The sequence below is a fragment of the Sciurus carolinensis genome, chromosome 12 (assembly GCF_902686445.1).
Source record: "Sciurus carolinensis chromosome 12, mSciCar1.2, whole genome shotgun sequence".
Classification (NCBI taxonomy): Eukaryota; Metazoa; Chordata; class Mammalia; order Rodentia; family Sciuridae; genus Sciurus; species Sciurus carolinensis.
Window position 1 is genome coordinate 99,431,183 of NC_062224.1, and position 72,089 is coordinate 99,503,271.

The window sequence follows — 72,089 nt, forward strand, 5'->3', positions numbered from 1 at the left end:
TAAAGGAAAGTAACATGTTTATGATTGTAATGCATTATAATGTACAAGACTTATTACAGAGAGTATGTGTTTAAACAATATTTAGTTGAACTTTATTACAAATCATCTGGAAAAGCCTACAGGGAAGGACTGAGATAATTACTATAAATTTTGTGAGCTAGGTTTTTGCTAGTTTTAAACTAATCACTTATTGATAGTTTATGTCATAGGAAGGATCACTAACTTATTTAAGCCCCAAAGATACTATTTTCTGTTTTCATTATCCTTAAATAAGTAAAATAAACAAATAAATAAATAAGGTTTTATTTTCTACTCCTCTGGTATAAGCAATTTTACTTTTGATTCCTTACCATCACCTCAGGCAAATACAGAAACTAAACATTATAGATACTTAGATTTTGAAATCTTTGAATTTTTGAAAAAAATTTAATTTTGACTTGTTAAAAATTGTCCAATATAACTCAACATTTGTGCCCCAGCTTAGAGACTTTCAGAAAGGGATTTTTTTGGTAATGAATGAAAAATATGTATGCTTCATTGTGGTATAATGGATCTACACAAATATTGCATATATTTAATATAAACATTTTGGTGAGTTGGGACATGTACATTCACCATGATACCATCACAATAATTGTTAAATATATCCCTCGCCTCCAAAAACTTACTTATATTTCCTTGTCATTTGTGTGTGTGTGCGTGTGCATGCATGTGCATGTATGTGCATGTGTGTGTCTATTAATACTTAATTTGAGACCTAACTGCTTAACATGTTTTAACTTGAACAATATTTCATTGATAACTGTAGGTACTATGTTTAAACAGATCTCTAGGACTCCCACATCTTACATAACTAAACTCTATATTCACTGAGAAACAAGTCCATGGAAGCAATGAAAATAAATTTGCTTTTTCCTTTGTGGCGTCAGACTTCTGAAAATTCAATTCCACAGAGAATTGCTTCAGCCCAGCTCCAATTTTTATTCTAGCAATACTAATTTTGCCTACTTTTTCAAATCCTTTTGTTCTTAGCATTTTTTTTTTTAGTTTTTATGAGATTTATATCGACCCATAATAGACCCCATATGACACTAGAACTTCATTTTCAAAGGTTTCTGTAAATAGGGCTACAGAATTAAATTAGAAATGTGTATGTTCTGTTAGCATGTGCACAAGGAAACTTCTGAGATAATGGAAATGTTCTTTATCAGTGCTGTCTAATATAGTAGTCATCAATTAAACTGTGGCTTTCCAGTTCTTGTAGCATTAATAGTATAACCGGGGGAACTAAATTTTTAATTTAGTTTACATTTTAATTTAATTTTTACTTAAACAGTTGCATGTGGCCAGAGGCTGCTGTGTTGGATGGCACAAGTATAAACATAAAAGAACAAAACTTCAGTGTCAATAACTGCAACCCTAAACGTTTGTCTCTGTAGCAAACTTGTTATTTGACCCTGGGATAGAGACTTCCTGACCCAAAGAAGGACAGGGCTGGGCTCAGACAGGGTTTCCTGAGAAACATTGTTGGTCTCCGTCTCAGGCAGCTAGGGAGCCACTTCATTGCCGGCTTCTCATTCTCTTCCTGGTCTTGGCATCTCCACCACAACATACATATGGCTTCCAGGACCTCGGTGCACTGAGAGGCGTGTCCTCTACACTTGCTTCTGTGCTTATTTATATCCCTGCTTGGAACAACTGAACGGTACTTGGAATCACTGACTTTCTTCCAACAAATAACAGAAAGGTGGTAAATAAACTTTAGAACCTTTAAAAAAATCACTCTTGCTTCTTTATCAAGAATAAAAAAAAAAAAATTATTTGACTCCATTATTTTCTTGACATATTTCTATAGATTTGTACATTGAATGATCAGTAAAGTAGGGTTTTGTTGTTATTTGGCTGGATTTTGTGTGTGTGTGTCTTTCTTAATAATAGGACAGTAAATTCTGACCATTAATAAGTCTTCAGGGGTTTTCACACTGGAGATAACAACCTTTCATGAAGGCTGTCCTCACCATAATTATCATGAAATGCTACTGTTATCGCCTCATGTCCAAGCCAGCTGTTATTGAGATGATACTGAGTTTTCAGGTGCATCAAATATGTAAAGCACAACTAAGATCCAAGGGCAAATGGCATTAGAAGGGCAATTTGCTGTACGAACTGTAGCACTATATCAAGGGTATATATATTTATTTTATAGTTATTGGCATGTTTTTTAGACCTTTTAAATTTGATAGCTACTTACACACTGGAACAGTCTAGAGATATTAAGCATTTTTATATTTAAAAGTCCCCAAATGTTTGCAACATAAACATGGTGCAATACTATGGTTATAACCATAAAATTAATTTGACAATTAAACAGTCAAGTTTAGCATAGTAATGTCAAGCACAAATCATAAATGTTCTCATTAGCCTTCTAAATTGGTGCTTCGTTAAGTGGCGTGGGAAATCTAGGCAAACATTCCAACATAAAGCCAATAGCAGTTTTTGACCTTTCCCTCCTTCTCGTTTCACCGTGACTAGTGCTATCAACGCACCCCTCTTAAATACATGAGAGTATGAAGGAAAGAGGATGCAAAGGAAACTTGAAAGAAATAATTAGAGAACTACTGAAGGAGAACAATCAGGTTTGCAGCTGCTGAGCATTTAAAACCAGATTTATTTTTCTCGGTAATTGTGTTTCTCAAATTAAAAAAAAAAAAAAACTTTGTGAGAACACATTTTAATTTATACAGCCAATGTTCAGCACCTGCTTTTTAAAGTGTGAGTTTATCTTCCCTTTCATTGTTAAACATCACGAATGCGCCAGACATGCCTGCTGCCTCTTTCTCCCACTCTCTCATCCCCACTAGAAACTTCCTGCTTCGTTTCCCAACCATCCAGATCGCCTCAAAGGTTACCTCTTAAAACTATAAGAGAATTGTATCAATTCACTCTCTGTGTTTAAAATCCACCCTGTGGTTAGAACTTAATCACACCCCCTATCTCAAATACCTGTCTCCTTCTGGTGCTTATACTACACCATTCTCAGTAAATTTTACTCTCTAACATAATAAGAACAAAAATTTGCAGATATGTTACATTTCCCTAAAAGCCTCCTTTCCTAAGATTTTATCTGAGAAATGACAAGAAGACAGCCTTACAAAAGCTATTGGTTAGCTCTGGGTTTCATAGCTGATTTTCTGTACATCTTTAGCAAGACAGTTGTTGTAAAAATCTGGTTTTGTCAGGAGACAAAAAGGATTCCTCACTATATTCACTCTTAATTAAGCCATCAAGTACTAAGCTTTGATGACAAGACTTAATGTGAAGTAGGTGAGTAGCAGCAAAAAGAGAAAGAGGGCATATTAGAGAAAGAACTAAGACCAAGCACAGTTAAACCTGGAGACAGCACAGCATAGGACTTTGAATGGGGATATAATGCCAGCCCCATTACTTATTCCACCCAGGGCCTCAGCCAAATTATTCTGAAACACCATTTTCTCTTTAAGAGCACCATTAATATCCAATGATATTTTAAAATTATTTTTTAATTTTTTTTATTTTTTACAGACTTCATTTTGATTCATTGGACACAAATGGGGTACATCATTTTGTTTCTATGGTTGTACATGATGTAGATTCAGACCATTTGTGTAATCATACACATGTACATAGGGTGATGATGTCTGTCTCATTCCACCATCTTTCATACCCCACCTCCTTCTCATTTCCTTCTACATAATCTAAAGTTCCTCCATTCTTCTCTCACTCTCCACACCCCTACCCCCATTATATATCATCCTCCACTTATCAGGGAAAACATTTGGCCTTTGGATTTTTGGGCTTGACCCATTTCACTTAGCATGATATTCTCCAATTCCATCCATTTATTTCTAAATGCCATAATACTATTCTTCTTTATGGATGAATAATATTCCATTGTGTATATATACCACAGTTTCTTTATCCATTCATCTACTGAAGGTCAACTAGATCGGTACCACAATCTAGCTATTGTGAATTAAGCTGCTATATACATTGATGTAGCTGTGTTGCTGTAGTATGCTAATTTTAAGTCCTTTGGGTATAAACCGAGGAGTGGGATAACTTGGTCAAAATGTGGGTCCATTCCAAGTTTTCTGAGTATTCGCCACACTACTTTCCAGAGTGGCTGCACCAATTTGCAACTCCACCAGCAATGTAAAAGTTCCCCACATCCACGCCAACATCTACTATTATTTTTGTTCTTGATAATAGCCATTCTAATTGGAGTAAGATGAAATCTTATAGTTGTTTTAATTTGCATTTCTCTAATTACTAGAGAAACATATGAACATTCTTTCATATTTTTATTAATTGCCTGTATGTCTTCCTCTGTAAAGTGTCCAGTTCCTTGGCCCATTTATTGATTGGGTTCTTTGTATTTTTGGTGTAAGTTTTGTAAGTTCTTTATAAATTTTGGAGATAAGTGCTCTATCTGAAGTGCATGTGGAAAAGATTTTCTTCTACTCTGTACCTCTCTTTTCACATTATTGATTGTATCCATTCTGAGAAAAAGCTTTTTAGTTTTTTTTTTTTTTTTTTTTTTTCCGTGCTGGGGATCGAACCCAGGGCCTTATGCTTGTAAGAGGAGCACTCTACCAACTGAGCTATCTCCCCAGCCCGCTTTTTAGTTTGAGTCTATTCCATTCATTGATTCTGAAAACGTTCCTTCTAAAAACTGGAACAGACAGGGATGCCCTCTTTCACCACTTCTATTCAACATCATCCTTGAAACTCTAGCCAGAGCAATTAGACAAACCAAAGAAATTAAAGGGATACAAATAGGAAAAGAAGGACTCACACTGTCACTATTTGCCCATGACGTGATTCTATATTTAGAGGATCCAAAAAACTCCACTAGAAAACTTCTAGAATAATAAATGAATTTAGCAAAATAGCAGGATATAAAATCAATGCACATAAATCTAACGCATTTTTATTCATAAGTGATGAATCCTCGGAAAGAAATTAGGAAAAACACTCTATTCACAATAGCCTCAAAAAATATAAAATACTTGGGAATCAATCTAACAAAAGAGGTGAAAGACCTCTACGATGAAAATTACAGAACACTAAAGAAAGAAATTGAAGAAAATCTTAGAAGATGGACAGATCTCCCATGTTCTTGAATAGGCAGAATCAACATTGTTAAAATGGCCATTCTACCAAAGGCGCTATACAGATTCAATGCAATTCCAATTAAAATCCCAATGACATTTTCACAGAAATAGAGAAAGCAATCATGAACTTCATCTGGAAGAATAAGAGACCTCGAAAAGCCAAAACAATCCTGAGCATAAAAAGTGAAGCAGGAAGTATCACAATACCATTCCTTAAACTATACTACAGAGCAATAGTAACAAAAACAGCATGGTATTGGCACCAAAATAGACAGGCAGACCAATGGTACAGACTAAAAGACACAGAGACAAACCCACATAAATACAGTCACCTCAATACTAGACAAAGGAGCCAAAAACATAAATGGAAGAAAGATAGCCTGTTCAACAAATGGTGCTGGCAAAACTGGAAATCCATATGCAGTAAAATGAAATTAAACCTCTATCTCTCACCCTGCACAAAACTCAACTCAAAATGAATCAAGGACTTAGGAATTAAGCCAGAGATCCTGCACCTAATAGAAGACAAAGTAGGCCCGAATCTTCATCATGATGGCTTAGGATCAGACTTCCTCAACAAGACTCCCAAAGCACAAGAAATGCAATGATATTAACAATAACTCCACCTAACTTTTTATCATTAAATGGTTATCAAGATTAAATAATTATCAAGATTAAATGGTAAAACAATTCAAAGTATAGCACTTAAAATCACAACTGGTACATGGTAAATTCTGGTAATAATTGCCAAATTTATTCATATCTATATTTTTCCACTTCTGAGGATTAATTTCTGGAAAAGGGAGGGATGTTCAGTAAGTTGCTTCCCACTCAGTTCTAGAGAATCACTTCAGAGGCTATTCCCATACCACCCTGAATCTGGAGGCTGATACTTCAGAGTAGTATTGGCAAAACAACCTCATTTTCAGAGAAAGGAACTGTGTTCACCTTCATCTCTGGAGACACTCTTGTACCCAGGCATGGAGAGCACCTGGCGAGACGTTCATACACTCTGAAGGGAGGAGGCGTAGAAGTGAAGGTTGGTCAGCAGGCTCCAGGAGGGTCACAAGTGTGAGGATGAAGGAGCTCCCATCCAGGACCACAGCCATACCTCAAATTTACAGAGTCAGTAAGAGCCAAGGAGAGGCAGCAAAGGCGACTCGCTAGAGCTCAGCCCTTCCAAGAAAGAACAGGACACAAGTTACACTGGTCTGAGGCTGATAAGGAGGGCATACAGAATGCTCTGGGCAAGGGGCTGTTGGACAGACATGCAGAAAACAGTACTGGGGGGAGACACAGGAAATTAGGTGACCCTATGTATATTGAATATTTAATGCTGAAAGATTATTTTATTTTCCTATTAGGTTGTCAGATATTGGTATGTAAAAATCATCTGGGCCTCAACTGAAAACTCTATTTTGGGAAAAATAGCCAGATCAAGATTAAATACCTAAATATATAGATATAAATACAAATAGATATAAATATTGATTGTTCTGCCCCCCCCCACAAGCCTAATCAGAGTACTCTATAGGAAGGTTATATTAGAAACACCCCCTGCACACATATATCCATGACTTCCCATTAGCTGTTTTTACTCAAATATGAGAAGACAGCAAAATATGATCAAACATCTTAAGAAAACATATACTATGTAAATTACAGAGGAGCCTAAATAAAGAAGTTGATCTTAAAAATAGTTGATCTTAGAGGCATTGTTTTCTAAAGAAGGAGCATTAATATTATCAGTGAAATAGGAGATGGCCCTTTATCTATGGTACAAGATGGGGTGATGTAAAGAAAGAAACATTAACAAAATAGGAAAAAGGCTTTTGTAATTTAAGACTATTGTAGAATTAAAAATTCTAATAGGTAGGAAGGAAATTTCTCATAAAGAAAAGCAAAAAGACAAAGAGGTGAAAATAAAAGAAAAATAAAGTAGTTCATGGTATTGCAGAAAAACAGAAGAAGGAAAATCAGGGGAGGAGATCTCAAAATAATTTGAGTCTCTAGATTGAGTGCCTATTTTGAAGAATAAAAATAGATCTATATATTGTGAGTTTTCTGAAACCCTTGTAAGGAGAGTCTACAAGTTGACGAAGAGAAAGAAGAAATAATACCACACAGATTTTCTATAAAGTATCAAGAATCAGAATGACTCCAATTGCAGCATCAAAATCAAAAAGATAACAAAGCTTAGAATTATGAAGAAAATTCCCAACCCCCAAAATAGGCAGTAGTCAGATAATACCTTCAAGCATGGAGAGTCTTAAAAAAATTTATCTCCTACGCACCTTTTCTTAAAAGTTTGCTGAGGACTTACTCCACCAGAAGTAGAACACAGACCAAGGAAGAAGAGATGGACAAAGGGAGCCCAAAGGAGGATACCCCTGTGGATTTCCTAGGAGAACAGAGAAGGAAGAGCCCTTCACAGGCAGACAGACACTGTGATACAGAGGACAGGGTTATGGGCCCAGATGAGAACAGTGACTCAGGAGATGATCTGAGGAGACTCTGCTACCATCATGTGTACTTTATTTTAACCTTGAAACAACTGTCTTGGCAAACTTGGCTCCAATCCGTATCTTCGCTTGGCTTACCTTGACAAAGTTACTCCTTTTCTTCTTCATATCCTGTTGGTGGGTCAGCTGATGACTCTCATTTCTGCCTCACATGAGTCTGATTTAAACAGCTTGTAAGGCCAGACAGCTGGAGCTTAGATGCAGGACACATCAGAGTACTTATCTGGTGTCCAGTTCACAGTCTAGGCTGTCAGAAGTCCCACTATTTCTATTCCCTATGTTTCTCAGGTTCTTTTTATGTCCATACCTACTGACTTCCTAAAAGGAGTTCTCTCTTGTTTTTTTTTTTTTTAAAGAAGATAATATATCTTCTTGTTTATTTTTTAATTTTATTGATTCTTTTTAGTATGTATGATAGTAGAATTCATTTTGATATAATGACACAAGCATGGAATATATCTTATTCTAATTAGGATCCCACTCCTACACAATGGTAGGATTCACTATGGTGCATTCCAAAAGAGATGAAGTCAGACTATGATCCAAAGGTCTACTCAGTTTGTCTACTCCTGGACACTTCTTTCAAGAATCACATTGTTATTCCCCATTGCAACTAGGTTTATCTTTGTTATGCATTTTTCAAAATTATGTTATTTGTAGCTATGTACATAGTTAGAAGCAGCACAAAGGAAAGAAGGAGAGAAATATGAATATGAGGTCCAGGCTATGATCCTACATAGGTAGGTAGCTCATCCTACATAGGTGGACAACAGCTTCTGCTACCACTGCTAATGTATATGTTGCCTGTAAATAGTGTGATACTCTTCAAAAATAAACATCATCAAAGACATCAGTAAAGAACAAGGAAAGAGGGAAAAGGAGGAACGAAGGAAATAGGAACAAGAACATTGTTACACGTTTTCCTTCAGTTAACGTAGACCCATTCGCAATGTATTATTTACATATAGACTCCTGATGACTCTCTAGTTTCTTTTTTCCTATAAAAGCCAATATTCCATTGACCTAACATTTTTTAAGTCTCCCGGAAATTTTACCCTGTTATATTTTAGTCCTGTTATTGACAAGTATATCAATGTGGCTCAATTCAGAGTAAAATCATCTTTTAACACTTCAATGGAGAACATACTGTATGGTTTTGCTTTACAAGTTTATGTCTTCAGAGATATGAATACATGGAGAGTTAATTAGAGTTTCCATAGGCAAGAATTTAAAATTCTACACATTTAATTTTAAAATATATTCTGTGGAGTCTATTACAGTATTTCTGAGGGAGGAAGAAAGAGAACCCCAGCTAGAGTCAGACTTACCACTACATCTCCTGGACATCTATAGTTCATGTGTTTTTTAAAATAATTATCTACAATGAAAGTATTTGCAGTCTATGCAATGTGACTTGCTTTGTCCAGAACATTAGAACATTTCTACTAATATTCTTAAAATTATATCAATGACTTAACTGGATTAACATTTTCATTTTTAAGTCCAAATACTATTGAAATTAATATTGAACAGTTCAGTGTAGATTTGTACAAATTGTTTGTCACTTCTAACCTAAGACAAGCAAAATTATGAGCTAATATTGTAATCATTGTTGTCTAATGCTAATTGACACTGATATATGTTAGCTATTATGCCAAGCTTTTGATCTGTGTTCTAATTAACTATAAAATAAACTTGAAGAGGTAGACACTTTTTGTTTTATCTCTTGGAGAAAAAAAGTCAAAGTCCAGAGACACTCTCTTACCTGCTCATGTCATAAGAATAAACAGAACATGGGTTTCTCTTTTTTTCTGTTTTATTGGTGCATTATAATTCTACATAGCTGTGGGATTCACTGTGCTATGTTTGTACATGTGCATGACACAATTTGATCAAACTCATTCCCCAATAACTTCCCTTTCCCTTCCCCTCTCCTTTTCCTGACCTACTTGCACTAATCTTCTCATCTTCCTTCCACTGTTATTAATATTTTAATTATAATCATGTATAAAAGTGGGATTCATTGTAGTATAATCATACATGGACATAACATAATTTGGTAGATTTGTTCCCTAGTACTTACTCATACTACCCCCTTCAGTCTTTGTCCTCCACTCTTCTGGCCTCCCCTCGGTTCTCATAAAATCCACCTTCTTCTAAATTCCTTTTTTATCTCACTATCTAGCTTCTATATAAGAGAGAAAGCATTTGACCCTTGACTTTAGCTTAATTTACCTAGCATGATGTGCTCCAATTCCATCAATTTACCAGCAAATGAAATCATTTCATTCTTCTTTATGTCTGAATAAAAACTCCATTGTGTATATATGCCACATTTCTACATCCATTTGCCTGCTGATGGGAACCTGGGCCAGTTCCATAACCTGGCTATTGTGAATTATGCTGCTATAAACATTGCATATATCCTTTTAGTATGCTGACTTTAAGAACATGGGTTTCTGATCAGGTATGGTTGCTTTTAAAGCCTAAGCTCTTTCCAGAGGAAGTAGAAGAAGTAACAAGGAATAATCTTTGGCATAGAATGGTCAGGACACAAAGTCATGTGAGGGATTCAGATCACATCACAGTTCTGTGCCTAGTAAAAACTGGTTTCAAATAATCCTTGAGAAGTAAGGACGGTAGAAAAATTATGCAATCAGACTTCCAGATTCTGGTTCTATATGTAAAGAGCTTGGATATTGCCACTCTATCTTAACAATAAGCAAAAAAACTGAGCTGAGTGGTAAACCAACGAGTCCTCTTAGACCCATAATAGAGGTAGGGACAAAGGGAAAGCCCTTGCCCTCAAGATCGGAGAGATGGAGAGGAGAGTACAGGGAGTTGTGGCTTCCGGAGCAGAGGCTGGCAAGCACATACCACCCCAGGAACCAGTGCTGGGGCAGGGAAACTTCTACCAAAACAGACAAACCTCTAGAGGCTCACTACAGACAATTATGAGGGTTGAAAACTTCAGCGGGGGCAGTTATGTAGGAATGTATTTTTGTGAGCTTTACCTCCAGTAGCTCAGTTGCCTTCTCAGAGTAAATATCTTAGAAAAATCCCTTTGTGAGAGCATCCATTCCTTCTTAAGAAGACTGCCCTTAGGAGAAACTATAAATCCAGGATCTAACCATTTTAGGGAACTAGATAAAGAATAGTATATTAAATCCAAAGTAAGTAGAAGAAATAATAAAAATCAGAACAGATATTAGTGAAATTGAAAATCAGAAATTAACAGAGAACATCAATAAAAACAAAATCTGATTCCGTGAAGAGATCAGTAAAATGGAAAACCTCTAACCAGGCAAACTAAGGAAAGAGAGAGGAAACAAATTAATAATATCAAAAATTAAAAAGGGAACATCATTGCATGACTAATATTAGAAATGAAAGAGGAGATATTACTACAGATCCCACAGACATCCCACTCCATGGTTTATACCCAAAGGATCTAAAATCAGCATATTACAGTAACACAATGTTTATAGCAGGTCAGTTCACACGAGCTAGATTGTGGAATCAAACTAGATGCCCTTCAAAAGATGAATGGATAAAGAAACTGTGGTATATATACACAATGGAATATTATTCAGCCATAAAGAAGAATAATATTATGGCATTTGCAAATAAATGTATGGAATTTGAGAATATCATGCTAAGTGGAATACGTCAATCCCAAAAAACCAAAGGTCGAATGTTTTCCCTGATAAGTGGAGAATGATATATAATGGGGGTGAGGGTGGGGGTGGGGAGAGAAGAATGGAGGAACTTTAGATTATGTAGAAGGAAATAAGAGGGAGGTGGGGTATAAAAGATGGTGGAATGAGACAGACATCATCACCCTATGTACATGTGTATGATTACACAAATGGTCTGAATCGACATCATGTACAACCATAGAAACGAAATGATGTACCCCATTTGTGTACAATGAATCAAAATGCAGTCTGTAAAAATAAATAAATAAATAAATAAATAATTTTTTAAAAGTTTAAAAAAAAAAAATACCATGAGCAAATCTGCCCACACATTTGGTAACTTAGATGAAATACACTAATTTGTATACTGATTTCCTGAAAGACACCATTTACTGAAACTCATATAAAAAGAAGCAGGCAACCTGAGTGGTCTCTACCAAAGAAACTGAATTAACACTGATGAACCTTCCAAGCAGAAAGAAGCAGTTCCAGAAAGATTCACTGGCAACTTCCACTCAACATTCAAGAAAGAAACCATGCCAGTTCTCCGTGATCTTTCAGAAGATAAAAGCAGAGGAAATACTTCCCAACTCGTTCCATGATCAATATTGCCCTACTATCAAAAACAGATAAAATCATTACAAGATAATATAATAAATATCTATAATAAACATAGATGCAAAAATCAACAAACTCTTAGTGAATTGAATCATTGCAATTCCAGTCAAAATTGCAGAAAGCTATTTTGTAATTCTGAAGTTTATACAGAAAGCAGAAAGTCTAGAATATCCAATACAGCAATGAAAGAAAAGAAAAAAAAATTGGAATCCTTACACTACCTGACTTCAGGAATTAATTATAAAGCTACAGTAATCGAGACAGTATGATAGTGGCATAAACAGAGAAGATACATAGATCAATGAAATGGCATAGAGTGCCCGGAAATAAAACTAGTGTAGGAACATGGTCAGCTGATCTTTTGCAAAGGAACGAAAGCAATACAATGGAGCAAAGGGTTGACCTTTTAAATAAATGGTGCTAAAACAAAAACTGGATATCCGTATGCCAAAAAACAACTAATCTAGTCATGGACCTTACACCTGTCAAAAAATTAACCCCAAAATGACATAAATCTAAATGTAAAGTGCACAATTTTAAAACTACCAGGAAATAACATAAAAGCTAGATAACCTTAGGGCATGTAAATGACTTTTCAGATACAAAAGGCATAACCCATAAAGAGATTAATTAATAAACCACACTTCACTAAAATTAAAAATTCCTGCTCTTTGGAAGACTAGATCAGAAGAATGAGAAAAGAAGCTGAAGACTGGGAGAAAATGTTTGCAAAAGATGCATATCATGAAGGAATGTTGCCTAAAATATATCGAGAACTTAAAACTTGGTAAGAAAACAAGAGATCCAATTAAAATTGCACAAAAGACCTTACTAGGCCACGGAAGATATACAGATGGCAAATAAGCATATGAAAAGATGCCCCATACAACAGTCTATTAGGAACTTACAATGCAAAGAAAAGTGAGGTACTACTAACCACCTATTAGAATGACTGATATCCAGAATACTGACATTACCAAATTCTGATCAGAGTGTAGAGCAACAGGAATACTCATTCATTGCTGGTTGAAATGTAAACTTTTGTAACTCTTTGAAAGAATTTGACTTTTTCTTATAAAACTGAATATGCTCCGACACTTTAATCTAGCAATTGCATTCTTTGTGTTTATTCCAAAAAGAAAAAAGTTGGAAACAATAAGTACCTACTCAGAGATGTACTAGATTGTGTGGATTTAGCTTGACATGACTGAAGCCGTCATGCCATGATCTCCCTTGTGTGACCCTGGTCAGTTTTCCCGGTGTAGTTTCCAAGCAGACTATAAATAAAGAAAAGCATTAGAGTGGTATTTGGAAGTTTATCACTGGGCCCTGATGCCAAGTATGTTCCTGACTCTGATATTAAGATAAATTGGGTACTTTCCAACATAGATGAAATAACTTTCCTTTTGCCGAATATACCCAACCCTGTGGAAAGCAGTGATTTGAATTTGGTCTTTCTGATTCCCTCTTGGCTGAGTTTGAGCTGGGATTTGCCAGTGGGAAGGTACAGGTCAAGATGGCCCAGGTGCTATGGTGACGCTAGCTGGAGGGAATTGTGCAAAGGCACAGTGTTTTATCAGTTGGGACCTTGAGCTCAGGCACCAACTCCCAGGGATAGAGAATTCTGAGCACAACAAAATAACTCTAATGTCTCAACAGTCCTGTGACCTTCAGACTGCCTGCTTTGCTAAAACTTGCCCACAAATAACCTTTTGATGAAACCTATATAATAAATGTCCTGAGCTAGCTCTGGGTCAGTCAAACTCCATCAGAGGTTGGCTACCCACCTGGTCCCAGCCTTTTCTCTCTATGTGTGTCTGTTTGTCTTTTTCCCATCCCCCATCATCCATTTGCTTCCCTGAATTTACCACAGTGACTGAGATATGAAAGGGCCAGGGCACACCCCAACTTCTGCACCAAATTTCTAGGATCCATCTAGTCTTGCTGCCACCCAGAACCCTAATTCTGTCCTGTTAAGTTCTCAATAAATTGCACTCAGTGCAATCCTGAGTCTGCCTCTCCTCTTCAGTCTTGAAGCACCTTACACATGGTTCTGATGCACTGAGACCAGTTTGTTCTGCAACACAGCCTTATTCATAATTGCCAAAGCATCCAAATTTTGTAGTGGGTAAATGGAAAAACTGTGGTCCATCTCTACAATAGAATATTACTCCATGTTAAAGAAATGAACTCTCAAGCCATGTAAAGAAATAGAGGATATTTAGTCATCAATGACTAAGAGAAAAAAACCTATCCAAAAGGCAACATACCCTATGGTTCTGAGTATATGATTATGGGAAGCCATTCACGACTAGAAGAATCAAGTTTGTGTGGGACACAGAAGTCTGACTTCCAGGAACTGCAGTCACAAGAGACTTTCAGACAGCCTGGGGTATGTGGCTTCTGGGCAGAGTGGCTCATCACCTGAGGAAATGCTAATTCTCCTGGGATGACCTGCTAAAGCAAATGATTTCCTTAACCCCACCCCATCCTGTTCCTCACAGAAGTGCCTCCTGGTCCCCCTTTATCTGTACCACTATAAATAAAGGGAAGGTGGACTCTTCCATGTTGTTAGAGGCCAGATCTTGGCATGGCTCAATCTGCCACACCCCCTTTGATTTAAAAAGATAATTGTCTCCTGTGTTTATTTAATTAAGTTTCTTAGTAATTAGTCTACAGCTGGTAACTTCCTCCAACAGAAACCCTTTTCCTCACCCATGCTGGACATAGCAGAACCTCTACATATGATGTTCTAGAAAAGGCAAAACCATGGAGACAGTGAAAAGTTCAGGGGGCGAACCTGAGGAGCCCAAAGGATTTTTAGGGCAATGAAAATACTCTACAATACTAAAATGGTGGATACTATTACACATTTGTATAAACCTATAGAACATTCTACACCAATGTAAACTATGGACTTTAGGTGATGATGATGTATTAAAGGAAATACATCAATTATAGTAAGTGCACCTTTCTGATGGGGGGGTATTAAAAATGGGGAGTGGAGTGAACATGGGAAATCTCTCTACCTTCCTCCCACGTTTGCTGTGAGCCGACCTCTCATCCTCCTCCCTCCAGTCTCTGGTAACCATGAATCTACTCTCAATTTCTACTAATCAACTTTTTCAGATTCCACGTGTGAGTGAGATAATGGGTGCCGTGTTACAGGTAGATGGGAAAAATAAGGTCTGGTGATCTCACCATAGAGAAATAATAAATGCTTAAGGTGAAGGAGGTGCCGGTTAGCCCTAACCTGATCATTACCCAGTGTATACAAACACCAAAATCGGTGCATCACATTGTCCCTCAAAAAAATCTACAAAAATTATGTGTCAATTAAAATGCAAACTTAATTTAAAAATAGTCTTTCATGTAAAAAACACAACTTTTATAATCAACCTGGTCATGAGAATTTCCAGGTGTTTTAATAATATTTTTCCAAAGGCTAATCCATTTCGAACTATTACCATTTTAACACTGATTGTACCTAGCATGTCCTTGTTTTGATAAGTGATCTCATAACCTTTCTCATTTTATACCCACATATCTGCTTTCAACTGTTGTAGTCACATGACCTCATCAAAGCTCCCATAAAATGGCAGATATTTACTCTATAAATAAGGTAAATAGGTATAGAACTTGTCTCAGCTGGTTGCCCCATACTCTTATCTATTCAGGGATATGGATCCTATTAAATGTCCTATTTTGATTAAATTCTAGCCACTCTATTTTTCCTAACAGGCAATCGAGTGAAATATTTTTATGTCCATTTCGACTCTGCTTTATGCTTACCTTTTGCCTTTCATCTGTTCTGTTTTCCGCTGCTCGTACTTTGTATTTCTAACTGCAGTCAGTTCAAATCTCTGTAGGGATTTGAGTTGAGTCATTTGGGGCTTATTCTTCCACACCTTTCTCAGCAAGTGCAGTGCTACTGGATTCTCTTGAAAGCCTTTCTAAGCCTTGTTTTTAGCTCACTAAGGTTTCTGCCAATTGACTAGTCCTTATGTCAGTGATAAATGTGTGGAGCACATTAGCTCTGGGCCAATCTCTGTATGGAAAATACCTCTTTTTTAGACAGTGCAACACAATGTCTAGAAAGAAAAGGTAAGCCTGATAGCAAAAGGTGAAAAGTACTTTCATGTCCAACTATCCTTAAATTCCGGAAAGCAGTTCTCTATAGCATCACAAAATTCCCACTCTACAGGGTAAAGCAGACTACAAAAAGGGGGTTGTGCAGTCACTTCCCACAAAAGGCTTTATTTTTGAAAAACCAGAGATATATATCAGCTTAATCTCTTCTTCATGGCAATCCGGGAAAATCGAGTCATCACATTACATATCTTTGATTTTGTGATCAAAGTGTATGAGTTCCATACCAAAGTATAAAGCCCCCTACATTTAAATTATTGGAGCAACTTAATGACTCTCTGAGATTCTTCATAAATAAAATGATAGTAATGAACCTGAATTCAGAATGTTGTAGCAATTGAGATTCATTTACATAAAGCAGTTACCATGCTGCCTAGAGTTTTATGTCTTTCTGTAAATTTATCAATTTCTTAATTTTTAACATTAGATTTATGCATATAAACATTTATTTGAATTAGTTTAAATGACCAAAGAATTCTAAACTTTTGCATTTTTGAAAAATAATGGGGATAGAGATTCTTACAGGAAATTTTTGTAGGTGATAGATTTCGGGCAATCCTGCAAAGAATTAAAAAGTTTAACTTTATAATGTGATAGTTCTCTTGGAGGCTTCAGAAGAAAAGGTATTCTTTTTTAAGTAGGTAAACATTTTATCTGACATGCTAGTCACTGATGACAAGTTTTTAAATTCCGTGGCACTGTGATTGTTTTAGTCAGCTTTTCATGTGATCAAAGGACTTGATGAGAACAATTAAAGGAGGAAAAGTTTATTTGTGGCTCACAGTTTCAGAGGTCTCAGTTCATAGATGGCTGATTGCATTGCCCTGGGTTCAAGGGCAGGCAGAACATCACGGCAGGAGAGTGTGGCAGAGGAAAGTGACTCAGGACATGATGATCAGGAAGCAGAGAGAGTTCCACTCAAGAAGAACAAAATAAAAACCCCAAAGGCGTTCCCCCAGGGACCTACTTCCTCCAGCTTCAGCCTACCTACAGTCACTATCAAGAGGATTAATGCACTGATTAGGTTAAGGCCTTCCTAACCCAATCATCTCATTTCTAAGCCTTCTTGCATTGTCCCACACGTGAGCTTTTTGGGTCACCTAATATCTGAACCATATCAGTGATTAAGAAGTAGAGGATATGGAATCCAACTGTCTGTGTTTAATCCTAGTTTTACCATATAATGACTGAGGGATTTTAGATAAGTTTTCTTAGCCTTCCTTGGCCTGGGGTGTGTTCATTTCTACTGAAGAAAGCAGTGATCACACACACAGAGAGACATACACACCTCATGTTTCTATACGGTGAAAATCATATGCCACCAATTCCATGCCAACACCATAGGATTCATTCTTTCACTCTTCCATATTTGTCATTCCTTAATCCAATAGTGAGAAGAGCCCCTTTCTGCATCTTCCGTGCATCACATGTTTGCTCAGTCCTCCTCACATAGACAGTCTGCTCCTGCTACAGGTAGCCACCTTGCTCTGCAGCCTCCCTCCACGGACCCCACCTCGGCCTGGCTATCACGCCTTCTGCATTCATATCCTCCCTGAATCGACACGTGTACTTTTGAACATCATGAACTTCTTTGAGAAGATGATGAAATCAACATACTATTTCACCAGAGAATACATAAAAACAAATCAGCATAAAAATTCATACAATTTTAAGAGATTCATGCTAATAGTTTTATGACATAGAGCAATTTTACTTAATTTCTCTGAGATTCAGTTATTTTAAGACATGTGTTGTCAGTGGTGATGATAACAATTCCCTCAAAGGTCCATGAAGGTTTAGATAAGAAATCTTATCAACGATGATGAGAAATACTAAGAGCAAACATGAATGTTAGTTATTAGAATCATCTTCCTTTATTAGCTCCTGCTTCACCTGATCTGATGAGCTCTATCAGTTGCTATATATTTTCAAGTTCTAATAATGAGTTACTTCCCTCTTGTTCATTTACCAATACTTCTGAGTTGGGTTCCTCTTCTTTGAAATGATAACTATGATACCCATCATTCAGGAAAATTGTAAAAATTAGAGATTGCTTGTATTTAGTAACTGATAAGTAAAATTTGTTTAGAAAAAGCAATAATTATTGGTATTTTTATAATGGACTGACATTTTCTTAAGCTTGTCATATTTATTATTCCTTTACCTCTATGTTTTTCTGAAGCTACTCATCCTTTCAGAATTCGATGAATGCTACCTTATTCCCAATGCTTGTTTGGTCATTTCATATGAATTGCGTTCTGTATGTTTCCCTGATGCTCCATTCTCCTATAATTGCCCCTCCGGCAGATGTATCTTGAGTCAATAATTTAATGTAGCTGCATCTATAGGGGTTAAATATCAGAATCGCCCATTTCATTTGCCACACAGTAGTCTTTATAAAAGACTAGCCAAAGACATTGTCCACCTTAATATTCATCACAGCTTTTACAAAGATACATGAGAAAAATTCCATGGAAAATTTAGTTCCAGAGAAGTTTACCTCTGCAAATAAAGTTTTGTGTCTGTGGTATACGTTGGAGGTAGAGTGGGTGTCGGGGGCTGTGCCACGCAGAGGGCGCCTGATCACATTGGCAGTGAGGAGGCTAATTAACATAAGCGCACTCAGGTGATTTATTACTGGCCATATTCAGTTAAGTCCACACACACAACGCCTGCTCGGGCCTGCTCCTTTTTGACCCTTGCCATAATGGGGCAGCTGGCTCCTCGCCTGATCGCAACTGGCGTGGCCCCGCCCTCCGCCTCCTGGAGGGAATATAAGCAGGCGGTGGGCGCCATAGTAAGGAGCACCAGCAAGCAGAGAAAAGCAGCAGCAGCTAGCAGCAAGAGGTGGAAAGAAGCCACTAGCAGAAAGGAAGAAGAAGAAGCGGCAAGCAGATAGAAGCAACTGGCAGAGAGAAGCAGCAGGCAGCAGGGGAAGGCAGATCACAGAGCGGAGAATTGAGAACACACCTCTAGATCACAGATAGGTAGATCGCAGTACACAGGATGCATCACTAAGAAAGAAGCACCTCAGATAGACGCACCCTTAGTTCACAGGATGCAGGATGCACCTTTAGGAAGCCCAGAACTAAGAAGACATGGATCTCTGAAAGTGTAGTCTCTCTCTCTTAGGCAAAGTCTCTCTTTCTCTCTTATGTAAAGCCTCTCTCTCTCCTCTCAAAGCAAGTAAGCCTCATTTCCTCCATCCTCTACAAACAAGCAAGTAAGGAAGCAGCTCAGAGATAGAAGTAGCTCAGTTTCCAGTCCACCACCTATAAAGACCTGTACAAATTGTTGCTGCAGGCGGTGACAAATGCCCACGGATTTGGCACCGCAAAGAGCCAGTGACAGTGGGACAGAAAAATTCTGACTTTGTCACGAAAATTCAGACTCTGGCTTTGCCACTTCCTAGTACTGTGAGTCTGGGTGATATACGTACTCTCCTTGAGGATCTTGTTGCTATTTTGTGAATCAGGAATGATATAATTTCCTTCAAGGGTTTTCTTTTTTTCAAATAAAACATTGTTTTTTTATTTTTTAATTTTTAGATCTTTATAGCTTACCTAATAGTTGGGTTCACATTTTGACAAAATCATATATGCATGGAATTGGACTTACTCTGTTTCAGAGCCTGGTACCCCATCTTTCCCTCCCCCTATTCCCCTTTCTCTACTTATCTTCCTTTCACTTGTTTACTTATTCATTTTTGATCAGTGCTTTATACATATACACAAAGGAGGAATTCACTGTGGTATATTCATACATGCACACAGCGTGATTTTATTTAATTTATTCTGCATTTGCTTCCCATTCCAGTCCCCCCTCACTATCTCCTTCATTTCACTGAATTTCCCTATATCTTCCTTCGAGGGTTTTACTGAAGAAAAACTCAGAATGTACATACAAAGAGTTTAATGAATATAAATTCCACTACTTCCTCTCCTTTGGCTTGATTCTTCTTCTCATTCATTTCTTCTTCTTTTTTTCTTCTTAACTGTTTTAATACTTAGAGCTAAGATAGATGTCTCTTTTTAGGGAATTTATAACTTCTAATCTGCATTTTATTTTTTGAATTTTATCTGACGTTTGGAGGTCTAACCTTTAAAAGTGGAAAACTTTCTGAATAAGTAAAATAAAAAAAATATATATGTACCCAAATGGATTGCTATTTTTAGAAAGTTAATAGGTAATATTATACTTATTATTCTTTCTATTCATAGACTAGAATCTAAGAACAAATTAAAAGCACCTTTATTGATGATTCATTATTAAACTACTCTTAGGAAAACTGGAGTCAATCTTTCTAGATTAGAATTATGGTTTTAGCAGTTAATATACATATAACTTTGGATAATTATGTAATTCCTCTGTGCCTGGTTTTCCTTATCTTTAAAATAGAGAAAATAATAACATCCACCTACTTGCATTATATTAATATTAAATAGTTAATTTTTGCAAAGTGTTTCAAATTGTGCATGTTGCAGACTTACCTTATATAAATGTTATGTAACTGTTGACAAAACACCAAAGCACTTCTTCAGTTTTAACCCATTGAAATGATATGCTATAATATTTTATATCCATTTAAATATCAAAACCATGTTACACCAACAAAATAAGAGAATTTAAGGGATAGTCTAATCCCACAATGAGATAAATTACCTCTGCTTTACTGAACATGGCAGAATGACCAATGACCAGTTTGCCCATCATTAGAAAGTTGTTACAGGGTTTTTGAGATTCAGAAGGAACAGGGAAGTTCTCAGAACCACACTGTATGCATGTAGATTGTCACAGACGAAAACCCGAACCTCAATTTTGGAGTCAATTCAGTCAAACCTATAAGAATAGATCAAGAAAGTATAATAATCTAAATTTTGCTGTGTGGCCAGCAGGCATCTATTTTGATGGATTTCACTTATCTTTTCAATTGGTTGTCTTGGCAGTTTTCAGTGGCTTTAGTATAAACACTTAAGAAGTGAATATAATACTAACTCACCGTTCAGACTGATGATTACAGTTGGACAATCTAAGATGAAATATCTATTCTGAGTGCAATAGTTATGACTATGGGATGTGAGTGTTTTCAAGGAGGAAAACAAAGTACAATTTTAGGACCATAATCTAGTTTCGTTACTATCCTCATGTAAGCATTTGTGTTTCAAAAGTGTCTGGATCACAAAGTATAATTTAAAAAAAAAAATATTGAGCCCATTTGTGTTCCCTACATTTGGACTACTTCTGAAGATTCAGGAGCAGTGTTTATCAAAATTGCTTGTCTCATAAGAGGTGAAGATGACATTTCTAGACTACTAGCTACATATTTAGGAATGGTCTGTCAGCCCATAAATAAGAACAGGAAGCAGCTGGAACAGAATTGAATTTCTCTGGATAATTGGCACATGCGTCACCCCGGGAGAGGCAAGCACTCGGTCTAAAATAATGTTGACTGGTGAGACAGGGCATGTCTTCCCACACGTTCCACACCTTTTCACAGAGAAAGAGTCCGGTGTCCAGAGACATTTTAAATTTCACGACTCTATATTTGAAAATCAAATGGGCCAATTTCTTATAGCCCAGGTAAAGGGAGTCGAGATGTCAAACTTTTCGTCCTTCTCCTAGACTCCTACTTTATAAACCCATGTTCCAGTAAGTACAACAGAATATAAAATAATTTCAAGTAGAAGTGCCTCAATTAAAAGTATTTAGGAATCCTCTACCCTTTGAGCTAATGATGTAGCACTGCTCAGGTTTGATAGTAGGAAGGCATCACAAGAGTTTCTATAAAACATCTCCCTTTACAAAAGAGAAAGTAATGAGTCTATTAAAGATATGCTTCAAAAGTGGCAAAAAACGTGTCAGTTATTTAGAATTATCTCTAAAGTGGTCTTCTTTTATATCTGTCTTTACCAAATAAAACTTAAAGATAGAAAGATAATCAAATCAAATTTCCATCCTGGGTCATTGGTGAAAAGACTCAAGCACTCTCAGGTAATGGGTGGTGCCTTTCAGTACTTCATCCAGCGGAATTAGGAACTATTTGTCCTCCTGTGTCGGGTGTATTTTTTTTTTAATTGATTCCCAAATATTTTAAGGTTTTTGAGGCTATTGTGAATGGAATAGTTTTCCCAATTTCCTTGATGTTACCAGACACAGGGATGCTTAGCTCAAAATTACCCATGCTGATCTACCGAGCATCTGGCTATGCCCATGGAATCAGGTTGTGCTCAGTAGGATCTGAGAGTGGAGGGGTTTGTTAAAATGCAGAAATTTGTGCTCTCTATGCTGTTTCTTCTTATCACTGGCTGCACTGTGGATATGATGAGGGTGAACCAGCCCTGACCATGGTGGAAAGACCACACTTCAGATTATGGTGGAATAAAAATAAATAGATGGAATCTCATTTCCTGGACAAGCTCATGGAGGAGAGCTACTATATCCACTGACCTGCCTATCAGCTGTGACTATTAAGGAAATCAGAATAAGTATTCAAACTATTTAAGCCACTGGTAAAGGTTTTTTTTACCACTGATAAAGACTTAGAACCTTCAGGGCCCAGACCTACAAAAATACATAAGAATAAATTAATTTTCTGCATATAACCCTGGGGTTATATGTGTGTGTTTGTGTGTGTGCATGTGTCAAAAGTTTTAACTGCAAAATTATTGCAATATAAGGAAAATCTATGCAGGAAAAATCTTACAGGAACACAGAGGTAATCTGTAACTCATGTGTAGTAATTCGAAGAACATCTTATGACTTGCCTCTGATGTTCCTAGATTCTTCGCACTAGACATTGAGCTCCAAGGTCTTATGAAACACAGATCTCTTGACTGTTGCCACTTCACTTAGTACATAGCAAATAAAGAACAAGAGCCTTCAGCCCCTCTAGAGTAATGGAATTTACTTAGCTTCAGCTTGGAGGCTGGGACTTATTGGAAGCAGCCAAGTGCTGACTTGCTCTAATCTGTTTTATCTTGACTTCCTCCATTCTTGCTTTAGATTTTGGCAGGTAAGTACTTGTACTCTCATGGTGTCTCCAAACATTGAGCTTTAATGACATAATTTTAAACAGTCAGTATATTTTCTTTTCTTTTTCTCCTAACTTTGTGACCTCCTCATCATTTGTGGTGTTCTTTAAATATTGAAATCATTTGAGGGTCTCCTTTATTATTTTTGATCTTCAAGAGCAAAGCAGCATAATCAGTTCCATGCTTTATCTTAGGTATTACATAAGCCCCCATGTATTGCTGTATCTATGTACAACGTACTGTGTGACTTCAGACTTTCTATTTGGTAACTGTCATTTCAGATCTCTATAGATATTCAGATGAACAGGTTGATTTTTGTGCAAAATCTTACACTCTGCTCTCCTTCCTCTGTCTCTTCACTCCTTAGTTTTAAGTTTCCAGAGATTTTTCTGTGTGCTTAAAACACAACATTGATTATCTGGTTTAATTATTTTCTCTTTCAATTTGATTTCATTCTTGAATATGAGAATATGATATTAACAGATCAATTCCCTGGGATTGTTTGAACTAAAGGAGATAATATTCATATGGAATCTAACCAAGGGTAAGACAATAATACATTATAATTATCATTACTATTATTTTTATTTTTTTTATTTTTTTTATTGTAAACAAATGGGATACATGTTGTTTCTCTGTCTGTACATGGCGTAAAGGCATACCATTTGTGTAATCATAAATTTACATAGGGTAATGTTGTTTGATTCATTCTGCCATTTTTTCCCTTCCCCCCACCCCTCCCACCCCTCCCCTCCATCTATACAGTCCTTCCTTCCTCCATTCCTGCCCCCCTCCCTAAATCCAACTCCAACCCCAACACTAACCCTTCCCACCCCCCATTATGTGTCATCATCCACTTATTAGCGATATCATTCTTCCTTTGGTTTTTTGAGATTGGCTTATCTCACTTAGCATGATATTCTCCAGTTTCATCCATTTGCCTGCAAATGCCATAATTTTATCATTCTTTATGGCTGAGTAATATTCCATTGTATATATATACCACTGTTTCTTTATCCATTCATCAATTGAAGGACATCTAGGTTGGTTCCACAATATGGCTATTGTGAACTGAGCAGCTATGAACATTGATGTGGCTGTATCTCTGTAATATGCTGATTTTAAGTCCTTTGGGTATAGGCCAAGGAGTGGGATAGCTGGGTCAAATGGTGGTTCCATTCCAAGTTTTCTAAGGAGTCTCCATACTGCTTTCCAGAGTGGCTGCACTAATTTGCAGCCCCACCAGCAATGTATGAGTGTACCTTTCTCCCCACATCCTCGCCAACACCTGTTGTTGCTTGTATTCTTGATAATCGTCATTCTAATTGGGGTGAGATGGAATCTTAGGGTGGTTTTGATTTGCATTTCTCTTATTACTAGAGATGTTGAACATTTTTCCATATGTTTGTTGATTGCTTGTATATCTTCTTCTGTGAAGTGTCTATTCATTTCCTTAGCCCATTTGTCAATTGGATTATTTACATTCTTGGTGTAGAGTTTTTTGAGTTCTTTATAGATTCTGGAGATTAGCGCTCTATCTGAAGTATGATTGGCAAAGATTTTCTCCCACTCTGTAGGCTCTTTCTTCACATTGCTGATAGTTTCCTTTGCTGAGAGAAAGCTTTTTAGTTTGAATCTATCCCAGTTATTAATTCTTGCTTTTATTTCTTGTGCTATGGGAGTCCTGTTGAGGAAGTCTAGTCCTAAGCCGACATTACTATTATTTTTAAAGCATGTGTGTGGAAATTCTGTAGTTTAATTTGAACACCAAAATGTCCATTAGAGTTTATAATTTGGTTAAAGAATGATATGCTTTCCCCATAATATTTTTGTATAACTAATATTTGCATAACAATGGAAATTCTTTGAAATTTCAAATGTCTAAATCTTTACTATCTTAATTTGGTGAATCATCTAAATTCCCTTATTTCAAGTTTATGCTGCAAGTCTCCAAGGGTTTTAGATCTGAGGCACATCCAGTTTCTCTGATCATTCCCTAGTTTGAGGAGACCATTAACCTTCTTCTGCTCACTACCTGGAACTCTTAAAGATACTAGCAAAAATTATTACAGAAATATTTGCATTTGAAATACACACTAAATACATAAATATGTATATATATATATATATATATACACATAATTTACACATTCATAGTTCAACTGTGAAATCAGAATGGAGCCATAAGCTTAGTGTTATATACGTAAAACTAAATAGTATGTATTGGCTTGCTGTTTGGACAATGTTCATCTCTAGAGGAAAATTATATTTTACTTAAGAGGGAATTTGCATTAAAAGTTATTTGATTCAGTGGGGATTTCTGTTGCCTTTTGAGATGATTTCGTGACTAAGCCAGCCCTAAGGCAGTGAAGGTATATGATCTCTTGTAAATACATTTTCCCTTTTGTTTCTGCTACTGTGACCCTAGTTATGATTGGGATCCAGTTATTCCACCTGGAGCAGTTAATGGCTACTTCACAGGGTTTGGAGGATGGTTAAATTAGATAATGAACTGATAAGCAGGAAGTTTGCTGTAATGGTTTGGGTATGAGGTCTCTCCCAGAAGCTCCTCTGTTAACGTATAGGCATAGTCAGAGGTAAAATGAAATGTGAGAACTGTAGCCAAACCAGTTCATCCCAGTTTGAATGAACTAACTGGATGGTAACTGTTGGCAGGTGGGGTATGACTGGAGAGGCAGGTCACTGAGCGCACACCCTGGAGGGACTCATTTCCTTGTAGCCCCCACGCCTGCTTCCTGGCCACCATGAGATGAACAGCGCTCTCCGCCCTACCCTTCTGCCATCATGTTCTGCCTCACCTGCAGCCCAGAGCAAAGGACTCGGCCCATCGTGGACTAAACTTACCAAACTGTGATCCAAAACCAGCTTTTCTTCCTCTAGGCTGTTCTTGTCAGGTATTTTGTTCATAGGGACAAAAAGCTGACTGACAAATTTACCAAGAAAACACTTAACATGAAAACACATTTTAGAACCCCTTCTTTCTTCAGGTTCGGTTTTCCTCACCAACAAATGAGAACATTTTCTAAAACTCATTTTTCTGAAATTTTATGTAAGCTAAAGTATCAACTTTTCATCACTGTCATCAATATATCGGAAAAGAATAACTTAGAGGAAGAAAGGTTTATTTGGGGCTCATGTTTTCAGAGGTCTGAGTCCATGGTTGGCTGACTCCATTATTCTGGGCCCCAGTAAGGCAGACCATCATGGTAGAAGAGTGTGTCAGGAAAGCTGCTCAGCTTATCACAGATGAAGTAGAGGAACAGGAGAGAGAGGCAGTGGGAGAGAGAGAGAGAGGGACATAGGGAGGGAGAGGGAGAGGGAGAGAGAGGGAGGGGGGGAGAAGGAGGGAGAGAGGGAGAGAGGGAGAGAGGGAGAGAGAGAGAGAGAGAAAGAGAATGAACCAGGGACAACTAAGGCAAGACACTTCTTCCAGTCATACTCCACAGATACTACCCAATAATGCATTCAAATATTAATCCATCACATGGATTATTCACTGATTAGCTTACAGCTCTTACAGTCTAATTTTACCTACTGTATTAATACAGGAACTTTTGGCAAAATTCTCATATCCAAACCATAACAGCCAATAAACTGAGTTGGTAAGGAAAGTAGCTATTAATAACTTTCATAGTATAAATATACTAATGTTAACGATAGGAAATGTTTTTTCTGGTTTGAAACAAAATTAGTAAGAAACATCTCAGAAGAATGGGAGGAAGGACAGAGGAGCAGGGCAGAGGGAAGTGTCCCAGGGAGAACAGTCTCTGTCTTTCGAAGGTCGGGGCAGAGGAGACACCCGATGTCCCATGTCCCGGTGGATCCAGAAGTGCTCTCAGCTGGAACCTGTGCCGAGAAACCTTAGGTAATTGGCACATCTCGCTCCTTGCAGCTTTTCAGAGTCTCCATGACCCATGTCCATACCAAGATGTCAGGATGCAGAGAGCACAGGGTCCTCTGGCTGTCCACTGGTCTTGTCTGTTTCACCTCTTCCCTTCATTGGAGCCGCACTGTGAATCTGACACATTTCAGCCTGCTTACCTTCTGACTGACTTGGCACGCAGCAGCAGAGCTTTTGGACACAGGTAGAAATCCTCCTAGTTACCCTGTTCCAGCGATTTCTGCTGTTACGGGCTTGCCCAGAGTTAGGCTGGGAAGCTGTATCAGGGGAAGGGCTCCTTGCAGGCAGGAAGGGGACATGAATGGATGCAGGCTGGCCCTTCTAATGCCCTTCTGCCCTGACTCTTTGACCTCCATAGGCAGCTGAGGCTCACAGGGGAAAGTTTGAAGGGCAGGCTCACTCAGACTCCTCTTTGGGAGGACAGGGAAATTGGAGGGATCCACGGGGTGTGGGCGAGGCTCACTCCTTGGAGGCACAGGTTTCCCCTGGAACGTGCAGCCTGCCCCCCGACTCTTCTGGTGCTTCAGTATTAGGTACGTAGCCATGGCTGTATTGAACTCTCTCTTGGCCAGGTCTTGAATAGATCATAACCCATATCCAGTACGATTGTGATTATTTCTGGGTCGGGGTGTTTGGGGAGTGCCTCGCTAAAATCATGGGGTAAATACTGCTCAGCCTGCATCAGCCATGGGTGCTTAAGGATTTACTTGACTGTAGGCTGCTTCCTGGGGTCCAGGGTCAGTATTTTGTGGATGAGCCTTCAGGCTTCAATGGGAACATGCTGAGAGACATGACCATCTGCCTCTGCGTTGCCCGAGTCATGGTCCCCATAAATGGGCACCTCCCAGTCAACATAAAATACAGAATGACACCCAGGCTCCAGACATCTGCTGAGGGCCCTCAACCACTTGCCTCAGGACACATCTGGGGGCAAGGTGTGAAAGATGGCCCCAGAAGATTTTTGGATTCTACCCAGTCATGAATCTGGTGGCTGAGGCCAAAGTCGATAAGTCTGCTGTTGCCCCTGGCATCCACCATGTTGTCGCCTGGCTTCAGGTCTCTGTGCACAATGCCCTTGTCATGGCAGTAGCCCACAGTACACGCTCTCTGCCGGAAAAGTCGCCGGGCCTCTTGCTGCTGCATGCCACCCTCTGGGACATGGTTAAGTAGCTGCCCCCCCTCTGTGTGCTCCATCATGATGTAGGTATTTCTGTGGCCCCCCAATAACCTGAAATAATTGAATCACATTGGGATGCTCCGGGGTTCTCATCCTATCCGGCTCAGAAAGGACCTGGGGACTCTGCATGTCCAACTTCAAAAAAATGGTGTCAAAAGGATGATAGCGACTCACTCACAGGGTGAAAGTATAACAACATGCTCTGCACAAACCCTAAGTCACCACAGAGCATGGTATTAACACCGTGGGGGGAGAGGGAAGAAAGGTTTATCAAAATTCCCCCACATAGTCCTGCACGCAAGGCCGATGTGCTGCACTGTGACACCATTAGCCGAGGGGGACCGGGGTGGAGACGTAGGAGAACAGCATTTTCTGTGGCTGAGGCTACGCTGCTACAGGATCACACCAGAGTTGCTTCTCCATCTCACGTCAAAGGGGATGCCCAGGGGAACTGCACAGAAATACCTGTGGGACACACCTGAAATGAAAGGGATGAGAGTCAAATATTTTATGTAAGAAGTCAATCAGATACAGAAGGTAGTCATAAATGGACACAAGGCCCAGCGAATCGGGAGCTTGCCCTGCTCTCTAGGACAAAGGCCTAGGGAATGAGCAGCCCACCCTGCTCCTCTTATGAGGGCACAAGTCGCACTGAACCAGCAGCCTGCCCTTCTCTCCTTGTAAAGACTCTAGTCACACTGAAACATAAGCTTGCCCTACTCCTTATGACCTCATCTTAGGTAATGACATCATATGACCATTTCTGAAAACAAGCCCTTATTCCTAGGTGTGGGATTAGAACCTATACATAACTTCAAATCTGAATCACTTTCTCATTCAAAAATAATTACAGAGCACCTAAACCATCCTTTGAAATAATCCCTATCCAGAGGCAGCAATACATGTATAAATAATGAAATAGAACATTCGTGTTCGCCAAGCACCACAATAAATGTTTATCAGGTGCAAACATTTAACATTTCTGATGAGTAAGGATTGGGGATCCACATTGCTTTTGAGAAAACCCAAAGTCAGAGAGGCTCCCTAACTTGTTTAGCTCCTGAAAATTCAAGCCAAGATCAGTGTTGTTGCTAAGCTTTTCAGGTACAATGGTGGCATCTGGGTATAATCGAAAGGAAATATTTTGTCTAAATTAAGTTTCGAAAACCTGCTTATAACAAATGAGAAGAGAAATTATTCTTGTAGTTACCTAACACTCTCCTCTGCTGTCCTCATCGTTTATAAATACAACTTTTTGGATTGATCATTGGCCAAAACTTAACATTAGCAATTAGTTCCATGGGTTATTTTTTAAAATTAACTGCAAAACTAAAGCAACCTATATTAGAATTCTTGTGAGTTTAGACAAATAGCCAAGAATTTGTGTTGCATTTTTATGTAGTATATTATCTCTCAAAAATAGTGTGGTTTTTAAAAATTGAATATTAAGAATTAATTTATCAGCTGTGGTTTATAGGTTGTATCCAGGCTTCAGTGAAGGTTTTAGTTGATGAAAGAATTATAACCTGAGGGACAGTTGCAGATCACATCACACAGGGCATCTCAAACTCTATCATAGTTCATTTTTGTGCTACTGTAACAGAATACCACAGACCGGGTAACTTATAATGAAAAAGACTATTTTCACATCCCAGCTCTAGGGGCCAGGAAGACTAAGAGCAAGGGGCCAGCAGCTGCCTAGGGTATTCTCATTGTGTCCCACCATGGTGGAAAGGCAAGAGGAGAGAGAGGGAACACAGGAGGGGTGAGTCCACCCCCAGGATGTTGGTATTAGTCCATTCATGGCTACAGAGCCCTCACGACGTAAACGCCTCTTAAAGGTAAAACACCTCCTAAAACCATTGCTTGATAATTACATTTAAAAAGTGACAGACACCCAAATCTGATCCAAGACAGCAAATCCTGTCTCTCTGGCCTTCACCCAAGAATAGGATTATGTATATAACAATCAGTCACATGAAAGTCTGAGGGAAATCCCCGCAAAGAAAAGGCTAGGAGGGGAGCCCCAGGTTGTGTTTATTAAACTTTCCAAAATCTTGGGTAGACCACAGAACTTGCATGTATAGCCTAAATTCAGAGTAATTTATTTCAAGACAAAAGACCTAAACTTTGATTTTAACTGCCTCCTGAGAGGCAGATTTTGCAGTTTAAATCCAATCATCTTCATTGCTCACTAAAACAGAAAAATCAAGATTCTTCAGAGGAATCTAACAAAATTCCAGGTTTCCACTTCACAGTAACTGCATTCTAGATATAACCCAGGAACATACTACACATTTTTCAAGAGAAAGCACAATGAATGTAGACCAACACTGAGATGAGCCATATGTTCCTATAGCAAATAAGAATGGAAAGCAGGGTTTTATAATTAAACCCAATGCAACAAAGAAAATTATAGTCCTGATGATAAAAAATATAGTAAGTTTGAGCAGATAAATAAAAAATATAAAGAAGGAGCCAGATGGAAATATTGGATCTGAAAACTGCAATCTCTGAAATAAAAATTTTACTGATTATATTTAAGAGCAGAGAGGAGCAAAAAAGGAGAATCAGTGAATGTCAAAACAGAGCAATAGATATAAACTAGTATAGAGACTATGTCTTATTTTTTCAAGTCGATACTTGTAATACAACAACTTTACTACTCTTAGATCTTTTTTTTTTTTTTTGAGAAAATGGTATTAGGTTGAATAGTCTCTCCTGTAATGTGGTTTCCAATGCTATATTAAGACCAAAGGTATAAAATGACGCTTTTCTCCAAATTCCTCAAAGACTTATTAACAAAGTAAAAATGACAGCCTTTAAAATTTATAAAACTGATATCCTAAACTTAGGGGAATCAAACTTTTCCCCGTGCTATTTTTCTAATATCAAAATACATAAAGAAAATAAATGAAAAGCAGAAGCATTATGCATATCAGAATCAGGGTAAAATGTTGTGTAAGACTTCTATGAAGCAAGAACAGCCTAACACAGGTCCTTTCTTCAAAAGGATAGGATAACATTGTGTTTTCAGGTAACCCTGTCACATAATGGCTTTTGCCTCTTTGCAATGATAATCCATCCAGTTATTTTAATATTTAACTGTTGATCCAGAAGTTAATCAGAAACCTTCCAACTTTTGTTGTACTCTGAGGGAAACTGCATATGGAAATTCAAAAGAATATCAAACTGAATACAAAATACCTGAGGTCAACACTTTAGAATCAGCTTAGTCTCCCCAACAGGGCATGGAAATCCCAAGTGATAAACTACTAATTCCTCATCTTCTGAATCTAGTAATGGTCAGCAGTATCTGATTTCCAAGTTGCACCTGATTTCTAACAATTTCCTTCTTTCAGTCCTTCCTCAGTACAGAAGGCCTGAGCTAATGTGGCAGGACAGCCCCTGGAGCACCACTTTATGACAATGCAAGATCTCATTATCCTCCTAAAGTTCGACCCAACATTCGCCTTAAAGACCAAGTTGCTTACAGTGACTATTCCTTGAGTTTACAGAATTAAAAATATTTTTTAAATCTCCAAGGGACTGTTTTCTTGTGATATAACTGGGGGAAAAAAGCAAAACCGAAAAGCACCTTCATCTTGTTTAACTTTTTTAAGGCTTTATTCTACACGACAGCCTAATTATCTGCTTCCCTCTATTTTCGACCAAATGAAAACAAAGAATAGAGATCACCCATTTGAGGAATAGCAATTTTATATCACATTTTATTTCACAGAAACCCTAATGAATTCTTGTTATTGAATTGATAGATGATCAATTTTTGGAGTCAGAGAAGCAGTTCAAAAAATAGTTCTTTTACTTACAATTGCTCCCCTAAATCTCCATTATGATCATTTAGGCTTTCTTTTTTGCCCATCTCTTAGGAAGAAATGAGTCTTTTTGCGCAAATAGCATGCTTTATCCTAATAAAAGGCATTTGCATTTTGGAGGCATGGGTATGATAATGACAGGGACTAAATTAAATATGCACTACCCATGTAAATAGCCGGCATTTCTCTATATTCTCCTAATGCCATAAACTGAGCATTCACAAAGCCTAGATTTCTCACGGGTCTGACAAAGTGAGCCGGAGCAGTAGGAAACTGGAAAAGCTCTAACAGCAGTGGTGCTTTATACACCATGAGTACTTTAAGATTAAAAATGTAGTTTTATCTCAGTGTGAGGCCAATGTTAATAACTAGTCCTATTCAAGGGAAGCTTCACGAATTCTATAATTGAAAGTTGCCCAATTGTGCATGGACTAACCTAACTTTCGAGAGACACAATTCATCTTAGTCAGTATTGCACTTAAATAACAAAGTTTCAGTAAAGCAGCCAGGGCCTTTACTTTTATGTATTATCAACTTTGATGCCCTGAATGTGTTTCTGCTTTTGCAAATGATGGTACATGTAAATAGCATTCTGGCAGATTCTGATTACAAAATCAGGCAGGCAGAAAAATTCATTTATGTTTAAAGAATAGCAAATGCTACGATTCTCGATCTTCAGCAAAACAATAATCATTTTACCTACAGCTAAGTTATCCATTGTCATGACATACATTTTTTGCAAGTTAATTTTTTATGATTCTTTTGATTGATTTTGTTAACCAAAGCAATGTTTTTTTCAGCTATCTTCATTTCTGTTCAGTTTTCTGATTATTGAGATCTTGTCTGTTAAACTAATTATACTGGAACAGCAAGTTCACTTAAAAAATGAGAAATACAACTTTCATAATTGCATATACTCTATGAATGATATGCAAACCCCCAGCCATGATCCAGGCATGTGTGTATTATAAAGATTTCTTATGAGTTTTGATAGATAAGCCAGAGGGAAAAAAATGATAAAACAGGGTCTTCTCTATTGTTTCTCACAGTAGGATTCAGCCTTTTGTCTGCTTCTCTTTGATCTACTTGACAAAACATAAATCTAGACCCCAGAATCATTTAGGTCTGCTTGAAAAATCTACATCAAATAGAAGTTAATAAATATCTGAATTCATGGCAACATTTAATGTCTCTCCTCCAATTATTTAATATTATCCTGAAGCTGTTATTTGTCGAACAAACTTAGATCTATATATTTTCATATCCATATTTTACAATTTGGTATCTTTTTAACTCTATTAACCTAGATTACTCCACCATACAGGCTATGGTCCAATGTTGTCCCATGAATGTTCTTAAGCAAAAAAATAAAATAACATTCTTATTAGCTACACGAATGTAATGTGCAGACTGGAGTCTTGGCATGATCATTCTCATGCCCATCTGTCTCCATTATTTTGCCCATCTGCATTGTGATATGCCAACATGAACTAGAGACAGAAGCCAGCAGAGGTCCGAATGAGGGATCTAGCCTTCAGGACATAAAACTGAACTTTTTCCTTATAAAATGATTTTTATAGAGAACAAATCGGTGAGAATTCTTGGATTTTATAAAAGATTGTCCTGATATTTGCCTTTCAAAAGCAAAAATTTCAGGGACTAAAATTTTTCTGGATATTTTCTTTGATGAGGCTCATATCACATAACCAGATTGACAACTTCTGTTTTCAATTTCTACTTTGTAGTACATAAGAATTTTCATAACCTTACTCGTTAGAAATGGAGACCCAGGGATAGGGTCTCAATTTAGGGTAGGACTTATATAGGTACCCCTAGGGATACTGAATATAATAAGAGTAGTAGGATCTAAAAAGCTGTTAGCATTGGCTGGGAGTTCAGGTGAAGATAACAAAAGATCCATATGCAGGTGAGAAGGTGGTGGGGAGAGTCAAAACACTGAAGTCCAGGGATAGAACCAAATTAGGGATCAAATGGAAAATGTCTATGTCTTATTTTACAATAGGAGATGACAAGTTTGGAGTAACCCAGATGAATTTTTCCAAAATGCATTTAAATACTGGGGATATAACCTGACATGAGCATTCCCATGAAGGGTAAGTTGTCATCAATTGAATCAGTTCAAGCCTCATAAAATTCTGAAACAAGGCTGCTTTAGGCATTCATGATTAAACTAACTTAGTAACTGGATAATAGAGGCAAAAATTACCTTGATACAATCTGCCTAATAAACCATTGCCAAGTGTACGTAGAGTGGGAAAAAGGAGAGAAACACCCACTACTCTCTCCCAGTCACAGACCAATTCTTGGGGCATTAGACTATGAATAAAAAACTTTCCAAGGGGTAAAAACAAACTTAACACATTCGGGAAGCGACACATTTTTGTCTTCGAGAGTTCAAACAAAATATTATTTCCCAAGGAAAAGGTATGTTCCCATTGATTTTTTTCCCATACCTAAGTACCTGCAGAAACACTATAATCTCCCCATAAATTCAACACAAAACTAATATCAGATTTGGTTATTCTGAGCTTGGAAAATAAACCTAGAGACTTAAGTAAAGACTTTCTTTTCTATTGATCCCTTCCCCTTAAATTTAATGGCAGTATCTAAATTCCTTCTGTGTACTCTGCTATAGCAGGTGATTTCAATGAGCACTCCCAAAAGCTCTGTGGATAGAGCTCTCTGTATGCTTCCCTCCCCTTTGTAGTCTTCTGCATTTTATCCTATACTTTTAAAAAAACATTATTCTGAGAGTCTATAACCTTCATGAGACTGCTAAAGGGTCCCAAGACACATAAAAGGTTACAACAAGTTCTAGAAGCTACGGAGAAGACAGACTTTATCAGTGAATGCCAAAAGAAAAAAAAATGGTATTTAAGAGATCGATTTGATGCTAAAACAATTAGGCATACCAACTGAAATGATCTGAAATAACAATTGATTATATTTTTCCGTCTGTTGTTTTGGCATCAACAGACACAAATCATTAATAGATAAAATAGACTGCTTCCTTGTTAAATTTGGGACCCAGATTGAATTCAATTTTAATATGTCCAAAACAAAACAAAACAAGCAAGTAAAGGTGCCATCTGGTCTCAAGAGTCACAATAGGACCGTGTCACAAATGATCTGAGTATCAGAGCAGTCCATTGAAAAGAGCATAAATTAAGTTGATAACATTCAGATATTTCTAACAATAAAACATGGTAAGTAGGGAAAATTAAGGAATTCATGAAGTAAAAATTGTAAGAAAGTTTCCATGTGTAAATTATGCGAAAGGGGGCTCACAATCCTGTGCCCTATGCTTCATTGTTTATAGATCTTTTATCTTTTATTTTATTGCTACTCAAAATTCCATCCTAAGAAATATTAGGTCACTATTTTAAGGAAGATAGAATCTGTTTATGGTACAGTTTCTCCCAGACTGTAATACACACTTTCACACCTTTAAAAATACATCATTCTCACTCACTTTTTGAAGAGGTTGAATTTATGTTTATCTTCCATTACAGGCAATGGCTGTGATTTATAAGAAGTCAAATAGGGATTATTTTTCATTTTTTAGAACAAAAAAGATTCTGGTTTATCACATAAATTTTGAATCCCTAGAGGGGTTTCCTCAAGGTCAACAATTTGACATAGAAGTGATGTGTATAGTCTTTCAAGAGTTAAAAGAAATCTAAATAAGCTTACCAACAATCATCAGGGATGGAGTATTTTCATTATAAAAAGCTCTATAGTACATTGGTCGATCAGTCATCTTTCTGATTGCTATACCTCTTCAGTGTGCCATTTGTCATGACATTTATCCAATGCAATACTTTGTACAGATAATAATGAGAGGGAAATAAAACCACATCTAAATTCGTGTTGGAGATAATTACATTGTCAAACGTATAGGTAATGAGAAATTTTTCTAAGCTCTGAACACATTCTAACATAGAATTTAGAGTGAATTTTTTTGTTCATTTGTTTTCTGTGTCTTTTTGGCTGTCTCAACTAACATTTTTTATAAGTATCACTTCATAAAATCAACAAATCACAAAGGCAATCCTGATGATGTGTTTAGAAACATAAAATTAAAAAACTAATGTAAAATGATTGATTGCTGAACTTGGAAATTAAGATATTTTTCTGTTAGCTAGGCTTAAAAAAATGTGTGTCTAATATTGCAAAGCGCAATATGGAACTGAAGTTTGTAGTTCTCAAAGTTGCCTGTTCTGTGAAGTCAAAACTTAAGAAAAGTTTTTTTCTTTTTTTTTTCCCCCCTTGGAAACTATACTGGTGTGAGCCCCATTGAGAAATAAAAATAATGTTGCTCCCAGCAAAGAATGAGTGAGATTATGAAAAATCACTCTTGGAGCACATTTGCTTTCAGGGTTTGTATCACTATTACATTGTCCACTTTTTGACTCCTTAAGTAATAAACAGAGTGAGAGAATCCACTTACCATATGGTAGCTGAAGAATGGATTTGTTAAATTAATAAGAAAAACTCTTCTTTTGTGTATTCTTCATCCCACAAATACTCTCACATGCAGTGACCCACCATCCCATTTTAGTCAGGACAGAGAGCATTCTGCAGATATGGTACCTTCAGGGCTAAAACCAAGAGCATTTGCAGAAGAGTAGTTTGGTCATCACGGCTGCTGTGTAGTGGACACTATTGTAAGAACCAGGAACTTTTCCCAAGAATATGTATGACATAACCTCTTCCATGCATATCTGAGAAATTTCTTTATCTCTTAAATTTGTGAATAGGAAATTAAATTTTATTTCCCTGTCTCCAGCATAACGGTTGAGTTCAATGAGTATTTACATTCAATATCAATGCTAAGTAGTAAGTATTTTGGAACCGGTGATTTGGTGCCAGATGAAATAATTTAGAGACTAATTGAGTATATGGCCTGCTAAAAGTTATGGCAAATTTAGTTTGAAATTAAGGCTATATTTACTGTATGTGGGCACTAGAGACACATATATATTTTAAAATTTAAGCAGAATTTAACAGTCTAAATGACTTCTTATCTCTTTTTTAAATGCTGTCTAGGCCCTTTTCTAGACATCTGCCCATCAGGAACAGATTATCATGGGGGAAAAACGTGTTTACCATTAAATATATAACTCTTATTCTTTAGGGAGCTACATGAAATCAGTCACTATGGGTTTTTTTTTCCCCCATGAGCAAAAAGTTTTGCTTAAAAGATAGAACAGAGAGGGGAGAGGAGACTACTCCAGAGAGGAGGGGGCCAGAGCATGTGTGGGAGGGCGTGGGGGCCTCTTGCCCCTTTATAGACTTTAGGTTTCCTTCCTTCTCATGCCCCCTCCTCGTCCTATCTTGCCTCTGTGACCAAAAGGGTTTTCCAGGGAGAAACTCTTCCTATTTTCCAGATTGACCCAGAAAGGCAAAAAGGGGTTCACCCAGAGGGTACTCATTAACAACTCTTCGGTGGGAAGAACAATCCCCTGGAGGCACAGATGAGGAGGACGGGAAAGTGTTCCGGAAGTGTTAGTATCCCATTTCCTTTTGAACTAGCCCCCATCTTCTTGACCCAATCGTTCATTATCTACACTGTCCTTTTATCCTGGTCTCAATCCCGCCTTCAATTAAGGGATCCCTTATACTTAAAGATTCACATTCCCAAATAGAGCCCATATCCTCACTGGCCTTGTCATGGGAAAAACAGCTCTTATACCTCCTGGTGAAACATTATTGGTTTCTATCATCATCCTGATATTTATTGACATATTCCAGATGCTGTGACATTTATTTTGTATTAATCTCATTTCAGTACTCATGTCTTTTTGTTCCTCTCACAGAAGCACCCACATCTCAGATTACAACCTGTTCTTTCTGAACCAGACTTTTACCACAGATCCCTCGACTGACCCACCCACAACATTCCTAAGAGGTAAACCCAAATTGTTTGGGTACGTTTTGTTGTGTGTGTGTGTTTTTTTTTTTTTTTCCTCAGTATATCTAAATTTCTCTAATTTTAGATGCAACAGCAGACCTCTAATCAACTGCAGTCATTTGTTTTAGAAAGAACAGCTTTTGGAGTTGAAGAAATAGCTCGTTTTGGAGAGTGCTCGCCTACCATGCACAAGGGCAGCGGTTCGAACCCTCGGACCCCCGGACCACCAGACAGGGGTTGGGGGCGAGAGAACAACATTTTTCATGTATTATATTGGTGCATAATTATACATAATGGTGGAACTTTTTGTTAAACCTGTACATTTGCCCAATATATCAGTATACTCTGGCCAATATCATTCCCCAGTATTTCCCTATTCCCTCCCCTTCCCTCTCTCCCTGGTCCCTTTCCTCTACTCTACTGCTCCCCCTTCAATTTTCACGAGATCCCCCCCTTCGCCACCTTCCTTTTCCTTTTAAGAGAACAATTTTTATTATAAGCACTAAAAAGTTTTTTTTTTTTTTTTAAAGAAAATAAATAAATAAATCAGGATCCAGCTCCTCGGAAACCAACTCACACACCACAGACCCAGCCAAGCCACAGAAGCTGTATGTATGTTGCTTTCCTCTCTGTGGCAGATGATTTGAGAAGCACTAGTAGTAACGTGGGTTCCAACTGACCTGGGATGAAAATCATTTTTGTTTAGCTGCGTCAGTTCCCCAGTATCTTTTGGTGAGGCATGAGAGCCAAGGTCTAAACAAAAAAAGAAAGACAACCATGTCTTTCTTTATCCCAGCATTTAAGGACTTGAAAAATCTCTCTTTTCAGCAACAAACCTATAATAGCAGGTTTCAGGTGGGAATGACAGCTCTTCAGATCTGGAGGGAAAGATGCTTACGCAGACTTCTGTTAGAAATTCTTCATCCTACACATCATTAGAGACAACTGGGGCAAACGGCCTTCAAAACTACTACACTAGCAGCTACACCACGATTATTAACTCGAGTTTTCTTTCAGTTGTTTCTTGAAGGCCCTGTTCTGGATTGCAATACTTGCTGTCCGTCAAGTTTCCTCGGAGAAGATCTAAGTCAGCAAATGTAGGGTCCAGTCATAACTGCAATGATAGTATGTTACCCAGCTGAATTTTGAGTTTCAACTGAAAATGGGTCAGATACAGAGCAAGATTGAAAGCATTTTGGGGGAAAGATGAAGGAATATAAATAACATTTATACTCAGATAAGCTCTTCCCACTCCAAACAAACCAAACTGTCCAGGGTAGAACTTTCAGTGTATTCCACTCATCAGGGTTCTAAATTGGAAGTTTTATTCTTGATATCTCCCAGTTCATCAAGGTTAGTATATGAAAAAGAGAACTCATTAATCCCTTAATAATCTGTTCCTATTCCTACATTTCCACTTCTTTCCTAATTAATGGAGCTATGTGTCATTTACATCAGGAACCTGGGAGCTATTACAAATTCTTCCACCTTCCTCAACTTTTGTGTAATTACATACCAGTGAATGCAGCCAGTGAGTCCACAAAGATTGGGGAGACTGGAAGACTGTCCATTAAGACCCAGTTGAACTGGGCACAGTGGCACTCTCACCTGTAATACCAGTGACTCAGGTTGAGGCAGGATGATAACCAGTTCAAAGCCGGCCTCAGCACTAAGTAACTCAGTGACACCCTGTCTCAAAAAAAAAAAAAAAAAAAAAAAAATACAAAATACAAAATAGGGCTGGGGATATGGTGCAGTGGTTGAATGTCCCTGAGTTCAATCCCTGGGTAACTCACCCCCCCAAAAAAACAAGTTGAGTTCACTTTAATTCTATTTCATCTGTTAACAAATAGTGCAAATGTTATACAGAAGATTAAGAACTAAGATAAGTAGACTCAACTGCATGATAGCTTCCTTCATTATTCCCAGACTTGTGCCAGAAGGATAAGGGTAAATGCAGGCAAGGTGGAAAAAACCACCAGTTGGAGAAGCCCAGGTTTGAGGACCATCTGTATTCCACTGTACTGGATCACGACAGGGCTAGAGATTCTACCACATCACCAGCTGTGTGCTGAGTCCCGGTTACACACTGCCCTGAATATTGTCTTACTGCATCGTCAGGTCTTCCGGGCTTCAACTCCACAGATGGGTCCCTTGCCCACCCATCTCATGCACGCTGTTAATTCCGCTTTTGAAGAGCTGTGATATCGTCACCTCTTATCCTTTCCTTCTGCCACTGCTTTTGTACAGCCCCTAAGCGTCTCTCACCCTTCAGCCTCATCCTACTTGAACCTGGCATCTGCAGTGTATCCCGTTATCTTTCTAAAAGGTCAACACATGCATGTCACATGCCAGTTAATAACACTTTATGACTCTTTGCTAAAAAAAGAAGAAAAAAAGCAACCCCCTATGACTCCAAAGGCCTTTCATGCCCTGACCTCTGTTTTTCCTCTGATATAATTTCCCATTGTTGTTCTACTCATCATTTTCTTCCCAGCAAATGCTCGCTATTACAGTTCTGTGGCCGTGCTGGGCTGTTTTGCTCCAACTTTCCTTCACAAATGTTATTCTCCTTATGCGCCTTAGTTACTCAACAATTATGTATTTAAAGCTTACTTTATGTCCAGTACAGGGCTAGGTGCTGAGAATCCAAAGTCAAGTCAGACATGATCTTTTCTGGAAAGAATTCAAAACTTCAGAGAAGTTCAAATACACAAATAAACAGATATTTTATGCTATGATGAATTTTTAATGAGGGCTTAGCCAAATTTCTGTGGGAGAGCAGAGAACACATCAACTAATGGAAACGGTGAGGGGCACCACAGACTTCCTGATTTTTTGTGTTTTAAAAAATAACTAGAATCTATTTATGAAATGGGGCTCAATTTGCTTTTATGCTCTCAGCTGAGAAGAAATCCTGAATTAATAGAGATGGCATATCCCTTTCCTTTTATACTGTCACCTATACTTCTAGGTTGATTTCCCAGTTTAGTGAGGTTAGTGAGTTGTCTAGACCCCTTAAAATAGGGAGTTTCACCTGGACTTTGGCAAAAGCTGGCAGTCTCTTCACACTACATGCACACGTCCTCACCTGGTGTCTTCGGACACTAGCCTATCGTCTTGGAAATGTTCCAGACTTTTTCAGCCATATACCTTTATAGCCTTTTCCCCTGAGCAGCAACAGGTGGGTATGAATCTACCTGGGTGTGATAATTTTTCTTTCACAGAGGGCATGCAATAATAAATGAGTGAATGGATAAATGAATGAATGGATGTATGGACAGACGGACAGGTGATTGGATGGATGGAAGCATGCGTGTGCAAACCACTGCTTATGCAATAATTGCGATTGCATTTCCACCTGCTACAATAGCCCCAATTCTCCCTGGGGTTATGGATAATTGACTCAATGCAACAAGGAAATCATCTAGGACAACTTATATATAATTTCACTAAAACTTCATGCTTTATATTCCGTTTTTGCCTCTAGCTATTTTTCCATCAAGACTCAGTTTAATAATCATTCCTGTGTAACATCTTCTGTACTCTCAACTGACTTGATCGTTCTCTTTGCTATGTTAAAACCACATCTGAACTTACTTACATTGCCATTATCCACTGCTGTTTATCACGTGTCTGACCTCAAGGACTGTGGCTTATGTAGCTCTAGATCTCTCCAAGCTTTCGCTATTCAGACAATTCAGTAGTCTGACATTGCTAGGAGAGATTTTGTTCCACATGAAGACATATTCCTGACACTTGAAATAATTAGAAGTACTTTTTATTTGCAAATTATTATCACCTGGTCTTTTTTTTTTTCAACTTTTAAATCAATTAGTGCATGTTAAGTTCTTTATTTTATATTTATTTTTCATGTGGTGTCAAGGATGGAACCTAGTGCCTCACAGGTGCTAGGCAAGCACTCTATCACTGAGCCACATCCCTGGCCTATCACTTGCTCTTTTTAATCAGCACATATAAAACTATATTTTTACTGCCTTTTTGACTTGATTGTTATTTCAAACTATTGTCACAGAAGTTTATATGAGATCTATTGAAGGATGGGATCATGCTTTCTGGAAACTTTTTACAATTTTTTTTATTCCCATTTGTCATGAGCTACAACTTCCCTTCTTATAGTCAGTGTGCCTGTTTTTAGGACTTCTCCCACCCCAAGAAATCTTTGAAGGTGCTGCTTCTGTTCTACTCCTGCTTCAACATCCAGAAGGTCATTAGAAGTGCACCTAAGTGGAGAGACTTTAGAGTGAGAGCAAAGGGAACTTTCCAAGAAGTACATTATATAACACTGTGACTTGTGTTTTTTTTTAATTTATTTTTATTGTAAACAAATGGGATACATGTTGTTTCTGTTTGTACCTGGAGTAACAGCATACCATTTGCATAATCATACATTTACATAGAGTAATGATGTTTGATTCATTCCATTATTTTTTCCTTCCCCTCCACAACTCCCACCTCTCTTTTCGCTCTATACAGTCCCTCCCTCTTCCATTCTTGCCCCCCTCCCACCCCCCATTACGTGTCATCATCCGCTTATCAGTGAGATCATTCATCTTTTGGATTTTTGAGATTGGCTTATCTCACTTAACATGATATTCTCCAATTTCATCCATTTGCCTGCAAATGTCATAATTTTATTATTCTTTATAGTTGAGTAATATTCCATTGTGTGTGTATGTATATATATATATATATATATATATATATATATATATATATACACACCACAGTTTCTTTATCCATTCACCAATTGAAGGACATCTAGGTTGGTTCCATAGTCTGGCTACTGTGAATTGAGCAGCTATGAACATTGATGTGGCTGCATCTCTGTAGTATGCTGATTTTAAGTCCTTTGGGTATAGGCCAAGGAGTGGGATAGCTGGGTCAAATGGTGGTTCCATTCCAAGTTTTCTAAGGAGTCTCCACACTGCTTTCCAGAGTGGCTGCACTAATTTGCAGCCCCACCAGCAATGTATGAGTGTACCTTTTTCCCCACATCCTTGCCAACACCTGTTGTTGCTTGTATTCTTGATAATCACCATTCTAATTGGGGTGAGATGGAATCTTAGGGTGGTTTTGATTTGCATTTCTCTTATTACTAGAGATGTTGAACATTTTTCCATATGTTTGTTGACTGCTTGTAGATCTTCTTCTGTGAAGTGTCTATTCATTTCCTTAGCCCATTTGTCGATTGGATTATTTGCATTCTTGGTATAGAGTTTTTGAGTTCTTTATAGATTCTGGAGATTAGCGCTCTATCTGAAGTATGAGTGGCAAAGATTTTCTCCCACTCTGTAGGCTCTTTCTTCGCATTGCTGATAGTTTCCTTTGCTCAGAGAAAGCTCTTTAGTTTGAATCTATTCCAGTTATTAATTCTTGCTTTTATTTCTTGTGCTATGGGAGTCCTGTTGAGGAAGTCTGGTCCTAAGCCAACATGTTGAAGCTCTGAAATTCATCTGGAAGAATAAAAAACCCAGAATAGCTTTAGCAATCCTTGGCAGAAAGAGTGAAGCAGGGGGTATCGCAATACCAGATCTTCAACTCTACTACAAAGCAATAGTAACAAAAACGGCATGGTATTGGTACCAAAATAGAAAGGTGAATCAATGGTACAGAATAGAGGACATGGACACAAACCCAAATAAATACAATTTTCTCATACTAGACAAAGGGGCCAAAAATATGCAATGGAGAAAAGATAGCCTCTTCAACAAATGGTGTTGGGAGAATTGGAAATCCATATGCAACAGAATGAAACTAAACCCATATCTCTCACCCTGCAGGAAACTCAACTCAAAATGGATTAAGGATCTCGGAATCAGACCAGAGACCTTGCATCTTATAGATAATCGCCATTCTAATTAGGGTGAGATGGAATCTTATTTTGATTTGCATTTCTCTTATTACTAAAGATGGTGAACATTTTTTTCATATGTTTGTTGATTGCTTGTAGATCTTCTTCTGTGAAGTGTCTGTTCATATCCTTAGCCCATTTGTTGATTGGGTTATTTGTATTCTTGGTGTAGAGTTTTTTGAGTTCTTTATAGATTCTGGAAATTAGTCTCTATGTGAAGTATGAGTGGCAAAGATATTCTCCCAATCTGTAGGCTTTCTCTTCACATTGCTGATAGTTTCTTTTGCTGAGAGAAAGCTATTTAGTTTGAATCTATCCCAGTTATTGATTCTTGCTTTTATTTCTTGTGCTATGAGAGTCCTGTTGAGGAAGTCTGATCCTATGCCAACAAGGTGAAGATTTGGACCTACTTTTTCTTCTATAAGATGCAGGGTCTCTGGTCTGATTTCAAGGTCCTTGATCCATTGTGAGTTGAGTTTTGCACAGGGTGAGAGATAGTGGTTTAGTTTCATTCTGTTGCATATGGATTTCCAGTTTTCCCAGCACCATTTGTTGAAGAGGCTATCTTTTGTCCATTGCATATTTTTGGCACCTTTTTCTAGTATTAGAAAATTGTATTTATTTGGGTTTGTGTCCGTGTCCTCTATTCTGTACCATTGATCTACCTGTCTATTTTGGTTCCAATACCATGCCGTTTTTGTTACTATTGTTTTGTAGTATAGTTGAAGTTCTGGTATTGCGATACCCCCTGTTTCATTCTTCCTGCTAAGGATTGCTTTAGCTATTCTGGGTTTCTTATTCTTCCAGATGAATTTCATGATTGCTTGCTCTATTTCTGTAAGGTACGTCATTGGGATTTTAATTGGAATTGCATTGAATCTGTACAGCACTTTTGGTAGTATGGCCATTTTGACAATATTAATTTTGCCTATCCAAGAACATGGGAAATCTTTCCATCTTCTAAGGTTTTCCTTAATTTCTTTCTTCAATGTTTTGTAGTTTTCATTGTAGAGATCTTTTACCTCTTTGGTTAGACTGATGCCCAAGCATTTTTTTTTTTTGAGGTTATTGCAAATGGAATTGTTTTCCTCATTTCCCTTTCAGCTGTTTCATCGCTTGTGTATAAAAATGCTTTAGATTTATGCGTGTTGATTTTATAGCCTGCTATTTTGCTGAATTCATTGATGAGGTCTAGAAGTTTTCTGGAGGAGGTTTTTGGATCCTCTAAATATAGAATCATGTCATCAGCAAATAGTGATAGCTTAAGTTTCTCTTTTCCTATTTGTATCCCTTTAATTTCTTTAGTCTGCCTAATTGCTCTGGCTAGAGTTTCAAGGACAATGTTGAATAGACTTGTGTTTTTTGCTATTCTAAGAATTGACAAATTAAAAAAACTGTCCTTCAACCTCAGTTGTGCAAGTCCATTTTGAAGAACAGTTCTTCAGATAAGTGAAGTCTATATGTGGATACCGTAGACTTCAACATACTATAAATATATAAATAAACATCAACACCATTAATAACGACCTCCCCAAAACTACTTAGAAAAAAAAATGTGAATTATAGGAACTTGAAGCAATAGATATAACTCTTTTAAACCTTGCATTTTCTACCCCAAACTTAATTTTGAATAATCATAATAACCATACAGAGTGACCGTGTGTTTGTGTGTGTGTGTGTGTCCGCACACACACCTGCTTCTAAGTCCATGTGTATAATCCAGCAAACCTTCTGCTGCTTTCCTGAGCTCAGAGTCAGTGAAATGAAACAGATGTGGCAAGCACTCAGAGCTAGTAGCAAGCACAGGAGTCTAGGCATTCGGTAGTATCCTTGCTGGAAAAAACAGCATCATTTCTTTTTCAATTCATTAAATATTATTGAAAATTATCTTTTTACATCAGAGGAGACATTTGCTTCATGATCTGTTGAACAATTTCTATGAGACATTTAAGCTTATTAAATTTTCTTAATTCCTATGAAATTGATTCAAATTTTAAACAGCAACACCCTCAGATATTTTTGATGTAGACATTTTTCAATACAAAATGCAAGGCCACTTTATGGTCTAGCAAACATACCCCAATTTTTACCACTATATATTACAAATAAAAATCATGACACAATATGAAAAAAAAGTGTTGCTTACAAAGTACTTTAAAATGATTAATAATTTTTTGTGCCCGATCTTGAATATATTTAATTTTCTTAATAGGAATGAATCTATGATGAGATTTTTCTCTAGAAATAAGAAACTTAATCTTTTTTGTAAACTGCAGATGTTGCGATTTCTCATTACTACAACTAAAAATAAACCTACATGTGGCAATTTAACTGTAAATGATTCATAGGCCAAAAAAAAAATAACAGATTCTTTGGGACTTGATGTTTCATCACTATAATTTTATAATTGTCACTTGTAATAAAGTAGAATTTCCATGACAGTCAAACGTACATATTACCAACAATTATATAAGCAAAGAAGAAATTTCCCTAAATTTTACTGCAACACCTGAAGAAATTAAAAAGCAATCATCAGACACTTCAACAATCACCAATGAATAAAGTTATCTTGTCACTAAGAGAAATGTTACTTATGTTGTGATTATATAATGTCAGTAAAAGTTATTGAAATCTTTATAATGTTCTGTACTTGTCATTACGACTCCTGTTTCAACTGTTTTCCCCCATGCTGACGGCATATTATAGAAATTATAATCCATTTGCTTTGTTTCTACAACCCATAGGCTTCTTACATTTTATAACCTAGAGCCTTCTTCTTCAAAGTAGGGACCATAAACTGGAAAGATCAGCATAATCTGGAAGCTGCCTAGTCATGCAGGCTCTCGGGCCCCCTGGATCAGAGGCTGCGCTTTAGCAAGATCCCTGGGTAACTTGTGTGCATGCTGGACAAGTGCTACCCTAGCACACAACTCTCCGTAGCGCTAGCACATCACTTCATTTGCAGGTGATTGGATTTTGGAGTGTGGACATTGGATATTCAGCCTTCACTTCTGCAACTGAATTTTTAAATTGAAAAGAAAACACATCAAAGTTATTGTGTGAACATGAACACATGGTGGCACTGATGTCGCCAAACTTACATTCCTTAATTTTTTTTAATAAAAAAAAATATAAGTGGACAAAATAATTTTAAGGATAATGGAGCATCATCTGGTCCCAAGTGACATTTATAGTATTTGGAAGTATGGTCATTTAAAAGAAAGTGCCAAGTACTGTGTCTAACTAGTAAAACATAAATGTCCAAAATATAGCCAAGGTCTTCAGGTAGGATGACATTCTAATGGAAGATTTGGGCCAATGGCAAGTATTTAAAATAAGATTTGCAATCACTATCAGTTCAAGTGTGCATAGTGAGAAAATTATCCTGAAATAGTAATCATGTCCCCAAAATTTCTATCTATGGTGTGCTGGGGGGAGGGGGTGGGATTTGGATTATTACATCAAGCTTACAAAGAGAGAGAAACAGTAGAAAGCTGTTATTATTGCAATTGTTGCTTGTTGCTTTATCTTCTGTCTAGACTGCAGAGAACAAAAAATTAAAGATGGTGAATGGAACAAATGAGATTTTCCCACCATAATAGAAGGAAAAGTGAATAGATGGGATAGAGTGCCTCCCACTGTCTGTCAACCTCTAGATGAGAAAGAGTGAGGAGACAGGTGTGGTTTGAAGTTCCAGGAAGATGGAGATAAGAGGTCCAGATGGGGGTACAGCAATTAAAGGAGGGCAGTCAGCATGAGAATTGCAGAACGACATTCACATGCCACACTTAGAAGATGAGTTGAAACTAGAAGAGATCTGCAAAACAGAGATGGAGCTGATTTTCTAGTGGCTGTTGGGAGAGGCCATTATGTCCATGTCTATTATAGGTGACCCTTAGCTTGGCTGAACACATGTTGACATCGTCTCTCCTAATGGCCCAATACCAACAGAGCATCACAAAACAAGCCAATGACCAAATAAACAGACACGCAGAAGGTGGATCTTTTAACTCAGTGCAATGGATCATAGAAGAGGCAAGGAAAAGTTCAGAACCTGCTTCTTACATGCAACTGTACAATACATATATTGACCATGCATCAGGGAATGTATATAGTAATTGCATTTGGTACTCCTTATTTTTAACCTCATTTGGAAAAGAAGAAACTGATGTTCAGAGAAATGAAGTCATTTGCTCAAGAAAACACAGAATTCAAATACCATAACCTCTCTGGTGAATCGTAAGAGAAAGATACACATTATTATTGGGAAGCTATTATACAGAGGGTTTGTGTAATTCCTTCTTAAGGAAAGAGGAAGAGTGGGCTAAAGGGGCGAAATCTGTGTCGTCATTAAGATGAGGAGAGAGCCTGCTGAGGCTAGGAGAAGTCACAGCATTGAAGCATGAAGCTCCAAGGTCAGAAGGAACCTGGGCCTGGGGCTGGACAGGGAGAGGCTGAGCACCCAGGGGTGCTAGAGCTGATGGCAGCAGAGTTGGGTGGAGAGGGATGAGGTTGGACGCAGGGGTGGGGATCCACTGCAGAGCTGGCCAACTCAAGTGAACGCCAAGCATTTCAGAATAGATTGGCACTGAAATTCTTCGATTCTATCTTTTACATAGTGATGTATTCTTTTTTCATACATGTAACATTTTCTTAATTCATTCTAGAATTTTGAGTGTCCATCTCCTTCCTGCATTGCTTCTGTGAATTCTGCGGTTTCATTTTTTTCTGTTAGTTTTTATCTCTCTTTCACATTAAGGTTTCCTTCAAGTGCTTCATGACAATGAAAGAAGCATTAAAAGCAATGTGACCAGCTCTGTGTAAAAGGACAAAGTTTGTTGACTGATGGACCTCACTGTACAGCTGCTGAGTGCTTTAAAAAAAAAAAGGCAGTCTTCTTTGGCCCTACCCCCAGATATGTGACTCGATTGATTTGAGGAGAGACACAAGCTTCAGGCTACATAAAACCTCCTCCAAGAGACTAATATGCAGACAAGGTTGTAAATAATTGCTCTCTAAGGTGATCTTAAAGGGACCGTGGGTATCATCTTGGGCTGGTTATTTTATTCAACAGTGGAATCTTTTTTAAAATCTTCTTGGATGGGGAGCGAGGTGAGGCAGACGAGAAGGATGCCAATAACATAAGCTCTCTGCACCCAAGGAAGGGGAAAAGGAAGGAACAGGATGAGGCGGGATGGGTTTTATCTTCATGTGAGTACGTTCATATTAAATCCCCCAGTTTAAATAGCAAGTCCCGACCACCTACTACAAATACATTCAGTCGATCTGATAATTTTACCTGAACTGAAAGTCAAACTCAAGTCAAGTCATCTACCAGTGGGGAGTTAGGGAGGAGATCTGGAAAGTTTAAAAACATACTGAGTCCCACCTTCAGCTCCGACGACTGACCCCTGCTTGCTCAGGTAACCAGTCACTCAAATTTCAGTCCTCAAGTAATTTTGTACTTCCACAGAGGATATTTACAGCTAGGTTCCCCCTACTCCCTGGAGCCTAAAGTTAGTTAGTTTCTCCTGTCTGATGAATTAGTCAACATGCATGGTCTGCCTTTGAGTTTCTAAGAAGTTGACTTCTTTCGTTAGCTAATCTCAGTCATTCTTCTGTTTCAGTGTATGTGTACCTTTTTATTTCTTTATTTTGAAAGTTTATAAGAAGAAATCTAGAAAAAATACCTAATCATAAATCTTACTTTCATTGATTCTTAAATTCAACCAAAGATGATTGATTAAAAACAAACAAAAGAACCTAGAAGCCCCAAATAATGTTATCACATGCAAGAAGATAGTACCCTTGATACATTCTTGAGAAAGCTTGCTGCTATGGCCAAAAGACCTGACAAGAACAATTAAAGGAAGCAAAGTTTATTTGGAGTCTTACCATTTCAGGGGTCTCATGGTCCATAAACAGACAGCTCCATTCCTTGGGACTTAATGTTAGGCAGAACATCAAGGTGGAAGGGTGTCAGAGGAAAGCAGCTGGGAGCACAGCCTGCAAGAAACAAAAAGAGAGCCCTTCTTAACAAGGACAAAATACATACCCCAAAGGACCACCTGTCCAGCCACACCCTACCTGCCTACAGTTACTGTCCAGTGTGGGTTAATGCATTGATTAGGTTAAGACTCTCATAACCCAGTCATTTCATCTCTAAACTTTCTTGTGTTGTTTCACACATTAGGTTTTGGGGGACACCACACATCTAAACCATAATAGGTCGTTGAGAGCTAAGTTGCATTTCAGCCACAGAAAAACATCTTAAGGAGCTGATTTCCAACATTATTAGCAGATGTTCTCAACTCTGCTGTGCTGTGAGCTACTCAATCTTCCAGACTGCCAATTAGTACACTGCTTTATGAAGCCTTTATCAAAAACCGTCTTTAACACATTTGCCCCAAACTCTTACCAGACGATATATTTTTCAGTTTTGATTGGAGTGCCCAGGTATAACATGATACGTGGGAGTTGGTCAATTAATTTTTGATAGGAAAAAAGAAGAAGACATTGAGGTAAAAGAGTCAGTTGTTCTTATAAACCTATCTGAGATCTAGTGACATCTGAACAATGAGAGTATAGGGTTGACTTAACCCACAGTTATTAGGACTGTAGGATTGACTTAAGCCACTGTTACCAGGGCTTGATGTGTGCCAGTCACATGCCACACACTTTCCACATGTTCTCCTTTAATTGCTTACTAATTGAGGACTTATCATCCTCGAATTCAAGTTGAGAAAACCAAGATCCAAAGAAAAAAAATAAGTTGCCCAAGATCATAAAATTAAACTGAGTTTAGAAGATATGAGGGTTTTGATCCACAAGCCCATGTGTGGCACAATGCAGCTCATCACACAAGTCAAGGACAAACTTTCAACTTGGTATAGTTGTCCTCCTCCCACACACAGGCTGTTCCAGCAGGTAAGGAATGTTCCCATGGCATGGGAATCACTTGTGGAAATTGGGATGAACATTATTTGCAGGTCTGTTTGTTCATCAATTCATTTTTAATGACCCCGGCATACTGATTAGATTTACTTAAATATAATAACCATGTTGAAACAAACTGTATTTAACCCAGATTCCTTCAACAACAATTTAAACCCACTTCTTCATTGTATCCTCAGGAGAGAAGGGAAATATCTGATAATCTTCTTTCTTTTAATAAGACTATCATATTTTTGAAAAATTATAATTTGATAGTGTCTCTTACACAGCAGCAAAAAAAAAATAATAATACAATCGTTTCACTATAGTGAGCATTGACCAGCCTATTATTATTTATGTATTCATTCTTTATTGGATTATTACAGTATCTTTTCCCTGAAGAGCTCAAGGTTCTGTTTGAGAACTTTTAAGCTGCAAACATTATTTCAACATAATGAGCCTGACTCTGTCTCCTACAGAAAGAGCGCAGAATATCACACATTTAGCCAGAAGAGGATCACTAATTCTAAGCAAGCCAAGGCCAGTCTCAGAATGCAAAGTACCCAAAGAGGGGCATCCCTGTTGGGAATAGGAGCAGGAGCAGAAATGATAAAAAGCATCACCATTTCTTTGCCAGGAAGCTTCTCTGTTGCAGTGTGGGAAGAGTGTGTGAAAGGGGGGTGGGAGAGAAACAGGAGCGCATGGGAGCGGGAGACGGCAGAAGCAGTGATGTGGAAAGGGGATAAACAGACGAGAGAAGCAAAAGATGAATAGAGTTGGCAACCTCTGGGGAGAAACCAGGAAGCAGGAACTGTGATCAGCCCTGACCTTGAAGTTCATCCGCCATTTTTCATGATTAAATAGAGTCATCCATGGCCAATGGGAGAAACTATCTTTGAGGGTCTTCTAGAACATTTTTCATCACGCAAACTTTATGCCAAACACACTGAGATTATGAAGAAATTAACTAGATCACACAGTGAGCAAGGATATCATTATGAACTCAGTAGGAACTTGGGCAACCTCGACAAGAAAGCATGGATTTTCTCCATATTTTTTCCTTAGTTCTCCTGGATAGTAGAGTCTGTTTCATGAGATTCATGTGCCCTGAGTAAATAACAGCCTCATTAGATTCAAGATGTGAAATCCTTTCTTCCTGACACTGCAATTCAACACTGCTTCCTTAAGTAGCTGGATTAAAATGGAGAATACTCTTGTCAAATCGTCAATATCAACAGATGCTATTAAAAAGCAAAAATACCTAGGTACCATTCTTGAACAAGAGTGTCTTTTTAATATTCCCAGGGAGAGTACTATCAGGATTGGAGGAAATTCTTTGTGGAATGACTTGACTGGAGTTATAGGGTGAGACTACCAATGAGGGTGAAAGACCCTCTGGAAAGAGCAGACTTGTCCTAGGATGACAAAGCATTTGTTTTACAGAGTATAGTTCCTCAGAATCACTGAAGAAGCTGAGGATTTCCTCTCCTACTCTTACCCTAGCTGTGCTTAACCTGTCTCCCAAATAAATGTCGGGAATATATTTTTAGAACATCAATTTGACAGAATATCTGTATAACTGGGACTACTAAATATTTCAATCTGGCCTTGTTACTGAATACATATGCATACTACACTAAGGAATGAGGCCAAACTGAGAATATGTGTGTGTATATGTATGCACAGTATCCTAACTGAGAATACATATGCATGTGTGTATATATATGTGTGTATATTGTATATGAATATATACATATATATACACTAATTGACTACATCAGGATTAAGAAATTAAGCTATGAGTCACAATGACCTGATTTTACTTCAGGCCTTGCTGCTTAGCCATTGGATGATGTTTTTGTGATAGCTAAGTGAGATAATGTATATATAGTGGATGGTATAGTACATGATTACCAAGTAAGTATACAATAAACAGGACCATTTATCAGCATCATTATTATTGTTATCAACTCTGACCTTTTTTTGCTCAGCCAAAAAAAAAATATATAACCAACCTTGATTTCTTATGTGTCATTCATACCCTGTGCCTAAACTTTGCTCTGTTTTTGAGGCCCTTTAGTTTTCTTCCTGGAAATTTTAATATTTCATTTTCCATAAAAATTGCAGTTTATTTCTATTCATCTATTATGCGACTCCTTTACAAAACTACAAGCCCTGAGTGGACAGGTCTGTATGATTCACCAGCCACCAACACTACAGATAGCAAACACAGTGGCATGAAAGAATGAAGTAGATTTGGCACATTCTGCACACTATATAAATCCTTAAATTGACATAAAAGATTATTTTTTTTTAAATGTGGGTCCAAAGTGTAGTTGGGAAAAAACTCTGTGTGCGCATCAGTGACTGTGCTGTGTGAGCCATTTCCTATACCACAGGGAGCACAGTGAGTGGCAGCTGCTTTATTACTGATTGAAAACTGGTTAATGAATTATGACTGCTTAGCATAACAGAGAGGTGAGTAAATTTGAAGAGGGCCAGGTTGATCAGCAGAGTGATTTAAATGTTAGAAAATAGGATTTAGGATGAGAGGCTGAGGGAATTGGGGTTATTTAGCCTAGAGAAGAGTATGGGAGGAAGTCATACAGCAAGCGAAGGCCAGCTGTTCTCCATTTTTAAAGACTAATCCATGTAATGAAATGCAAGAGGTGATGTGTTAAAATAAATTCACCAAGGGACTAAGGATTTTTTAAACATACATTTGTATTATGACTTTGGGGAACCTTCAAATTTAAGTTATACTTGAGAATTAGGGTTGAAAAAACATAATGGAAATAGCCATAGTTAGATATCTGGAAACACATATGAGTTTAAATTAAATATGATATTAGTAAAAATACAAAATATGCAAAGAAACAAGCAAATTTATAATTGTGTATGTAGCCCTAGCTTAACAAGTTTGTTGTGCATTTATTTCCAAGAAAATTGTTTAAATTTAGTAAGATTTGATTCAGATAGGATTTGTTGCCGGCTTTTCCCAGGAGATGAACTAATCTAGAACTTTATGGGTAAAAGAAATGTGCAAAGTAATTAACACCACAGAGTTTGACATAATCTGGATTTGATAATGAAATGACTAGGATTTGATGATTTGGAAAAATAGTTTAAATTTCATCTCACTTTATGTAATTTACTTCACAAAACACATCAGTTGCATCACATTATAAATGCATTAAAACAAATTGCAACTTCAGAACGGATCATTTTATGAGTCTCTTAGCAAAGAATTATCTTGCAACTTAAAAATCATATTTATATGGCTAATTCTGAGGCTATATACTTAGTGGATAATAGAGAGCTGAACATACCTATACAGAAGTATATTTTCTAATTTTACCCCAAGGATGGATGAATGTTTGCCTTGGTGATTTTCTGTGTAAGACTTTCTTTGCTCACTGATGATTTAGAGTTTGCCTGTAGATCTGGTCCGATAATAATTACTCCCATATGCTGAATGCTCTATATTTACACTATTTCTATACCTCCCAGGGCTTGAAGTTAGTCCTATTGCTTATTTTATAAGCACTATTTTCTAGATGAAAGAACTTTCCCAACATTTAGAGGGAAACATAGCACTCTGTTCATGACACAGGACTCTAGGTCATGTGTCTTCCATTTTCAAATGGGTTCGTGAGAAGTAATGGACGACACACGCGAGTAACAGCAATAGGGGATGGTCGAAATTGTGCAGTCTACAAACCTGGGATATTTTAAAGAAAATATTTGCAGAACTGATAGAGTACAGTGACCAAGATTGTGAAGTCTGGAATTAGATGGACTCAAATATGGGCTGCTGAAGTGTAGCCAAACACTGAAGGAGCTTCGCTTTCCCTCTCTTTATGACGGATATAAGTGTAGTATGTGCTTCCTAAGACTGTGATATGAAGTAAAATCCTGAATGTACAATACTTATCACAATGTAGGCATACAGTAGTTGCTCAATACTTGCAAACAAACATGCTAAATTATGCATTGTAAATGAAGATGCTAAATTACGCATCTGATGCAGATGTAGAAAGTCCAGCCTTCCTCTTTATATAGCAAAACAATGAAATTCTGCATTTGGAGTGAGCTTGTAAAATAGGCTGTGATGTATTATTTTACCATTTCCTCTTTTTCCATCCTTATACTTTCACTCCAGTTTTGTTGTTGGACTGGAAGATAATAAAATGGTTGCAGAATCCTGCCTTTCTTTTACAAGTGTTTTAATTTGTATGTTAACTCATTCTCAGAGGCTGCTGTTTAATAATACATCTTTCCAGGAAAATGTATCTTTTAAATTAAGTTGTTTGCATTTCAAATGCAATATGGAAACAATGAGAGCATATTTCCATTATTCTCCAGCCTTACGTTTCACATCTCCTTCATTGAAAGGATGTTGCTTCCTCTTCGTAGCTGCCTACAGAGGCTTAACAGATACATGAGCACCATCTTTTGGCAAAGATGAATCATGAATTTAGTTTTTTTTTTTTTTTTCATGATGCTTATCTCTCACCTCTTACTTTGTATTGGTTGTCCTAAAATTGACTCAAATGCAGATAAAATTGAATTAGTTATATTGTCAATTTTGTTTAACTTCACCCTTTAAAAAAAAATGAGCAAAGCAACTTATTTATTGTTTTCACAACAGCTCTAAAACGACAGAGATACAGTTTAATAATATGTTTTATGGATCCACAGCCATCTTATGTCTCTGCTTATAATATACCTCTGTTCAAAAGCTCCAGACTCGGGAGCAGCACAAACTCCCTGCGAGTCCTTGGTACAAATGGGGTCAGAGTTGCCAGATGATACCTCACTAACTACCCATGCTTCGTGCAGAATCATTCCGTTCTGAGGTTGGAGTCCAGCCTGGCTTTCTTGCTGGTGCAAGCCCCTGCCAAGCTTTGTGTCAGGACTTCTACAGTGACTGATGCAATGGAGGCAATGATGTTACCATTCTCCTGTTTTATATTTTAAAACTCAATACACAGCCAGGTGTGGTGACACACACCTGTAATAATGCCAGCTACTCCAAAACCTGAGGCAGGAGGATCACAAGTTCAAGGCCAGCCTCTGCAACTAAGCGAGCCCCTGTCTCAAAATAAAAATGTAAAAGGCTTGGGTTTTTAATGATTTGATCCCCAGTACTGAAAAAACAAAGCCAATATACAAAAGAATCCTGAATCTATACTTATTCAACTTACAAGAGAACTGAGCTGCACAAATTTAGTAAAGTCACTATATAGGGGAGAATTTTCCTTTGTTTATATTTTAGTCTTGATTTCAACTTTCCCTAATAATTTGATATATGTAGTTCAATCTTTAAGTTCAAATATTTAATGCAGAAACTCTTAGATTTACAGTGAAGTCTAGGAAAGAATATTAGATGTACAGACTTAGTTTGCAGTGACTTGCTGATTATTATGTCTTGGACACAACAATCAATATATATTTTCAATGAAAGCATAAATTTCATTAAATTCTAATTAAAGAATAAATTCTTATGACACTATTTTCAATGCCCTTCTTTAGCATCATTGTTCCCAATAAATGTACCAAGGCCTGTGCTGCAAACAACCTGAAGAATTATGGAATATTTTTAAATTTCTAGGAAAACATAGCTGTGTCAGATAACATGCAAACTACAAGCTCAAGGTAGTTCACAGCTTTAATATTAGATCATAGTATATTCCTTTTGATGATGTAGTATCTTTGTAGGGCAGGATTTTCTGTCATTTCTGAATTTTAAAAAAAATTTTAAAAATTGCCATAAAAAAATCAATGTGGAATAAAAATGAAGGTGGCAAAGGCTAATCCAATGCTGAAGTTTGAGGAGTTGTCTAATGTCCAATTGATGTACACAGCCCATTAATAATTAATCATGGCTATTTAAGAAAGAAATGTAAATTATTTTTTCTTAATGTAAGTACCTTACTTTTTAAAGTAGCTACTGAGTTGTTAGTACATAAATATTTAATAACCCCTTATGAGCAATGTGAATAATTACTGAGTCACTGAAGGTGGTGTGAACCAAGAAATTTGGAAACCTCTTCTTCAGCATTTGGTCACTGTTAGAAGGATGTTCTGAGTAGAAGAAACTTCATATGCACCATCTCTGCAGGGAAGGGGTGTCTGACATGTTTAGAAGCCAGTGTGTGTGTAGTACAAGAGTACTAGGCCACCATCACTACTCATGGACTAGCACTGACCAGTGCCAGTATCCTTGTGATGGACTGGCACAAGATGATATGGCAGAAGAAGAGCAAGTCAGTTTTGAAGCACATCATAGACCTAACTATTGACTTAATATTCTAACTGAAGGCAATTGTTAAGGATGTTAATACAGAAAAGCACATGCTCAAAGTTATATTCTTAAAGAAGGATAATTCTGAAAGTCACTCTCAATAACAATGTAGTACTTTATAAATATCTGAGACAAGCTAATAATCCATGGGAGATAAGGACAAGCTAAACCAATTTAAGTCTAATTAGAGTCAAATGGTCAGATCATATAAATATATATATATATATACATATATATATTTACATATACATATACACACACATATAGAGAGACATATATATTCTGGAGAGCAGTCATTAATTGAATGTGAGATCAAAAGAGATTTAAGAACAACAACCAGACTTGTCTTACACAATTTGAAGATCAGTCTACACATCAAAATAAGCAATCCAGATGGAGGAATACACCTTTATGGAATAATTAAGTAGAATGGTATAAGAGAACTATATATATGAATCTAGAGCTCCATTTAAAAAAAAAGAAAAAATAAGAGACAGTGATGTTTCATGCCATTAAAGTGAAACAGGTTATCCTTCTACATTTGAAGCATAAAGAATGATTTAAAAAAATAAAGTAGAAAGCCATAATCTCTGAGATTAGGTTCAGTTAAAAAAAATCCAAAATAATGGAAGCAAACTAAGACTGAAATGATCATCAGAAACAAGGCACATGGTTTTCTGCTCTACTTCCTCAATTCAGGTTCCAAGATGATTGTTGGAGCTTTAATATCTTATCAGGCAGAAAAAGGAATAGAAAGTGTATCCATTTCTTTCTCTCTCTCTCTCTGATGTCTATATCACAAGTACCCTTCCTTCACTTAGCCTGGGTCAAAAGTAAGATGTAAGGTGACCAATTCATCCAAGTTTTCCTGCAACCTTCCCAGTTTTATTGCCAAAAGACTCATACCCCAGAAAATCCCTTGGTTTCAGGCAAGTTGGGATGCTTGGTCACTCTTGTCATAACTAGCTGTGAGAGAGGCTAAAACAGCATTTTAGCTGTTGAAAAATGAACATCCATTAAGACAAGAGGTTCTGTTCCTCAGGAGGAACGTAGATATGAGTGAGCAACCACAATGTCATCTTCTATGACTGGTAATGGAGACCTGGCCACACCATGCTTAGGAGTTGAGTGGAGACAGAGGTCATTAAGATTGAAAAATAAGAGCAACAATGGTAAAAGAAATCACAAGGGTAAATTTCATCAAATGTCATATAGTCAAATGCCACAGACAAAGCTGAAAATTGTCCTCTCAAGGTTAAGTTTCAAAGTAATACAGCCATGGAGTTGGGGTAGATATCTAAGGAGGAATGGGTGACCAAAACCTGGAAAGCAGTCCAGAAAGGGAGGGTAAGAGCAAACGAAAACAAACCTCACTTCCCTAGAAACTTAACCGCCATCCTCCAGGAAACCTTTCCATGGCTAATGCTTGAACACAGTTTGAGAACAGACATTTTCTCTGCCTTGGAAACCTTACTCCCTTAACAGAGAGCTTCCCTGCCTGACAACTTCACAGAGGTCTTTATCTCTACCTGGGGCAGGCACTGTCCACTGTCAGCATCCCATCAGTGAAAAAGGACTTAATTTTCAAGTTGTCACCTCTATGACCCTAAGATTCTTGACATAAAGAGGCAGAGACTATGGCTTTCGATAGCAAATGAAACATAATGTTGTGAAGATAAAAAGAGGAACTCCTCTTCCTTTATTGCCTCCTGTTTTTTATACCACCCATTTTTTCCAGCTTACATGCACAGTGACCTCACCACACCAGTGTTCACCTTATCAGGATTTTGAGTCCACAGGTGGCACCTCTGCTTTCTCCCACCAGCTTTCCACTGCCTTCATTTCCAGTCCTATCCAGCTTAGCTCGCAGTCTATCACATCGGTCACACTTTTTGGCAGAGTTCTTGTTTCCTCTGTTCTTCTCCTGATAAATTCTAGAACAGTCCCCGAACCCTACTAAAGGAACTCACATTAAACTTCTTGTCAACTCTCTCTTGTTCTTCACGGATAGCTACTGGATTCTCAAAATTCAGACCACTTCCTTCAGCTGCCTGCACTCTAATCTCAGCAGGTGATCTTAACCTCCCGCCTCAGAGATCAAAGAGAAGCCATCAAAGAGGAGCTACCTTGAAAAGCTGCATGAATGCACTCAATTCGGTCTTCTCTGGTCTTCTCTCTCATGATGCTGACAACCACTCTCCTTATCCATGTGTTTCCTCGCCCCCTCCTTTTTTGGCACTTCCCGACACATAAGCAAGAAAAACTTTCTCTGCAAAGTCTTCTCTTGATTATTTTGTTCCTATCCTCTTTATAGTCATGTGTTTTAAATTCGTTCTTTAAGCTCCTACCTCTCACCAACTAGTTTGCCAAGTATTCTGCTCTGGATTCTGCCCCTCCCACTCCACAGCAGTGACTTTCAGGGAGTAAAATGAGTGACCCTCATTTTACTGCAGGTAACCAACATGCTTTACATCCCTTTTGCTTGGACTGGATCAGGACATGGTAGGGCTTCAAAGTCAAAGTAATCTGAGTTTTCAGATTACAATTTCGCCACTGGCTAGCTATGTGAGTTTGGACAATTTGTTAATCTTTTAGTACCTGATCTTATTTATAAACTGGAGATAAGTTACCTAAAAGAGTTGGTTTGACAAGCAAATTATAGAAATGATTCTTAGAACAGCATACTGTACAATATATATGTTGAATAAATGTTCATTGTGTCCTGATCATTTTTATACATCTCCTTGAGAGGAGACAGTTTTCTGTGAGGTTCTTTAGCATATCATGAGAAGAGGCAGGGAAAACCTTCTTGTTCTGGAATATCTTTTCAAGGATTTTTGCGTATGTATTTTTTTGGAACATATTTTTGGAGAAGGCATATTATTTGCTGCTCAGTATACTAAAGACAACGTCACCCTCCCTGGGAAATAATCCTCTATACTTCATGACATATTTATCTTTGGAAACTTGTCACGGCACCTTGGTCCTGAAACTCTCCACCCTCAGTCTCCGTTCTGCTTCACCCTTGGCACCAGTTTATCTACGTCTCTACAATGATGAGTCTAAATTTATATCCACAGTCCAGTTCTTTCTCCCAATCACCAGAATATATATGTAAGCAATCGTTAAACATGTTTACTTTAATATTCATATCTCAGAGATGTCTCAAAACCAGCATTATTTAAAACTGAACTGTATCTTAAAAACCTGCTCCTGTTTCAATGTCTCCTATTCAATGGATGGAGCACTCCTCAGTGCCCTCTCCACCAGCCCATCCACAACTACCAGGTCCTTTCTGCCTTCTAAGTAGGTTCTGAAAAGAATCGATTCTTACTATCCATACTAATGTCACCATAAATCAAGCTACTGTGATAGTCTCCTAAATGGCCTCTTTTTAATCTTTGCTCTGCTATTTATCACACAGAAATATAGTAATCTGTTCAAAATTCAAAACTTTAAAAAAAAAATAGTTTTAAATGGCTTCCCATTGGCTTTATGTCAAAGTCCAGTCTCTCCAAATTGGTTTTCAAATCCTGGAGCCATATTCATTGATTCTGCCTCTTCTTCCAACCTTCTACTCCTCAGTCATACTAGGTTTCTCTGTGATCTATAAATCTCCAAGTCTGGCTCACCCCAGGTCATTCCCCATACTGTTTCTTCCTAGTATTGCCAGGTATCCAGAATTTAGTTGGGCAATCTATGCTATGTCATCCTGTCAAATAAGATAAAAAGTTTAAAATGGGTGCATACATTCATTCCTTATCATTAAAATAGCGACTTTAATGTACAGCTAGCTGCTCTGGTAATGTATCTAAATAGCTTTTGGTACTTTGTGAATGGTATAGAAACAAAATGGCTGCCTCATCTGAGTTTCCTCTCAATCCAAGAGGAAAGACAGCAGCGGGTTATTAGGGCAGACGCTTCTCCTATTTTGGAAACATTCAGTGTAATGAAATCTCCTGGGAACACAGATGTATGTCTGTACTCAAAGTACTTTAGGGGTCCAATGTTGAATTTAAAAAACTGCTAAATAGTGTAGACAACAGCACCATTCTAAAAGATAAAGAGGAATCCACTTCCATATATGATGGAATAGATGCTACCTTACTAACCTATCACCGAAACAAAGCTAAACTAAAAACAGCTCTTTGAAGACATCAGAGATTGGCAAAATATGACCAAAATTCTTGAGAAAAGAAAAATTCATTGAGATGACCTAGACTTTCTCTACAGATATTATCATTAGAAGCATTTGTTACTTTTAAGTGCTGGTCATAGGGACATATGAGAAAGCAGCTGGCAACAACTTGGAATTATCTTCCTGACCCGAGGAGGGAATACTGATTAGGAGCTGTAAGGAAATAGAATGAAAATTCAAGATGCCAGAGAAAAAGAGAAGCATAGTAAGTAAAATCACAATAATATAAAATCAACCTTAGAAGCATTTATTTCCCAAATTTCTCTTATACACAAAGACAACTTCCAAGAAATCTAACAGAAAGAAACTTTCAGAGGCCAAAATAAATATCAGCAACTTCCCAGTATTGAATATAAAGTTTAAGATCCACTAATGAAGAGGGGCCAAGTTACCCTAGACATGCTATCAAGAGTCTTAAAGGGTTAGACCCTAGGAATAAGGTGAACTCCATAGGGACATGGCTTGACTAAAAGTGAGTTGATTGTCTTCTATATGCCTGATTAAAAAAAAAAAAAGTCAAATCCTTTCCAGGGAAGAGAGAGTTACAAGGCAATTCTAAAATTGTCAAAATATCATGTCTACCATTCTATAAAAAATTACCAAACATACAAAGAAGTAGTTTAAATTGACCTCAAGTTGGAGAAAAAAAAAAAGGAATATGCATAGACCAAGGTATTGAAGCTCTCAGACATGGTCTTAAATATAAATACGTAATACATTTAGAGAAATAGACTAAAAACAACAGTTTTAAATGTTACAGAAAATTTTGGAAAACACTGGAGCAGTTCACTACAGAACTAGAATGTGTAAGCAAAATAACTAAATGAAAATTATATAACTGGAAAAATAGTAAAGTATCAGAAAGGATACAGGACTTGTAAACTAAGCTTAAGAATTTGATAGAAATAGAATCACCAAGAGATAAATGGGTAGGAAAACTAGAAAAGAACTTTTTAATATATGTATGGGATAGGGTGAATAAATCTAGCATTCACGTGAAAGAAGAGAATTGAACGGAAGAAATATTCAAAGAAACTGAACATGTTTATAAAACTGATAAAAGAAGTTATATGAACCTTAAACAGTATGATTATAAGAAAACCACACTTGCCAAAAATGGGCAAAAAACTTGAACAAACATTTCACAAGGGAGGGCCACCTAGTGGTCAGTCAGCACTTTATTATGGCTAGCAAGGATCTGTGTGGTTTGCCCACATCTATGACTCTGCTCTCATTTCCTAATACTTATCACCTCACCCATGAGGCTTCTTTCCATTCTTAGAGTAAATCCAAGCCCATTTCTGCCCTAAACTCTGCCTATCTACACTTCTCACCTTGTTTGAAGTATGCTGCCCCTGCACCTTCATGTGACTGACTGTCTCATCTTTTAGAGGCAACTACTGACCACCCAGACTAATTCGCTTCTTTCCTCATCTCTGTCACATCACAATATTTAATTCCTTCATAGGAGTTCCACTACTTGATATTGGCTCCTTTGTTTACCTGTTTATTTCATTAATAAGTGAGTCTCCCCAGCGCACCTCATCTCCATTTAAGCAAAGATAATGGCTGTCATGTTTACCACTATATCACAGCCTCAAAAGTCTTTAGTCTGGCATGCAGCACATGCTCAATATTTGATGGTTAAAAGTGAATAGATGTGCACATCATACTCGTCATTGATTTCAAGAGCAAAGACATATAATTGTTTTTATGTTATTTATTCATAGAGAGATATCCTTAAAATGCTCTCCTCTCTTCTACTTATATGTACCCCTCAGGCCAGTGTGTATTTTTCTACCTACATAAGCACTTTCTTTACTAATTCCACCATCTCCTATTCTTATGTTTCTGAATCTATACAGCTTTAGAGTTTCTTTATGTGCTTTATCATGTCATTTTACATTCTTAGCATACTCAATATTAGAGGCTCAATTATTTGCTTCTGTATGAGTATCTTAGTCTTTTCTGATACTGTAAATGAATACCACAGGTTGGGTAATTTATGAAGAATACGGGTTTATTCAACTCATGGTCCTGGAGTTTGGAAAGTTCACGAGCATGGCACTGGCATCTGGTGAGGGACTTCCTGCTACCTCCAAACGTGACAGAGGACATCACGTGGCAAGACAGACAACCATGCTAGGTTAGGTCTCTCTTCCTCTATGATGAGGTCAGAAATGACAGCCTGGGAGCCCTCTCACAATCACACTAACTCTACCTCCCAAAGGCCCCACCTCCAAATAGTGGCTTTGGGGATTAAGTTTCCAAAACATGAACTTTTAGGGGACACATTTGAATCAGAGCAAATAACTAAAACCTCCTTGAAAGCAGTCATTTGGTATAGCTATACCACATATCATTTTAATGAACTCTATTCATTGATTTACAGATTGGGCAGTGATGAATTGAAACTAACAGATTAAAAGTACAGTCACAGTGACCACAACTTACAGATGAAGAATCCTGATAACAGAAGGGAGAGTGTAGCTCTCTAAGCATTTGGGATGTTTTGCTTCAGAGGGGTTCTTCTCATTTCAGAGGTATTAAGGTTTGTCTCTAAAACTGCTATGTTCTACCTAAACAATAAGCAAAAGATGTGTTTGGCATGTTCTCTTCTTAATCTAAAAATGCATCAATCCTTTAAAATGTACATAAGCTGATCAAATTCAACTTGACCCCAAGTATTTTCTGACTGATCAAGTACAGACTGATCTTCCCCCAACATTGTGTATCCCTCTTAGTGCTGGATATACTGATAAATAACTTTTCTGTAAAGTTTCATTGAATAAATTATTTTAAAAAATTTATGAAGGCAATCTAGTATCTTAGAATATATACATATATACATATAATATATATACACACACGCATTCATATATCTATAATACATTAGAAGGCAAATGTTTCAAACATGTGAAGGGAAACATACAGAATTCATAAATAATAGAGGAAAGCAAAGGATAATAGACCCATGAAACTAAAATTAGAGAAAAATAAGAGGACATAAGGTACAAAAAGAAGAACAGACAGACCATCATTTTAAAGACTGAGTATAAAAAGCATATACTGTGGTTCTGAAAGGAAAAGTGAATCATCTTTCAATAGCAAAGATTACATAACTTTGCTGAAGCAACGAGAGAAGGATTACAGACCAACACAATGCTCCTCGGGTATGCGCTGAATAATAAAAAACTGAGATGTTAAACGCAAGAGTTCATAATACAGAGAAAAATGTAAGTGGGAAAAAAAACAAGTAAAAGTGAAATTGTGTCAGGTGTTGAAGGAATAGAAAGTAAGTACGACTGCATAAAGAGGGAAAAAACACTCTATCTCAAGAGTGTAAAGAGTAAAAGCAAATTCACCTGATGAAAGACGAAAGGTAACTTTAAATCTGCTGAGCTACTGGCACAAAGAAACGACTATTACTGACATACACAGGGAGAAGCTAACATGCACAGAGAAGCATCTGACATACCAAAGGGGCATTCGAGATAACCTTGGGGTACATTAAAATTAAAGATGAACAATGAGTGAAACACATTGGGAATAAATTATCTGCCAGCAAAATCACAGCACTTACACTGTCAAAAACGAGACTTTAGTTTCTGTGAAGCACAAGTCAAGGAGATTATAATGCCTGTGAAATCAGAAAGAGATCGTTGAAATCTAACCAGGACAAGGCAGGAACCAGAACCTGTACAAGTTCCACAGTGGGTACACTGGGCGCCAAGACAACAAAGGTGACCACACGCAGCACAGGTGGAGAAGAGAAAAGATGGCCAAGGTAAAAACAAAATTCTGAACTGCAGAGAGGGCAAAATAATGTCCCAGTGTTAAAAGATGAGCCGGAAAGGGATACAGGTGGAACAAAATGAATGTAAGAAAAGTCATCTCATGACATTTGGACACAGGCAAGAGCTTGAGCGGAGGTGGACACAGCAAGGTCACAGGTAATGCAGAAGTTCTCATGAGATCATGGTGGAAAATCAAGACGCCGCCAAAGCCAGACAGGAGTGTGCTCCTCTGGAACACAGATGGAAAGGCAAAGCCTCGACAAGCCCGCAGGAAATGGAACTTCCCCTGGAGGAGTCCAAAACACAAGCCACTGAGTCCTGCATGGGGAAAATAAACCCAAAAAAAGAAAGAAATCAGGTGAGAAGAATGGGGAGACTTTAGATTATGTAAAAGGAAATGAGAGGGAGAGAGTGTATACAAAATGGTGGAATGAGACAGACACCATGACCCTGCGTACATGTATGATTACACGAATGGTATGGATCTACATCGTGCACAACCATAAAAACGAAATGATGTACCCCATTTGTGTACAATGAATCGAAATGCAGTCTGTAAAAAATTAAAAGATAAATTTAAAAAGTATTAAAAAAAAAAAAAAAAAGAGGGCCCAGGGTGGGTGAAGACCATTCTGTGAAAAACAAAACTTTCCCTAGCCTGAACTGTGCACCCAATTCACTGCAAAGTGAAGGAAATATTTAAACATAAATATAAAATTACAATGAAAAGAAAACAAAATACTTGTTTATCTGTCCTCAAGTATAGAACACCTACTCTGGGCCCCTACGTAAAAATAAATCCAGAAATTGACAAATAAAATGTTCGCATGTGAAAACTCATCACGAGGAAATTGTATAAAAGGTAAATTTATACAAAAAGAGGAAAACTAGATACAGTCTTTGTGATGAAGAGTTATCAATTTTATTATAGAGGCAACTCTCAAAAATAGGAAAAAAACACTGTAATCAATGGCAAAGAAACACAAATAGCCTAGAATTCTTTAAAAATAGTTCAACTCCATTGTTATTTCAGGAAATATTAAGTACAAAATAATGATAATCTCTTATGACAATCAATTTAGAAATGCTGGGGACAAAAAGGGGACACCCTGTTAATATCAAGAGCTCATGAAAATGGATGCTCACATATACCTCTGAGTATATGGAAATTGATGTACTTCTCTCTGGAAGACAACTTGACAACTCATCATCACCCAGCAATACAACTCAAGATTGGATTTTATGTTAAGTAAAATGCAAGAAGAGAGAAACAAAAAAATGATTTCTTATTGCAGAATTATAAGAGAAAAATACTGAAAACTGATATTAATAATTGAACTTAATACAACCATTCAATATGCATCGGATAAAATATTGTATAGATAATAAAAATGAAGTCATGAGAAAAGTATCATGGTATACAATACAGTTTACAATACTTCGCATGACTGAGGATACAAACAGTGGTCTTAATGGGTGGTTGATTATAAGTAATTTTATCTAACTTATATGTGCTATAAATAATTTAATAAATGAACTTTATTTTAGTAATATGAAACAATGCAATGAAATGTTATAGGAGAAGACAATGTAATACCATGGGAAAATGTGTTAAAAAACAGTAGAATATTATATATTTATGAAGAGAGACAGACTATATACACACACATACATACACACCCACACACCATGGCCAACTCTAAATTCTAGGAAATTGTATGAATTGCAACGTATTTTAATGGGTGATTTTCCCAGCTGTTCACAGAACATCTTTTTACATCAGTTGTGAGGTGTCATCATTGAATAAGAACCATTTCTGTTATTGAAGTAGAACACTTATTAAATGACATGAGCTATCTTTGCGTGTGCATAGTGCTGTGGAGAAGGACAAGCAGCCCAGAGGAAGGAGAAATAACCAAGACACTAGTTGGTTTCACTGGGTTATGAAGAGAATGACAGCCTGGGGTAGTTTTCAGGAAAAACAAATACATGGAAAATGAAACAAGAGATCAAAGCTGATTTTTCTGGATCAATAGTGATGAATATTTTCCCCCAAAAGAGGAAGGGAAAGGGGCTCATGCCAAATGACATCTCAAGAGTTCCTGTGCAGAGGAAGAATAAACAGAAATTTTAAAGTTGAGTAAAATGATCATGTTGTGTGAACATTTTAAGAATACACTGTGAACAGTAGTTTTAGAAAAGTGTTGTGGATACGAGATAAAGAGAGAAAGAGATGGGGGGAGAGATGAATTCTGTTCTGTCCCTATTAGGTTCTTTTACCTAGAAGAACAAAAATAGAAGCATAAGCATAAATATCGGGTTAATGTCAAGTAGCATCAACTAAGGGGGAAAATGCTGATCAGCGCAGGGCAAAAGAGCAAAGGCCTGGGGTCTTCCAGAAAATTCCCACAGAGAAAGTAAGATTCTGAATACCTTTTGGGTGATGGAGAATGGAAAAGGTGAAGTGATCATGCACCCAGGGTGAGTTCAGGATCACATTGCTCTTCCATTTCTACGGAGGAAAATACCTCCCAACGGAAATGCACACGAAGGAACTCCAACACAACACGCGTCCACCTTTTTAGGGGCGGGGCAAAAAGGAAAGCACTGTTTCTTCATGTGTCAAGAACATGGCGCTCCATAGATTCCTTCCCAGCTTTGAGACCTAGTATTCTACACTCACCTAGTATTCTGTTGCAGAAACCAGCAATCCAGGTGTGTATAGTCAAACACATACCATATGTATGCATCAAAAAGGAATAGGAAATACAATGTCCCTAGAAAAATGGATTTCCTGGGCCCATCAGAGATTAGAAGTCTCATCTTGGCAGTGTGAGAAATGGGCCCACCTGTCCAAACCTGCAGAATGGGCTAAAAGACACGAAGTATAGCAAAAGTGAGGATGTTTACTGATGGTCTTGCAAGAGCTGCTGTCTGAGGGAACAAGCACATCTAGATTAGGTACAATCAGTATTTTATCCAATAGAGCGCAAGGTCCCTCCCCAAGTTCTCCTAGTGGGTTAAAAGGAACATTCCTTAGTTGTTCCCAACTCCCTTTGTTCTCTTGTGGCAGGAAAGATTCTTGGGGTGAATGCATTCTGACACATATTCTTAGTGCTTTACCTAAATAACTGTTTCTTAACAGAGAGAGTTCTATCTCTGATGATCAGGCTGGTTCCCAACCTTCTTTCCCCTACACCTCCTGTCTGTCAAGGTCTGTTCAGGTGCATGGACTTTGGATCTGCCACATCCATAGCTATGGTGCTATTTTGTGAGTTAACTGTTGAACTTCCCATTCTGCTCTATTCCCCACTGACTGGCTGCTTTTCTTGTGTCCCAATGTCACATTTAAGGCTATGTACCATATTCTGAACATGGACCACTGGACTTTCTATTTCTCACAGCAGATGGAAGGAAATGTTTGTAAAGAGGAAGATGCCATGCTTGCCAGACAAATTGTGAAAAAGGTAACAGGAATATCATGGGAAAAAAGGGGTAGGAAGGAAGGGAAGGAGGGAGGGGAAAAGGAAAATGGGAAGGAAAGAGAAGGCAGTGATGCATAGCCCGTTGAGGAGAAGTCAGCAGTCCTGAGAAAAAGGAAAGAAGCGGCAATACTTCCCAGACCAGTGGAGAATGAAGATTGCATTTGGGCAAAGGTCTCACAATATGGATTTTGTGAAATTTAAAATGCCTCGACAAGTCTTTCCCTCAGTTGAACTCCATCGTTTTGCTAACCTCATGTTCTAATGCTATCCTCCTGACTAATTGCACTCCAGTCCCATGGTCTTCCTCCAAGTTTCTCAAGAACATCAATTCATACTCCCAGGTTAATGCATGGAACTCCTGTTCCCTTCCCAAGATGTTTTTCCGATTCCAACATGGCTGACCCGCAGCTCAGGTGTCAATCACTCAACAAGACTTTCCTAGACACTTATCTAAATTGCAACATCTCTTCCCTACCCAACACAGTCACACATATATGTACATCTGCACATTTCTTATGACTATTCCTTCCTGATTTCCCCCATACATACCCCTCCTCTCAATACTATAAACTGCATTTGCTTATGAATTTATTTTGTCTCCTTGTTGAGGACGCAAGATTTATGAAGGCAGAAATTTTCGTCCACTTCTGTTTGAAAATTTTGTGCCATGTTATATGTGCTCACTAAATATTTGGAGAGCAAATATTTAAAATATGAACAATGTACTAGTTTAGTCTTAAAATAGAAAAATCCTTAAGTTTTCAAGCTCTGAAGAACAAAGGAACATTAAGCAGTGGAGACAATGAAGATAATTCAGCTATTTAGCTATTTTAGTTAGCTCAAACCCACATAAATTAACAAACGCTGTGGTGGGAGCCAGGTTTCATAAAAACTTAATATTTAAGGAGAAAAATAGTTCCCTTTGCAGCATTATAGTAGATAATAACAGTTCAGAGATATTTTCTTCACAAAAGGAGAAAAGTTGCAAAGTCCCCAGGTATGATAATTATCAAGGGAAGTGCACTGGTCACTGGTAGAAGATGTGATGGGGAGAAAAAAAAGTTAATGAATATCATTTATATTGTATAATTCCTTATGGAAATATCCATAAGGAACATCAGTGAAGACAAAAAGTAAGTATCAGGGTTATTTAAGGAAAAACTGTGAGCAAGACTCAGAGCAGACCATACAAATATGCTCAGCATAGGGGAAAATATTTATGTCTCTACAGCATTGCTATGTTATATGGATAGGTGAACAAATTGGATTAGAGAGCACTGAAGGGTCAGGTCCTTGTGGTACTTGGGAGGGATGACAACTCAGTTCTATTGCATATGGCACCTCAAGAAAAAAAATCAGAATAACTAGTCAAGGATGAAGAATAACTGCATAATATATGTAAATAACAGACATACACGGGTTTGTTTTGTGTGTTCTGATAGGCACACAATGTTGTATAACAATTTTTTTCCATTTCTCCAAAAACCTAGAGATGAGCCCATACTGTATACAACAGTTAGCATAGCAATTATGAGGTCTTCATTTTGAGAAGCTTAGGACTTAACTCTCTAAAACAAGTCTTTTCTTAATGCAATAATGAATATAAATGAAAAAATAATGACCCCAGATTGTGTTTCAAAAGAAAAGTACAACTCTACATATTCCTATTGGAATGTCAGGATTATAAAAAGCACAGTGCCAGAAAGTACGACCCAATGAAGTAAAATGGGACATACTTGAACTGGGGGAGAAATGGAAAGTTCTCTTGTTCTAAAGCAAAAGAAGCAAATTATTCTCCAAAAGCAAGCGATATTGATAGATGCTTGGGATGAGAAAAGATAACACAGCCGGGCTGCATGGGAGGCAAAGAGGTGTACCAGGGCCACGTAAAACAGCTAGGATAGGCAAACAGAAGGTAGGAGCGCTATGCATCTGTGCTGGGAAGAAGACCAGCCATATGCACCTGTGGCACGTTGGGGAAAAATACAACAGACTTGGGCAAAAAGACAGAAAGATGACTCGCAGGGGATGGTTTATAAAGATCCTGCATTTCCCTGGAAGGAAATTCAAAACATCTGGCTCACATTGGGAACAGATGAAGCATATGGGGGAAAGGTGCATCTGGAATCCACAGAGATGTATGTGGCGGGACGGGAAGAGGTGGTGGAGGAGGAGGAGGAGGAGGAAGAGCTGATGCTACTGAGCATTGGTGGTACTCGTGGGAATATGGAAGGAATAGCAAACGTTCTTGAGTCTCATCAGGCAAAAGTAAGTTTCTTTGTGCTTGTTGACAGGAACATAAACACTTGTTAGGGAAGCATTGACACAAATGAATCCTTAAGCAACATGTCAAGAGTGGCAATAATAATTATGCAGAGAAAAGAAGCTGATATACAAGGTGCCTCCGTAATGGCTGCATAGCAAGAACTCCATCCCAGCTGAGTTTTCTGAGCACATAGAAGGAAAGGCGTCTGGGGCGAACGTGATAAAAAAGAAAAAGGAAATGGAAAGAAAGGAAAGAAATGCCTGACCAGGGGAAAAAGAAGAAAACCCAAAAATAAAATTTGAATTCCATTAAAAGAGAGAGTAAAACATCTGAAAAAGTTTATTAATAACTAAAAGTACTTCCAGTACCTTGGTAGAAAAGATAACTACCTCTGGAACTTGCTGAGGGTGAAAAATGTGAGTTATGATAATAAACAGATGGTGCATTCCAACTGAGTATGAATGTTTTTTACTCTTTTAGGACATAGTAACCCAGATTCTCCTTTTTAGAAAAATTCTACTTCAGGATATTAAAATGGAGAGAATTATAAAATTTATGTCAGAACATTTATGTATGAGTTTCATCTGAAAACTGGTTCTATGGAATATTTCTTGGTTAACACGTCAGGTACCTCATAGAATCCATATGCATATCTGGAACACATGACCAATCACTTACCTAGAATGTAATAAAATTATTTAACATAGATCTACTACATACTAGCAGATGCGCTGAATGGGATCCTGTCACCCACCCTAGGTAGTCAAGTTCAATCACAAAATTAATTCATTTAGATATTCATTTTTGGGTGGCCATAGATGGACATGCAAAATATCAGTTTTTTCTACCTCAAGTGGCAGCTCATACCCAGAGCCAGCAATCTGCCCATAGTCCTGGACTGTCTTCCCCTTCTCCAGGTCTGGAGACAAGCCCTCTCTTTCCCATGACCACCACATCTCTCTCCTAGACAACAACCTCAGAACTCACCTTGCTGGCTTCAGTCTTGCCTCCCTGAAAAACCTTCCTCAGCAGTGAGCACATCTTGTCATCTCTGACCTAGTCATGGCCCCTGCCTTTTTGCCTCTGATGGTTCCTTCTCACTCTTAGCATACAGTGCACACTCCTGTCCACTAGGACAGGCGAGACAATCATGTCCTCCTCCTGTTTGCCTTTCCACTCTCAATTCT

At 37.6% G+C, this 72,089-nt stretch overlaps 1 long non-coding RNA gene across 1 annotated transcript; it reads right to left on the minus strand.

Annotated features, from left to right (window-relative positions):
- Window positions 1–28,520: 28,520 nt before the first annotated feature.
- LOC124961116 (uncharacterized) lies at window positions 28,521–59,137 on the minus strand. Its single transcript, XR_007104240.1, has 3 exons — window positions 58,932–59,137; window positions 49,812–49,922; window positions 28,521–28,748 (listed from the first exon to the last, which is right to left on the minus strand). It is a non-coding gene; the product is annotated as an uncharacterized LOC124961116 (long non-coding RNA).
- Window positions 59,138–72,089: the final 12,952 nt, after the last annotated feature.